The sequence below is a fragment of the Uloborus diversus genome, chromosome 9, assembly GCF_026930045.1.
Source record: "Uloborus diversus isolate 005 chromosome 9, Udiv.v.3.1, whole genome shotgun sequence".
Lineage (NCBI taxonomy): Eukaryota > Metazoa > Arthropoda > Arachnida > Araneae > Uloboridae > Uloborus > Uloborus diversus.
This window is the reverse complement of record NC_072739.1, coordinates 155,461,560-155,522,507: the sequence shown is the minus strand read 5'-3', so window position 1 is coordinate 155,522,507 and position 60,948 is coordinate 155,461,560. Positions and strand designations below refer to the sequence as shown.

The 60,948-nt window shown below is 36.2% G+C and overlaps 1 protein-coding gene across 1 annotated transcript; it reads right to left on the bottom strand.

The window, feature by feature from the left end:
• Positions 1 to 5,858: 5,858 nt before the first annotated feature.
• On the bottom strand, positions 5,859 to 19,610 carry LOC129229943 (zinc finger protein 423-like). Its single transcript, XM_054864325.1, has 3 exons — positions 19,275 to 19,610; positions 12,249 to 12,452; positions 5,859 to 9,161 (listed from the first exon to the last, which is right to left on the bottom strand). Exons 1-3 carry the CDS (start codon positions 19,593 to 19,595, stop codon positions 5,964 to 5,966), a joined length of 3,723 nt encoding a protein of 1,240 aa, XP_054720300.1. The 5' UTR covers positions 19,596 to 19,610; the 3' UTR covers positions 5,859 to 5,963.
• Between the last annotated feature and the right edge of the window lie 41,338 nt (positions 19,611 to 60,948).

Sequence of the window (60,948 nt, the reverse complement as noted above, 5' to 3'; positions counted from 1 at the left end):
CAAAATGGATATTTCGGGCGTCTATACGCTCTTAGGTACATATGTACCTAAGGGGTCGGGTCGAAAAAAAACTCAACATTCATTTGGGGGTGAGCAAAATGGAAATTAAGGCCGATTTTTGAGTGAAAATTTTTTTGCGAATACAATACTTCCTTTTTTGTAAAAGGAAGTAAAAAGGATTTTGTAACCCATGTCCTCAAGATTTTGATAAAATTTGGTGTACGAAACATTTTTATGGTGGGAAAGTAACGATATAACTTTTTCTCTGATGTGCGATCTGGTTTTTTTTGCCACAGATCCTCCAACTTTTCAAAAAAAAAAAAAAAATCTGTCATTTACTGAGATAGAAGCTACGTCACTAGTGAGCTTTTTTAAAAATTGTTTCTAGTCATTTTTCTATAAAATTTCACTTAAAGACAATTAATCTTTTTTTTTTAAAGTGTATTTTCATCACTATCAAAGAACGAAAAAATAGTATTTTCCCCCTAATAAATAGAATGAGCAGAAAGGAATAATTTGAGTAGAAAATTCACCTACAAAATTCGGTGAAAGTCAACTGTCGAGTAAAGAATACAGTAGAACCTCTCCATAAGAGACACTAAGGGGACCAGACATTTTGTCCCTTAAACAGAGGTGTCCTTTATTCGGAGGTGATCGGAATTGACGCATGCCGTGTACTTATTAATATAATATCACAATAAACATTAAACAATTATTATTAAATACTGAAAATATTTCATATATTCTAAATAAAATTCACAATTATTCAAATTTCTAAGTTTATATTATTTTATGAATTTAAATTTAATCAAAAATTTAGTAAAGAATAAGTTTTGTAGCATATAGAAATAATTTTGAAGTAATTCATTACATATATTTGTTTTATGGTATGTAATTTACGATGAAATACTATGTGAATTACAATTAATGTTCAATTTTTTAAAGTTTTATATACAGAGTTAATTAGTTGCTGTGCACACTCCGTTTGCCCTGAACCTACTTGGATAAGTTGTTGAAAGGGCAAATCATGCATCATGTTAATTTAAAAAACTTTTCTTTCAATACATTACTTATTCCCTTCATATATGTTTATGTCAAACTTACCTCAATTAATTTTTACAGGAAAAGTGAAACCTGAATTCCACTAAATTCACTATTTCTTAAAAGTTTATACATTATTTTTAGCATTTTCTTGACTTTGTGACTGTCCCTTAAACAGAGTGTCCCTTAATTAGAGGTCAATACATAGAAGTCCCAATTCAAAGGGAATGGGACCAGAAAAAATGTTCCTTAAATAGAGGTGGCCCTTATTCGGAGGTGTCCCTTAAGGGAGGTTCTACTGTAATTAAAAACTGAGTGTATGTATCTGTGTATGTTCCTGTGTATCTATGCAGTCATCTATGTTCAAGTTTCTTCTCCCGAACGAGTGAACTGACCATCGAACCAGGTGTCGATGGATTCGTATTCTCCCCCTCTTTATGTTTGGCTATTTAACATATTCCTCCTATAATAATTAGCGGAGATATCAATTAAAAACTATTAAAATTATGACACTTAGATTTCGACAAAAACTCCTATTTTTCGAAGGTTTCCCTCCATTATTCAAATTATTATTCAGTGCTTCATCTCAACTTTCCGCGACAGTGCTTTTATTAAAATTTATATCGTGAACATAGACTAATAATAAAAGTAGACCGAGCTTTCTCATTCTTGCTGATAAAGAAAATTGGTTCATAGATGTGTCATGTGACTAGTGGAAGGGCTTGGCGAAGACTTTGGCAGCATGGTTGCTAGATGGCAGCATTATCTATAGTTTGGCACTCGACATGTATTTTAAGACTGTGTTTTCATTAAAAAAAACTTCCAGGTGCAGAGATTGAACTGCTTTTCTTTTAGTTATGCATTATTTTTACATTAGTAATAGTTTTTGATCAGTTTTCGGTAACTTTTATTTCATTTGGAGCTGTCAGCGTTGGCGTGAACGAAATGGCGTAAACGTTTTGCGTTAACGCAAAAATGTACTAATCGGTATCTTAAATTGAAACTGTAGGTAAAAATTTTACCGTTTGCTGATTCCTCTTGGTCGCTTGCATCTTTTATTGCTTAGAGAGTTATTGAAATTGACTAAAGAAAATGCACAATACTATCTAAACGAAAAACTCACTATATTAACAAAATATTTACAACTTAGAATAACAAATTTACAAATCGGACTCCATAAAAGATCATTCTTCCATGTTCCATCAATTCTATTTATTTTATTTCGCGCTGGCGTTTATCGTCTGCTACGATTAACGCCCGCTGTTGCTAGGGTATCCACCAGTCACATGGTTTGGTTTATGAGCAGCAAAAGGGTTGCCATAGCTCGGTCTACTCTTATTATTAGTCTATGATCGTGAAGAAAATCATTGAGACAGAAGATCCGTTGCCATTTTTGTCTCGAATATGAGCAAATAAAATTGTGGGTTTTGTTTTAAAGGCTTCTCCTGTAATCGGGGGATTTAAAATGTTTACTTTTTGGTTATTTTTCCGAAATCTGCGGCAAAATTTTACTGATTTTTTTTTTTTGTTCAAGCCTGTTTGTTGTTGTTGAACACGCGTGAATTGTCATAACTTTTCTTTTCGAGATGGACCGTGCAAAGCCGGGCGACGTAGCTAGTTTCTCCAGTAAATTTTGTCAGATGCAGAAGTTTTTCAGTCTCTCTGAAAGTTTGCCAATATACTGAATGATTAAAGTATCAGGATTTTATTATAAAAAATTTCTTGAAGTTTCCATAAAGTGGTTTTTATAAAACTGGACTTTTTTTTTTTTTCTTTCTTTCTTCGTGAAAACTGAGTTTCTTTAAGAGGATTTTTCATTAAGAGAGAGGATCCGGCGAACCTCAATGTTCCGCGGAACCAAAGTAGAAGACCTTGTTATTTGTCGAACTGAGTTCACTCCAGCAATCATACATGGAGCATCATTTTATACGAGACTAGCTGCGTTGCCCGGCTTTGCCCGGTCTACCTTGAAAATAAAAATTGTGTCGAGTGACGTATATTCAACAATCAGGCGTAAAAAATAAATAAAAAAACCATCATGATTTCTCTTCCAAACAATGACGACAGATATTAAAATACTTTTAAGAAATTAAATCCAGAAAGATGGACTTAAAATGCGTAACCATGGAAACACAAAATAAAATAAGTTTAAGGAATTAAAATGCGAAAGAAAATGGTTCACAATTTGAATGAAATCGAGATTTCTTAAACTTGATTTAAAAAGGTTTGTAACTTTTTTTCCTTTCGAGATAAAAGCTTATTTCTTCGACCATAGGTCGAGTTAGATATGGAGTAAAAAAGATCGCTTTTTCCTATGACGTCAAAAAGAAAGCTGTGGGACAATTCCTTCATTTTTTATTGATTTAATTAATGAAGAAAGTAGTACCTAAATTTCAGCTAAGCCTAAAAAAATTCGAGCTAAAAACGCAAATAACTTCCGCCGTAATAAAGTTAGAGCATTGAAACAAATTGCGCAGAACGCGGAAAACTCTACCCTTTCTAACGATATGTAATATTGATATATGCAAGTAATTTTTCACCCCCATATTGGAGAATTTATATGAAAATTGGAATAAAAAAAGAACTATCCATCGAATTTTATTCGAACTGGTCTGCAAACCTTTTCAGGACTGAAAGGAACAAACTGTGAAAATTTTAGCGCAATTGGCAGGGTAGTTTTCGAGTTTTACGAGTTCAAACACACAGACGCTTTTTGGGGACTTCATTTTATACTTTGTAAAGATTCAATTTAATCTCGCGGAGTGACATCGTTGCACAAGGGAAGTACTGTTTGACCACGGATTGTATGGAATTGGCAAACCTCCGCTTAATTTAGAGGCTAACATACATCTGCAAAATCTGACATCCCTGAAAACTAATAGATGCTTCCATTTCCGTGTGTAAACCGGATGTTTGCCTTTCCATACAATCCGTGGTTAGACAATAAGTAGTATAACCTCGATTTAACGATTGTCAAGGGACTGGAAAAAGTTATCCTTAAATCAAGGATATCGTTAAATTGAGGAAATCGTTGAACTGGGTATCGTTAAATTGAGGTCATACTGTATTCATAAAACAAAATGAGTTTTGTGTATCAGACGTTGGGATAATTTCCGATTTTTTTTCTAATGAAAGAAAAGAGCTATGGGGCTGTCCGCAAGTGTCGTCACACTTTTTGACCCCCCCTCTTCCCCTTTGTCACGAGGTGTCACACTTCACCATGCACCCATCCCTCTTTTGTCACATGCTCTATTTTTAAAATTAACCTATTATTAAAAAAATGTGTAGCCCCGTCCCCTTTCCTTTGTCACAAACTGTCACAACTTCACGACCTCCTCCCTCAAAGTGTGACATTGACATTGCTTGTGGACAGCCCTTAACAGAAGATCTAAGACATCAAAAACAAGATTTAGATGAATAAAGCACTCTTTTATTATGACAAATATATTAAAATGAACAGAATACAATAATAACAAATAATCAATAGAGATATTTTCACGCATTACGTTTATGCAATTCCTTTTAGAAAGAAAATTAAAAAAAAATAGGGAAAACAGAGCTCACGTGAAAAACGTAAAACACAACTCCACGACTAATTTAATATAAAATCTTAGGAAGCCCCGATTATAAAATTCTATGTACATGTGGTAGTGTATAAATTGTTTACTTTCTTCCAAGCTATATTTACACTCATACGTTCTTCATTTAGGAAGTTTTCGATTTATACGTTCCACCATTTCAAAAGGACACTTGAAAATACATAGCACCAGTATGTATAGAGTAGTTTTTGGTGAAACGTTTCATAAGTGTTTGATTTTTAAATGCATTAAAGTGATCAATTATCTTAGATCAAAACAATTATATTAGTTTTGCATAATACTAGTTAGTAAGTGAAATGAATTAATGTGAACACACAGGAAAAAATTTCATGCAACGCGTTCGCTTTTAAATAATGATGCTCGATACAGATAACATTCTAGAAAATATTCAACCCGATTTTCTTATGCTTTGTGGTTAACTTAGCTATCGTTTTCGACCATTACTAATTTGATATCGTATTGGTGAATCGAATTCCGTTCACGTGACCGTGACCGGTCAAAAAAGACAGAGAAGAAGTTTGATGGAACAAAAAACGATCTTTATTAATGTATCATCTTTGTTGAACGCTCTAAAGATAAACGACTCTTTAAGCATTAAGGTCCAACAAAACTCTCCTGTCACTCCTGTTCAACTGTCTCCTTTATACGGTATAACACGCTGACCATTGAAACTTGACCCCCCCCCCTTTTCAAAAAATTCTGGATCCGCCCCTGAGAACAAGCGTAAAAGTTTACTAATAAATCATGCATTCATTATTTGCAGCTAGATAATTTTTAAAGCAGATTGGACAATCTAATGAGGAGTCAATATTTCCATGATTAATACCCAAGTATTTTCCAAAGCAACAAGGTATAAAACAAAAAATTCATTCGTATCACTGATGAAAGTATAGTTAATTTCATAATACAACGAATAGATGAAAAAATCAAAACCACAAATTTCACCAGGGTTTAAAGCATAATGCATTCATAAATTAATATATAAGTGTACATTGAAATAGAAATCACATAGGAATAGTAATTTCAAGTTTAAAATACCATTTCAAGAATGGTATAGAATATTTATGCAATAACTTTATGTTTTAAGTACGAAATATATGAATTACTTTATGAAAAAATGTACAAAGTAAAAATAAATAAATAAATAAAATTTCAATGAGTCGTTAGAATGTTCATTTTCTTATAAATCTAAAATTGCATTTACGTTTTGCTCAAGTACCAACAAAGACATTTTCTTTGGTTCCAGATAGAAAATAATTCTTACAAATAAATAAATATATCTTCTTGTTATAATAAGTTAATACACACATCAGATTTTTAATGCTACGCCACGACCTGTGGGGTAGATGCTGTGTTTTCTAAGCTCTCTTCTGCTACAGATATAGGCGAGTCCCTCGTATCACTTTCTTCAATGATACTACTGCATTCGCTGCTGTCCAAATCTTTCAAATCTCCAGAACTGGAGCTCTGGTCAAGCGATGATACCGATATCTCGTCCAGAGGGGAAGTACTGGTTCTCACGTCATGTTCCTTGAGCAAGTGACGATCCAGGCTTTCAGAACTTTCGAAGACTTCGTTGCAGATGGAACAGGAATAGTCAAAACTCTTGTTGTGAGCATCGACCAAATGGCGTTTGAGCAATGCCAGGGAGGAGAAGGTTTCGGAACACATTTCACATGGATGGGTCGTGGATGTAATGTGGATTCTCATGTGTTCCTTCACGTGACATTTCCTGGAGAATGTCTTGCCACAGTGAGGGCACATGAACGGCTTCTGGCCAGAGTGAGATTTCAAGTGAGCTTTACGATTCTCTTTGCGAGCGAACCGTTTTTTGCATATGTGACATTCATACGGTTTAACACCACTGTGGGAACGCATGTGTATTGTCAAGTTTCTGGCAAGTGCAAACTCTTTATTGCATTCCGGACAAGTATACTTAACACCTTGAGTATGTATACGTAGATGCCCTTGAAGATTGCTCAAGCAAGGAAACACTTTATCACACTCGGAGCAAGGAAAACACTTTTTGCTGTCATTAAGCTCACTATCACCATGTGCTCTAAAATGGTGCTGTTGCATTTCGACGGATGTTTCAAAAACTTCTGGACAGAGCGAACACTTCAGATTTCCGTTGACAGATTTTTGGTCATGAATCTTGCAGTGGTTTTGCAGGTTTACCGATGATGCGAAAGTTTTATTACATTCTGAACACTGAAAGTTCCCAGTTTCTTTCAGTAAATCTCTGTGGTATATCGAATGATTATCAAGTTCTGGCTTAAAGAAGAATTTTTGGTGGCAGAGGCTGCAGTCGTAAGGCCTTGCATCTAAACCGTGCTCTAACATGTGTTGTTGTATGAGGTGCGGAGATGTAAACACGGCGCTACACATGTAACAACAATAGCTTGAGCATCCCTCAAAAGTGTGTTCAATAAGATGGCATTGAAGTTTCGATGGTGAATCAAATATTTTTGGGCAAAGATGACAAGCATGATTTGTGCCTTCTTGAAGAACATGAGTGGCAACATGGACCTGTATTTCTGCTTCAGTGTCGAAAGACATTTGACATTTTATGCACTGGTATGTTTTTCTATGTGTTGAGCGATGTTTTTCGAGTTCTGACAAGTTTTCAAATTTAACATGACATTCGTGACACCGTAAGTCATCACCTTTTGCATGGAAGCAATCCTTACACATATAGGAATGGTTTTCCTGAGTTCCTGTTATGATAAGCTGCTGAATTGAGCTTTGACGAGCACAAACGCAGCATGAATACACGGGTTCTGTGTTTTTTAGATGAAATTTTGCGTGGACTTGGACTTCAATTTCAGACATCAAAGTTTGACGACAGATCACACATGAAGCAGGCAAACCTTGGGGGTTGTGTTGATGAAGATGGACATGAAAATGCTCTTCTAATTTCAGAGCAGTATGACACGTAGCACATGTACTGTCAGTAATTATCTTACAGTGTGATAACTTATGTTCGGCGAGAGTTCCAGCAGACGGGCACACTTCATCACAAATATTACACTTATGTTTGCTCGGACTTACAGTATGAGCTTTCATGTGATTTTCCAACTCTGTCCTTGATTTGCAAGATTCATTGCAATACGCACAAAACAGGCTTAAAGTAGTTTGTCCAGATTTTTGAGAGCCAGATGTTCTAATATTATGAACTTGGCGTCTATGAACGTTAAGGGAAGATTCAATACTAAAAACAGCGTCACATATATCACATCTCAATTGCTTTTTCTTGCTGGGACTGAAATTATTTTCCATTTCTGATTTCAATCGAGTTTTCAAACTTAAATTTTGCACACTTTCACCATCGCGATTGGAGAGGGAAATGCCGCTTTCCCCAGAATGTTTTTCCTGAATGTGGCGATCAAGCAAAAACTCGACGTGAAATTCTTCCCGACAGAAAGCGCAGGAAAACTGCTTCTTGTGGCTTTGCAAGTGCAACTGAAGCTGGATTTCTGTCGGAAAACACATATCACAAAGAAAACAACGAAAAGGTTGTATTTTCGCTAAGTGAGCAACTTTTACATGCAAGTGAAACTCGATATCTGATCGGAACATGGAATTGCACGAAGTACACTTAAACAAATGGCATTCGTTGCTATGTTTCACAGCAAAATGGACTTGTATATTCACTTTGGATTCAAAAATTTCTTTACACAATGCACATTGGTATAACTGATGGGCGTGGATATCCATCAAATGTTTCTGCAAGTGGTCTGGTTTCACAAACATTTTAAGACAACTCTGACATCCATATTCGGTGGTTGTGGCCAAGTAATGATTCGCGATATGTGCGTCTAGAAGATCTTCAGTCGGGAACTGTCCATCGCATTCGAAGCAGCTAAATTTCTTTACCACGGCATCTATATGGCTCTTGAGGTGGTTACGGAAAGATTCGAAATCAGGCAGTGCTGCGTTGCACTGACTGCAGAGAAATGGACCAGGAGCGACGAAATGAGGGCTGGAGCCGTTGAAGATTGGGACACAAGTTGGGTCTAAATGCCGAGGACTGTCATTCCTGCTTCTTGACTGCGGCTTTTTATCGTAGTCTTTGGTAATTGCCATCTCGTGCATGGTCCGAACGTGGTCTGCCAGTGAAGCAGAGCTCGGAAAAGCCTTGCTGCATTGAGAACAGTACACGTTTTCGTGGTTGGCGTCTGTGACTTCGCTAAAGCTGTGAACAGTGAGTGTGTGTTTCTGGAGTGCGTGCACGCTGTTGAACTTCATGGTGCAGTATTCGCATCCGTACGCAGCAGCAGCGTTGGACGAAGCGTTGGATTTGCGGGTGGGTGTGTCAGGGGTTGCTCTTGAATTGCTGAGCGGACTGGACGACGTCTGAGTCGTTGAAGAAGATTCCATGCTGTTGCTTAGCGGGACGTGACATTCTTGCATGTGCACTTGTAAGGAGTCCAAAGTAAGAAATTCATTCTTCGTACAGAAACCACAAGAAAATCTATTGCTGTTTGATGAAGGCTCCTCTTTCACAGAATCGGCATGAATCTAAAGAACAAACACACCTTTACTATAATTCATGTTATGTATTATTTATTGCAACAAATTTAACATGTATTCCTGCATAAATACACTACAGCAAAGTTTGATGCAGTTATGCATTTACAGTAGAAACTCTCAATAAGGGACACTAAGGGGATCAGACATTTTGTCCCTTAAATAGAGGTGTCCCTTATGTGGAGATGGATGAATTGATGCATGCTGTGTACTTAGTAGTGTAATACCACAATAAATATTAACTATTAACAATTAAGATTAAATATTGAAAATGCCTCATTATGTTAAATAAAATTCATACTTATTCAAAGTTCTAAGTTTATATTATTTTATTAATTGAATCTAATAAAAAATTTGGCAATGGCAAAGTTTTGTGGCATACAGAAATAATTTTGAAGTAATTCATTACATGTATTTGCTTTATGTTAGTAATTTACAATTTAATACTATGTGAATTACAATTAATGTTCAAATTTTTTAAGTTTCGTATACAAAGCTAATTAGTTGTTATGCACTCTTCGTCGGCCTGAACCTACTTGAATAAATAGTTGAGAGGGCAAATCATGCATGTTAATCTTAGCAAGTTTTTTTTTTTTTTTTTTTACAATACATTACCTGTGTCCTTCACATATGTTTATGTCAAATTTACTTCAATTAATTTTTAGAGGAAAAATGAATCTTGACTTCCAGTAAATTCACTTTTTCTTATGCACTTACATATTATTATTGTTATTTTATTTTTTATTTATTTATTTATTTATTTTGCTTTGTGACTGTCCCTTAATGAGAGGTAAATACATGGAAGTCCCTATTCAAAGGGACAGAGACCAGAAAAAATGTCCCTTAAATAGAGGTGTCCCTTATTCGGAGGTGTCCCTTACTAGAGGTTCTACAGTATATAATATTGTTATACACATAAATTACCATTACCATTAGCTCTCTAAGTCAGGTATAACATTGTGAAAAAGCCTCTTTTAATGCATCCTAAAACACAAGCTTTCTACACAGGAAAAGATATTTTACCCCCTGGTATAGAAAAACAGCACGACTTTGCGAATTTAAAAGATCCTGTCGCAGATTTTCGAGGAGGTCTGCAGAATATTTTGAAATTTATTTTCGCTTTCTGCACGAATCTGCATAACTTAAAGAAGAGATACAATTCAGAATGAAACGGAAAGAAAAAAATAGATGCCTGGATCTATGCATCAGTGGCTGAGAGGTGAAAAGCACTTGGTCCGACAGCTACCCGTGTCTCGGTTTTCCATTTTATTTCTAAGCTTCTTTGCTCACGTTTCACTCGTTATTATTTAAATTAAGCATTTCATTTTCTGGCATTCGTCGTACACTGCAAAAAAAAAAAAAAATCTGAAACTGAGTATTTTCTTAACTTGCCCAAAATAAGATAAAATCATAGTTTTTAAACTTTTTAAAATGTATTTATCTGGTTATGACCACAGATCACTCATACACTTTGAATGGGCTACTTGAGGTTCTTGGGCCACAAGTTATGCATAACTGGAATGTACTATACATACTGATGAAAAGAAAATTTTCATCTTCATAGTGCTTTACTCTATTTATTTTACTAAAAAAAAAAAAAAAAAACCCTTGTTTTCATTCGTATGAGTGCAGAATTTTCAAAACCACCCTAAAGTTTTCAACTCTTGGTCACTCATTAAAGTGAAGTACAAAGGCATCAAAGGCATAACAGTATGTAGCACTTATTAAATTCTTTACAGACGCATTGTAATAGTTTGCCCCTACTGGGATCAATCTAATCTCATTAAGTTTTTGAGACGTCCTATCATAGTTATAAACTCTGCTACGATCAATCTCACTTAACTCCTTACAGGCGATGAACTTGACTAAACAGATAACGCATAACAGATTGGAATTGTACCGTGATGATCAGTCTCATTAAATTCTTAATAGGCATCCTCTACCAGAATCGCCGAGAGCCAAAGCGGGCTACTTTTTTGTTTGGTCGCTGGGGCCCTTAGCCCTATAAAACTCAAGAAAATTACACTATTCCAATGGCGAACCGGGCCACTTGTTTCCTACTAGGCTGACATGGGCCGTGGTAGCCCGATCGGTAGAGTGTCGGATTCGGGGCCGGAGGGTCCCGGGCTCGAACCTCGATGGTCGAAGACCCACCGTCGTCATTAAAGGGGACTGGGCGACGTTAAATATGCTCGTGGTCTCAATGTCCTCCAAGTGAAACGATACCTCTAGGGGTGCTAGTACTAGGTAGCTATTAGCTCCTGGACTAGTTCTAAATTCTCATTAACTGTTCGATCCGGTGATGGTGCTGCCATCTATCGGTATAAAAAATAATGGAGGTGAGGCACTTAGTATGCAGTCCTCGACATAAATACAGTTGTAGTCAGTTGTGACTCTGAATAGGAATAGGATGAGCTTGACTACATTCTTTAACAGAATCGCATAACAGTTTGGAACTCTAACGTCATGATCCCATTTCATTGAATTCTTAACAGACATCGTATCATCATGTGGAATTCGACCGTGATCAATACCATTAAATTTTTAACTGTTATCTTATGATAATTTAGAGCTCTACTGATATCAGTATCATTAATTTTCTTGACAGACGTCGTATAACAGTTGTAACTTCACCGTGATCCAAGGGCGGATCCAGCTTATGGTTTTGACGGAGGTCATTTTCGGAAGTAGGGTTATAAGTGTCATTTTCGGGTATAAATTGGAGACTAGGTCGAATTTTTCGAAATATAAGTCCCCCAAAAGGCAGTTTTAGACTATATTTGGTCACTTAAAAAGGGGGGAGGAGGGATACCACCGAGTCCGTTCTTGTCGTGATCCGTCTAATTAAGTTCTTAATAGAATAGGGTAATTATTAATAAGAAAGCTCAATGTAAACTTTTTTCTGGGAGGAGGGGGGGGGGAGTATAATGCTTTTTCTGAAAAAATGCTTCTAAAATTTGGGACACTTTGTTCACATCTTGTTTGTTTTTCCCGTGAATGAAGTTTATTAGAAAATTACTGCAGAATTTCAAACAGAAAGAATAATTAAAATAATTTAAAAAAAAAACTAAAACATACTTTCTTATGGTTGAGCAAGGCTTCTAGGGAAGAAAATGTTTTCAGGCACTCTGGGCATTTTCCTTGTGTCTCTGGAGTGTGTTTCTCTTCAACATGGTCCCTTAGACTATCAGAGTCACAGAAACTCTCGGAGCAGAAACTGCAGGACAAGGATTTGTCCTTTCGTGAGGGTGATGCATCCTTCTCATGGATGGTGACATGAATCTGAAAGAAACAGTTTCCATGATCAAAATGAAAGGAACTCGCACAATTTTTCAGATATAAACGAGAAGTTTTTCAGTTTGAAAAAACTCTGTTTCGCCTTTCAAACAGGGGCGGACTGGGTCCGACATTGGGGCGTGAACCTTGGCCTCCAAAGGGTGCAAAAAAAAAAAAAAAAATAAAAGAAGGAAAGAAATGAAAATAATAATAATTTGAATTTTGACATCTTGAATTCAAATTATGTTTTTCGCAATCACGAGTGTGTGTTTGTAGGCGTGTGTGTTTGTGTGTGGGGGTATGTGTTTGTGTGTACGGGTTATGTGTATGTGTGTGTAGGTATGTGTGTTTGTGTCTGTGTGCTGGCATAAGTGTGTGGGTAGTTGTGTGTATGAATGTGTGTGTGGGTGGGGGTATGTGTATGTAGGCATATGTGTTTTTGTCTGTGTGCATGCATGAATGTGTGGGTAGTTGTGTGTATGTGTATGTTTTTGTGTGTGTATGTATGCGTGTGTGTAGTGTTTGTATGTGTATGTGTGTGTATGTATGCGCGTGTGTGTAGGGCATGGATGCAACCTGGAGACTGCTTTCGCTCTAGGAACAGCATCGTGAGGAGCTCATCGACGGTGATGGTGCGAAGGGTGGCGGTGGAAAAAATCAAAGGAACGTCAAAAACAGTCAAGTGAGAACAATAAGCAATCGTGATTGCTCAAAAAATGCACTAAAATGTTACAAAAATTAATTAATTAAAAAGAATCTTTTTTTAAATGAAAAAAGTGTTTAGGCTTGAGGGCGCATAGACGGGAGGGCGTTCGGCCGGCGGGACAGTTCGCCTCTGCTTTTTCGAACATAAAAATTCTTGGGCAAATTAAATTTTGAAGAAGTTCTTCATCTTTCCATCTTAATTCAAAGCTTTCAAATTAAAAGTAGTATTCACAGAAGAAAAGAAAAGTCCCAGATTTCTCTTTAAAATGCAGCTATTATGCAAGCCATGAAGCTAGCAGAAGTGCAGGACTTTCCTTTGATTGTTATTGTGAAACACATTTATTTATGAATAATGATATTAATATCACATTGCATAATTTGTGCTTGAAAACTCATTGCAGTTCAAAATTTATCTAAGTACATATTCTGAATATTAGTTTCAAAATTTGAAATGATCTATATAGTGAAACCGAAACAAAAAACCGGAAAACAGATAACCTTTTGCTTTCTCCAATAGATGGCGTGACCTGTACATTTGGGAAGCACACCATATAGCAGCTCAAATCACTCCCATACAGCGAATAGGGAAGTATCAACCTATCAAATATTCCAATTTTAACTATTGCACAATGTTGACAGGCTTACAAAACACAAAAATTGACCATGGCCGGATTTTTAAAACCAACGATTGATTTTTTATGAATTTTTTAAAGAGCGATGCGCAAAAAAGAGGTGTGGCCTAAAACGTCAGCAGCTGACGTCATTTCCCTGTTCCGATCAGAGCTGCATTTCCATGCCGTGTTGCGCCTACCAGGAGGTGAATAGCACTGTCTTTTTCAGCCTTTTTAAAGCCTTTAACCAGCATCTTTTCCATCACGGAGCTAGGATTCACGAAAGGTCGATCCAATAACCTTCCTCAAGTAAAGTCATTCATGGTGTTTGACTTTTTTTCGAAAGGACGAGAGATTTAATGCCCTAGAAGTACGGGGAGTGAAACAACAAAGTTTCACCATTGTTATTCTTTAAAATTGTACGTACATATCCGTCTATGTTTGCAGTTCATATTATTCGCATTAGTTTCCCTTATCAAGATTGATCATTTCCATTTGTGTGTCGATGGTTTTTTTATCTGAATATATAAATTACAATGTAAGAGCGCTATTCCAGTTCTTACTTGGCGGCTTTTAATGAGGCGCGCATTTTGTAACAACCCTACTGCAAGTGATTCCAGTACTAAGTTTTAGAGCAGTTTTTGCATGAAAATTTTTCGCTTTGTTGGCAATAAAAGTTGATCTGCTTTTTTATTGTGGAAAATTGTTTTAAATCCATTAATACATGTTAATTATCCTTGAGTTTTTGTGCAGCTTAGCAAAAAAAGGAAAAATATATTTTTTTGCTCTTTTGATAAAAATAATAAATTTGAAAATGGTGTTCATTTCATAAAATAAGTACCTTTTTGCATGTGAGAAAGGTCTTGTATATATAGAAACGCTTCTAGTGATAAACTGAAAATGTATTTTTAAATTATCAATTTGTAATAGTTAAAATTTGAAGATAGTTGAATGTTAAAAAGAAAGTATTAACAGTTTTTGCATTGTTATTAAAATGGAAACAGTAATGCATCTATTACTTTCTATTTAAGTTTATTGTGCAGGGTTTAAATTCCTTTGTTTACTTGCATTTTTTTAAAAATATCTCATATGCTTATTAAACATTTATTTATGAACAGTTGTGAACATATATTTCAAACTGTATTTCTCACTTGACATAGTTTTTAATTAAAATGAAGTGCAAATTTTCATTTTCAAATTTTAATTAATAAACACACTTGAAAACACTTTTTTCGAAGATCCTGCTGGGACGGAACAATAACAAATCGCTTGTGAGGAGTTTTTTTTAGATGTAGATACGCATCCAGGAACGAAGCAATACTTGTAATTGATTTACTAGCCATGACAAAGAAAATCAAATTAAAAACAATCGCAGAATGCATTAAACCCTACAGACAGCAAAGGATTTTCACTAGCCTTTTATGCGCGCTGCTGTTAGAAGGCTCTTGTTTTCCCGCGCCTTCCCCCAAAGCTCGCCAAGCACTTCTTTGTCCTAGCCAACCCCGCCGCCTCGCAGCGCGGCAGTGACGTCAGTCAAAGGACTTACAAGCAAATGACGTCACTCGCGCGTGAACTTAAAAAAATTATTTAAAAAAAAAGTATTAGTCGTATCGTAAAAATTTTTTCGCAGATGATGTTCATGTATGTTACTCTATCATATAAAAATAAAATTAGAAAATCGAATACTTCCCTATTCCAACCCCTTTTTGCGCCTGAACCATGGCCCGTCAAAAAGACAGATCAGGGGGGGGGGGGTCAATAGCCAAAAGGCGGATAGGATGCCCTAATAATATCAAAACTGTTTTTAATAATGCAGAAAATATTTCATTCGAAAAATATTTTATTTTTCACTTTGCCTTTTGAAAAAACAAGTGACAATTTTCTACTTCTGTTTTTAAATATAACATATTTACTGCAGAAAACCAAAAAAAAAAAAAAAAAAGAATTTTTCACATTGTTCTTTCTTTATGCAAGGAAATTTTCAAAACAATTTTCAATTAGTTCATTTTGAAAAAGGTATGATTAATCATAAATTAGTCCTCCATTCTGACTACTGGTACTAAAGGGCGCCCGGAACTTACAATGTCTGGGAAGTTAAGAGAAAATCAATTTATCAAATGGCACTCCAAATTCCGCCGAATAATGATAATTTTGCCGATGGAACTCCAAACTTCGCTGAATGATCTAATTTTGCCGAATAAAACTCCAAACTTTGCCAAATGATCTAATTTTGCCGAACCTTCAGACAAAATTTGCGAAATGAGGAAATTTTTGGAATGTTACAGTGACCTCTCGTGGCCTCCCATCTTGTACCAGCAGGGGATGCCCCTGCTGATACCAGAGCCTGATTACCGCAGGGGCATGTGGGGCAAAGGCCCCTCCTCTTAGATTTCAGGGGTGGGCCCAAAATCCCCTTAACTTATCATGCTAGTTAAAAATAATTATTGATGATTTCACTCAGAATTCAGAGTACAATGATATCATCGATATTTTTGCTAATGCCAAGACAAGGAAAATTCTCTTTTTTGTTGATAAAAATTCCCCTTAAAAATTTGATGTGATTGCAAATCCCAAAACCATTCCAAGTTTAGTCCGTATTTACTATTAAAAGTTATATCAAACATAAGTTTGATATTTACGGTTTACTGCAACGGGCAAAGTTTAATCACATCTTATATAATTATAGTATACTGTATCTCTCTTACTTTTTATATGTAAGATACTGTATATTGTGATCTGAGGTATCACCACATTTAGCATGGTTGTATTAATACGCAAGTATTAAAATATTCTATAGCTTCATTTTATAGAATAAGCCGGAATGAAGGGGGTGGGGACTGAATTTCATGCCCAGTGTCTTCAAAAATCTCGGGGGGGGGGGGGGGCTGAGATAGAAATGTGCACCGTGTCAAATATCAGAATGACCAGGCTCTGGCTGATACTACTTCTGATGAATCTCCAGAACATTAGAAATTCTCTTGTTTAGACACGATTCTCGTCGACTTTGCTTGTGTTCAATACGGAAGTTTTCGATTTTTCAATTTTATTTTTATATGATTGAATAACATGTATGAACATCATAGGTGAAAAAAATTTTGCGATACGATAAGTAGTTTTTTTTTTAATTAATTATTAAAGTTCAAGCGCTTGTGACGTCAAATGGCATAGGAAGTGACGTCATGCGCTCTTCCGATAGGGGAGAAGCCGAAGGTCACGCATTCGACTTCGAAGACGAAACGTAAAAGGCTTATCTCCTCGCATTTAACTCCTCGCGTTTCTGGAACATTAAACCTCTCATCCTCTCGGAAATATTCGAATATCATTGATGTTACACGAGGAAGATTATTCAGATTGTGCTTTAACGAATCCGGTCTCCATAGTGCGTTCAAAAGGATTATTGAATTTCTAAAAAATAAAAATATCAGCGCGCCCAAAATGTACCTAGCGAAAGCAAGGGATTTTCGGCGGAAGGCTGCCCATTCGCGCCATGTGACGTAGACTCGTGACGTTTCAAAAGAGCGCACTTTTGCGCGTGGATTTTTAAAAATTCATTAAAAATTAACCACGGTGTTTTAAAATTCGGCGATGGTGAATTTTTTAGTTTTGAGGGTCAATTAACAATATCCAATAGCCAAAATATGAACATTTAATAGGTTGCAACTTCCCTATTGTTGAAGACAGATTCGACATGAAGTAGCAAATCACATTCAAGGCACAACTGCCAAAACTGTCTACTTTCTTACAGTGACTGCAATGGATCACGAAAGTCAATGTCCCACTGATGAAGTTCCTCCGAATCCAATGCACTGGAGTCTCTCGGGTCTTTCTTTAGAATGGGCGTTCTAAAAAAAGAGTACGCTCTCACTAATTTGCTAAGAATTAGAAACGGTAACAGCGGTCGTTGTTCGATTGGTAGAAACAACTCGACCTGTAGAAAATTCATTTCGCAATCCCCCTCTTCTTGGATTGCTCATTCATTTGTTTACAAGTAGACATTGGCGTATCCAGAGGAGGGGGGGGGGGAAGAAAGTTACTGATGTCCAAAATGTATATTATTTGCGACCTCATTGAAAAAGGAATGTAATTGGTGTCGGGTTATCGTCTGAATATTGCTATGCAGGTGACGTAACACAAGGTCAAACACCGCGAGAAACCCTTAATTTTTCCACATTTTTTTTTCTTTCGCAAAACAAGTATTACAAGTAACGTATTGGCTATACCGATCGTTTGCAAATCTAGTGCAATCCCTTGATATGGCATCCAGCCTTCCATATGCCATCATTAAGGCGCGGATACCAACGGCTAAGATAATTTTGACATTCATTTTCCTCCCAGATGGAGGAATTTGGGTTCACTTCGATGCGAAACTGCACTAGGGATTTAATTTTACCGATGACATTCAAAGCCAATTTTCAACAGTGTAGCAATCTAAAGCGTAATTCAGACAGCGTCCGCACATCACGTCACCGACGATCTTTTCGCCCTAAAACCAGTTCTCGGCCGGCTTTGCCATGACAGAAAGTCGGAATGTACGGAACTCGTCAACGTGGCGAGAAGCTAGATATTTGACGTCCGTACAGTTGTGAGTCGCGTTTTATTTTTTCTCCACAAGATTCTCACTATTGTGTGAGTACTTTCCGGGCGTCCGCAACACATGAATGCTTCTTCCCTTTCGGAAAACGTTCGTCTGTCGACTTAACGTGGTTAACGTGATGTGCGGACGCCGGACGATATTTGAATTAAGCTTAAAGCGTAATTTAGACATCGTCCGAACATCACGTTGCGGACAGACGTCCGTTTCCCGAAAAGGGAGGCGCATTCATATATTGCGAATGCGAGTAAAGTACATGCCAGTACTCTCACCCAATAGAGAGCGCGCTCATCTCGTGGAGACCAATGAAATGCGACTCCCAACTCTACGGACGTCAGACATCTATCTTCTCGTCACGTTGACGGCTCCCGTGCAATACGGCTTGCTGTCATGGCAACGCCAACTAAAAACTGGTTTTAGGTATAACCCCTATAACTGGAGAGGCCGACGCATCCGCCATTTTGGAGCAAGCGTACAACAGGGAAAGCTACCTTTATTGGCAATCATTCGCCAACCAGGGAACGAGAGAGTTAGAGGGCGAAGGTGAACATTGGCGAAATTTTGGAAACAGTTGGCGTCGTTTCCAAGCTGCCAGTCACTTCGCGGGCTATTAATCATACATTTCTTTTTTCTTTCTGCATCTGCTGGAAATCTGATTAGCTGAACTCCTTTTTTGGAGCTGTTTGCACAATTAACAGCCGAACAACCACCCATTTGACTCAATTTAGCGCATGCTAAAGAAATGTAAACATCAGCAGCAATGCTATCGCTACGAAGCACTGGATCAGGTTTGCTCCAAAATGGCGGATGCGTCGGCTCCTCCACTATAGGAGCCTTAGTTTTAGGGAGAAAAAAAGTGGAGCTCACGTGCCGTTCGGACGATATCTGAATTACGCTTTAAGAAAGACACGTGCACCTCACCTGTAGCTCTTTAGGAGTGGCAAAAAGCGCGGAGCACTGTTGGCACCGCAGGGGCTGTGCGGTAGGGCTGTCCCTCTTGTGGTTCTGCATGTGTGAGGTGAGCGCCGCCGCCGTGTTGTAACCGCGGTTGCACACGGCGCACTGGTAGGGCTTGGCGTTGTCGTGCGTCTTCAGATGAATCTTCAGGTGGTCGGAGCGGGAGAAGGCGGCTTCGCACTGCGTGCACCGGTACTTCCGGTCGCCGGTGTGCAGCTTGACGTGGCGATCCCGGCTGCGCTTGTGCTTGAACAGGCGCTGGCAGAAGTCGCACTTGAAGGGCATGTGCTCGCTGTGGACCTGGGGGAAAAACCACCGAAACATCAGAAAAAATTGCATTTATTTCAACGCCTTCGTCAAATGGCGAGGTGGTGTTTAGTAATGTTAAGTGAATTCAGCGAGAATAGTGGAAGTAAGAAAAACAACGTGACACTTGGCCAAAACTGTAATGTATTTATGTTTTAAGTTTAAGCAGGTGGGCCGTGGTAGCCCGATCGGTAGAGTGTCGGATTCGGGGCCGGAGGGTCCTGAGTTCGAACCTCGATGGTCGAAGATGTCAGTTGTGACTCGGAATCAAACTTGATATTGGAGATGATTAATTTAAAATTGTACTGATCAGAATTGTTGCTAATAAAATCATGATGCAATACTTAACAATAGCGTAGTCTGATTGGTTGTAGGAAGGCAAAAACAGCGCCAATCAGAACCGAAATGCTCCTAAAAAGAATCGCCAATTCAATGAGTAATTCATGAAAGTACCAACTGTTGGTGTCAAACAGCAGCCCTCTTTGTTTGCTTCCGCTGTCAATTCCCTCTGAATGCAGTAAGTATATGTGGTTAGATGGGGCGCATGTAACCTCCATCATTATATTTCTTGTGCACTTTACAAAATTTAGCACGAAAAAATCTAATATTTTTTGTGTTACTTGTTAAAGCCGAAGCAATTGAAATTACCGTAAGTGATATACAGTAGAACTACAACAATACGAATATTTTGGGTTCGGACATTATTCGAATACTCGTTTTTTATTCAAAAAGTGTCCATTTTATTTAAACACTGTGTCTTTTAGTGTTTAAAATGGTAGAAACAAAATATTTTCAAAAGAGAAAAAACTTTTAATTAATTAAATAAAAGGCAACACTTTTTATACTTTAAGCGTACTTATAAATGCTGCAACTCGAAAACCAACTGCCCTATGAGACTATCACTCAACATTAGGGATTGCAATACCGGACCAAACATTCAATACCGGTATTTTTAAAACGTGATACCCGGAATACTGGTATTTGAAATTTCTCAAAAAATGCGTGAAAACATATTGCTTCGTTGCCACACTTCATACTTTTGTACGAAAATTGTATAATTTATGAACAAATATAAAATGGAGGAACAAATGTCATAATAAAAAATCAATAATACTAAAATTTATAATGCATCTATTCATTGAATTGTCTGTAAGCCTGGAACTTATTTTAGTGCTCAATTTTCCTACAGTTGAAAATAATCTTTCTGAATTGACGCAGGTTGGTGTTACTGTTAACAATGTGCGATACACTGCCTCTAATTGTCTAGAAGTCCTTCATCTTCAAATAACTCGGTCTCTTGCCCGTTATTTTTGAATTAATCCTTGTGTGTGTGTGTGTGTGTTTTTTTTTTTTGTGTATTTTTATTGTTTTTCGGATAGTTGAAGCGCGGATAATTGGAATGCTGCTGTATTTTTGAAACAGTTGCGCAGCAAGGAATTAGGTTTTAGGGCCAACCTGACGTAAAACCAGAACTAAAGTTAATCTAGTCCATTTCGATAGCTCTGAAAGTACAGTGGCCGCCGCAAATATGAATCACGCTTGCTCTAAGCAGTTTTGATTCCATAACGCGGCTGATTCAATAAAGCTGGATTTTGTTGTTTTTGACGATTTGATTCATTACAGCGATTGTTTCAATTAACCACTCATTCAATTAACCAGCATCCACTGTAGTAGAGTTCAGCAATGAAATGTTACGTTCGGGGCCTGTTTACTGAATAGGCCAACTAAGCCGTGATTTAGAACTGGCTTTTTAGGGACGCAAAATGGCTAAGTATAAGGTTTGACTACAAGGAGCCTCTGAAAAAGTAAAGGCATCCCGATATCTTAATCGGTTCCTGTTTACGTTTAAGCAAAATTGGATTAAGTCGAAATTGACTTGATCCACTTTAGCTTTGAATGCCCTCCATGAGCAGAAGTGTGTGACAATTAGCAGTAACTGAACTTAAATTTTTGGGAGGGCGGAAATTCTCAATTTGCCGAATGGAACTCAAAATTTTGCCGAATGATAATAATTTTCCCGAAACGCCAGACGAAATTTGCAGAATTATGATAGTTTTCCCGAATAGTCAGTCAGACGAAGTTAGCCGAATTATAATCATTTTTCCGAGTAGTCAGATAAAGTTTGCTGAATTTTGATAATTTTGCCGAACAGTCAAACAAAATTTGCCGAATCATCAGACAAAACTTGCCGAATAAAATCATTTTTGGAAGGTCACAGAGACCTCCCGTGATCCTGGAAACATTTAAACGATGACAGAACAAGGGAAAACTACAGTCGTAATTAAGCAATAAATAAATACCTTTGTGCCGAGAAATAACAGGAAATATCCAACGTTGTGTAGCACAAATAAACAGATTTCAGAATACACGTGTTTCGAGGTTTCAAGGAACCCCTTTTTCAATTCAAAGGTGTGAGCTTCTAGATGTAAAGACACTTTACTGGGTGTCTTTACATCTAAAAGCTCACACCTTTGAATTGAAAAAGGGGTCCCTTGAAACCTCGAAACACGTGTACTCTGAAATCTGTTTATTTGTGCTAAACAACGTTGGATATTTCCTGTTACAGTCGTAATATTTTTTTGTCCGAATTGGGGATGTTCTCTTTATCGACCTATATTAGGTTCTTCGTTTACCTCTTTACGATCGCGTTTTGGAACTCAAGGGTAACTTGATCACGATTTCCTTATGAGTTCATTCGTTGAATGCCAGCAAACCGAATTGATGAATATGTCATTAATCCCAATTTGTGATTCACCGATTAATCACACGTTTGTGATAAGAGCCGCCTTTAAGATATAAATCTGCCAAACTCTTAGCTATGAATGCCAATAAGATTTTGAATGTCATCTGTTTCTAGAAGCAAGGACAGCCTTTTTTTTCTGCCATCGCGTACGATTTCTATTTATTTCATTATTTTAATCTTATTTATGCATTTAATTGGAGTCTGTAAATATCTATTCTATTTCGATTTCGATTCCGAGTCACAACTGACTACAACTGTATTTTATGTCGAGGACTGCACACTAAGTGCCTTGCCTCCATTATTTTTTATACCGATAGATGGCAGCACCATCACCGGATCGAACAGTTAATGAGAATTTAGAACTAGACCAGGAGCTAATAGCAACCTGGTGCTAGCACCCCCAGAGGTATCGTTTCACTTGGAGGACATTGAGACCACGAGCATATTTAACGTCGTACAGTCCCCTTTAATGACGACGGTGGGTCTTCGACCTATATAGATTCCCCCCCCCCCTGCTTTGGGTAACACCCGTCTCTGAGATGTTTTTTTTTTCTCCTTTTTGTTGCATTTTTCGCGCTCTGGTTCATTATTTTTTGGGGTACTTTCAGTGGCTGAGTTCAAAGCAAACAAAGTGCAAGACAAAAAACTATTTTATTTATATTTTGATTTACTGCTTCCGAAAAAACTCAAAACAGTTACAAAATAAACCAAAACCAGTAAAAAATTAAGTTTATAAAATTTATAACGAAATAGGAAAACAATCGCTAACATTTAAAAAGTGAACGACAACCAATTACAAAATTGAAGCTATTGGTTACACTGTGAGCGAAAAATGAGACGGACTGGGCAGATTAAACTTTGTTCCATTGAGCACAGTGTCTAGCGCACCGTACCACGAACAATGAGATGACAAGTTCGAATATCACTGCTTGCGACTCGCGTCTTTTTTGGCGCAACTAGACGCAGCGTTCCTGGTTTTCTATCGTAAACTTTTACATACTTTAAAATAGTATTCAGCATGAGCATGATGGCAGTATTTTTTACCGTACAATTTTTGTGAACTTTCTTGCAGTGCTGACAAATTTAGTCATTTCTAACGATCCTTTCCTCATTGGCTTAAAAACGCAATAAAATTTCACGAAATTTATGTCACTTTGATGAACTCAATTTGACGAAAAGTTACGTTGGAGGAGTGTCAATGAACTATTTCGTTAAAAGCGACGAAATTCCTCAAATACGAGATTTGAACAAGCATTTCTGAGAGTGCAATCACCCCTATGTGAGCATTCATTTTGACATTATTCGGAACGATGTAAAACTATGTTCCATTTACAAGAAAATGCAAAAAACGTTCGTTTAGCGATACGTTCTATCAGTTGTATAGATGCATAAGTATTTGTCACAATTGGAACAACAGAGTATCAATCATTCACCACGCCGCAGAGTCAGATAAAAATATAAAGTATCTGCGCACGCAACTCAAAAGTATCTGCAAGCTAATCATTGTCTACCACGTACAAAAAAAGGGGGGGGGGGCGGGGAGTGTCCACATTCTAAATAAAAAAAAATAATCATTACATTAGCAATTACAAACAAATTTAAACAAATTAGAAGTTAAGAAGGAGAACCTGAATGAGTGTCGCGAGACGCGCGTGCTCACAACGAATGTATCCGCACAGCAGCGAATATATTCGCCTTACGCGCTTGCGTATATTCTATCTATTAATAATTTTTAAAAATTAATTAAGTAATATCAGTTTAAAACAAATTAGAAATAAGTTGCAAGAATTTAAACGATTATCGCGAGATGCGCGTGCACGGCAGCGAATACATCCACCGAACGCGCGGGTGTACTTTTTACATCTTGTACTAATTTTTACAATCAAAATAAATAATATCAATATTAATTTAAAACAAATAAGACGTAAAGATATTGTCTTTACTTCTTTTTCGTTTCAAATTGATCTTCAATTGATCTAATCTTTATCTTTTATTTAAGAGCTTTTACGATTATCAAACGACGTGCAACTCCGCGGCGAATGTATCCGCGTACGGCGTGCGTGCGTGCGTCTACATTATCTAGCTCTGATCCACGCGTCAAAATTCCGTGGAAAAAAGAACCGAATCCTTCACCACTTGGCACTGACACGATATGGATAGCGACATGTCCAGCCCGAAAAAATGAACAAGAAAATCCTTGAGTGGAGTGGAGGCCGCCAATGTCCGTTTCGTGATTGATCGAAGTCGTTGAAGGAGGTCATTACGGAGTGTTGGACATCAAAAGTCTAATCTGTGGTTGCGCCCGTGCCATTATCGCGCCCAGTTTGCCCACGTGTTTCACACCCATGGGTCGATGGGAAATACCAGAATGCGTCAGTCGCAGATAAGCACCAAGAGCAACATTTGGGGAAAGAAAATTTTAATTCATTTTCCTTTTTTCAAGGTTCATACTCTCCCAGACAAAATGAATTTCAGGAGTTTTCAGGAGTCAAAAGCAAAATTTTCAGGCGTAATAACACGAGCGGTTTTTACAAGAAAATTAGTTTCAGTAATATTTAATCTACTTTGCTGTCAAATTTTTAATCGATCAGTAATTTTTTTCTTTTTTTCACACATTATTCAATCAAAAAAAAAAAAAAAAAAAAAAAAAAAAAAAAATGGATTCAAATTCTTAGATATATAGAACAAAATATTAGATACATTGGCATATTATCAGTACTAAATATGCTACAAAATAGCAATAGTACTACTAATTAGCAATATAGAAAATATGCTTAATTAGCTGTTGCTGTTAACACAAAAACTAGCATTTGCTCTTGGTTCGTTCTCTAGTGGCATTACAATCAGTAACTGTAATGGGCATGTTTGAACAGAATAACAGGTCAGTCGGTTCGAACACACTCCATGTCTTTGCGAAAAGCACTGGGTGCTCTGTATAATACGAGAATTTTGATTGGTTGCCAGCGATTCAATATGGCTGCCTAAACGGAGATGACATGGAATTAAAATTAGCGATTGTTGTTGAAAATTATTTTCAGGAGAGGGGGAAAATCAGGAGGTTAAATCAAAAATTCAGGAGTTTTAAGGGCATTTAGAAGAAAAAATTAAATTTCAGGAGTTTTTCAGGATTTTCAGGAGGCGTAGGAACCCTGTTTTTTGCTGGTGTGATTTTCAATAATGATTAGAAAAGAAACAAGATATGTGCGCACTTGTGAAATTATTTTTCAACTAGAAAGTCACCCGTCAAGGTATGACGGGTGAAAATTGCTTCTACATTTGAACAAAGCCATTTCCTGTTCGGTGATATTTTGATGATTGAAATTGTAAACAGTATAATTCCAGTGGATTAATCCTAAATTCCAGTAGATAGTGTTCATGGTCGACAACTTTTTCATTTCCTCATTCCCCCTGAAATGACAGTCTTACCAGTAAAACAGTTAACCCTCCAGAACTCGCGTCAAGATGGATTACCTGAAAATTCTGTCCGTTTAAGAACTTTTCTCACGCCACCTAGTTCCCTCAAAAAAGGTTTTAAATGTTTTTTAGTTGAAAATATTGCTTTACTATTTATTTTAAACTCCTCATGTTGTACAAAATAATAATATTCATCGAGACAAATAAAATATTTGATGAAACAAATAAAATATTTAATGAAGCAAAATTTTCCTTCTTGTGGCGAGTATTTTTCTCTCACGGGGCGAGTTCTGGAGGGTTAAGTTAAGCCTTGTCACAATACAGCTTTTCCCTGCAGGTTAAATATTACCAAAACATATTAGGAAATTATCACGCCGTGGTGCGAGTTTCATTGTTGAAACACGCGGGTTACTCGATCGTCGGCTATTATTAATATAAGGATGAGTACCAGGGCTGCGGAGTCAGATTAAAAATTTCCTAGCTCCGACTCCGACTCCTTTACCCAAAGTCAGTCCGACTCCGCAAGCACTGAGAGAGTTTCGGAATTTGAGAGAAATTGACCGACTCCGACACTTGGAACTTTAAGCCTTTGATTCTGATTCCCTTAACCCCGAAATCAATTGACTCCGACTCTGACGACGCGACGCCCTGATAAATATTTAGTCAAAAGATGGGAAAGTGATATGCTCTTTTCACTCACTTTGCTAACAAGAATGTAAAACTGGGATTCTCAACCTTTCAGGCTCTACGCCCATTGTTTGAATGAACACTAATATGATAGCCCCCCCCCCCCCTCACAGCTATATATGGTAAATGCAAGCAGTTTAATATTAAACTAAAGCTGGTCAAAAAATGATAAATCTAGATAGTTTTTTGTACAAAACTTAACATTACTACACAGAACTTTATTTTGTACGTATTATTATCGGAACATACAAAATCCAAAGAAACATGGAAACACAGTACAACCTCGATGACTCAATTCTCTCGGGACGGGGAAAAAATTCGAAATATCGAGTTTTTGAGTTATTTAGGTTCTAAAGAAATTACACTAGAAACTCTCACAATTACACGTACGCTATATGCATTTATACATGTACTATGAGACCACTTTGAACTACGATCAATAAAGTAGTCTTCAATATTTTACTAGATTTGAAATTTTATAATTGTCGAAAGTGCACAGGATGAGATTTTGAAATGAACAACAATTTCAACTTTGTTTTTCACCTAAAAATTTAAAAACTCTTATCTTCAACTAGTAGCTCCCCACATTCAAAAAGTTTTCAGCAGCCATTTTGTAGGAGTTAAAAAAGCAGAATGATGAAAATGAGGAACGCAGTTTCCGTTTTCACTTGAAAACTGACAGGCGAAAAATCGACCCCCTTTCTTCAAAGTGGACAACATGTTCAAGAGAAATGCACAAACATTCTGAACTCCTGGGGAAACACAGCACCTCTTTCATACCAACACTCCCCTCTTATCTTGCTTCAATCCCCTAATCACAAAGTTTCTAAGAAGAGGCATGAAAACTAGTCCCTGGAACTGGTTTAACTACAAAAATTGCCAAAGAAAAACAACTGAAACTTGCTTCTGTGCAAAAATTTCGACATATCAAGGGTTTCGAAAAATAAATTTCGAGATAACTATGGAAAATACATAGGGGTTTTTATAGAACATGCAGGGGAAAAATGTTTTTTCGAGACATCAAGGGTTTCGAGATAAGAAGGTTCGACTGTAAATACTTTTTGTTTTGTTTTAAATGTAATTTGGGATATATGTGAGGATGGGATGCACATCAGCCTCTTTCACAACAATAATGAGCTGGCCGACAATTTTATTTAATATTCACATGCATGCCACCATAAATTTGAATAAATTATTGCTTGTTAGAGAGAATCTTAATTTCATCTTTTATACATTTGTGCCTCCTTTGAAATTCTGACAGGTCCCCGCCCCCTTGGTTGAGGACCACTGCTGAACTAGAAGGCGCTGGTAATTACATATTATTGGTTCAGTTTATTGTCAATGTTGCTCTAATTGGTTTAGATTTTATCAGTGATGTTCCCATCAATTTTTCTGAGAGTATACTTTCAGTAATCCATTATGCACTATATGTGTATGCGATCAAAATATGTAAAGAAATTTTTGAGGATAGAGTTTCGGGTTTTAGAGGGAAAAAAAGAGGGAAAATTAGAGTTTCATATTTTCTTTATGTTTTGAAAATTAACTTTAATTATCTACCACTGTAACTATTAATAACAATGCAGCTGTAAGGGTCCGTTGGTAAAAATTGTGATCGGTAGTTAAATCATTTCATTGTTTCAAAAAAATTTATAAATGCGATGATAGAATCTGAATTTTAATGAAGAATTTTGAAGCTTGAGACGCTATGTATCTAAAAAATGTGTGAGAGTATACGGCGTATATGGAGTATTATACCCTATGGGAACATCCTTGGATTTAATATCATTGGATGATTTTATGGGCTGGATTTTACCCGTGTTTTCAGAAACTTTGCCTCCATTTAATTGCTCGAACTCGTAGAAAAACAGAATAGTACATTCTCGAAATAAATCAAAGATCAGTTGAATTTAGAATGCACAACAGTAAAGGCAATTAAAAACGTAATTTTCTTTTTACACATATTTATTATATTTTAATGCATCACTTAAGCAAAAGTAACGACAATCCTATTATCAACTTATATTCCAATACTTTACCTGCTTGAAAAGAACGGATTCGGGAACACGTATGCTCTAAAGTTGTTTATTCGCTGATTCGAAACTTTGAAACACTATCCTAGATCAGATAAACATACGCTCTTATCTTTGAGAACAAAATTTACTCGGCATGAAAAACGAATTCGCTTCGGGCATGATGTTAACGTCATTTTTATTTCTGAAAAAAAAATCTGTCTGCTCTAACTTAGCATTCTGACTGCTGCACTTCAACAAAAGACATCTCAATTGACATAAAGAAAGGGCATTAAATGTTAAAATAATCCCTCTTCGCATAATCCTTTTTAGAGGTCATTTAAAGGCTTAAAAGGTTAACTGCACATATAAAAAAACTAGTATGCAGACAAAATACAAAGATCGTCTGTCATCTTAGTCAAAGAAAAAGAAAACAGAAAAAAAAAACCGTCGTGACTGTAACTGTTTAAAAAACACGAAACAAATTCTATCACGTATATTTTACGTTTCCGTATTCTTTTGACCGATCGGTAGATAGAGTAGAATAAAGAGACTTTTGAGGGGTATAATTAAACAGGCGTTCGTTTCCATAGTAATTAAATTATTTATCCAATATCTGTCAGCTGCAAATAGCAAAAGGTGAAAAGAAAAAAAGAAAACACTATAACGACGCAATTAGAAACGTGCACGTCGGTAAGTGGTTGCAATTTGAAATATTAGAGCGGCAATTTGGCGACTGTAAATCATCGCTGCGGTCTTAAATGGCTCTCATTTGTAGAAGTATTTATTTGATTTTCAATCATTAACTTTTATCGATAATGCAACGGCGGGGGTAAAATATTGGCCTCGTGTTAGATTCAAGATACCCTACGTTCGAACACACCCAAGTTCCGTCTAAAGTAACAATATATTCATGATCAGTGAAAACTTTACAAATAATGATCGTCTCCGATCTAGTATTAACTTCTTAATCGATCATTTTCGGTGATGAATATCGGTATCAGTTAACTTAGAGGTCGTCGGAGTGTTGAAGTAGTATACATTAATGTGTATTCGTGACTGTTCGATTTGTTCCGAGAAATGCGCAGCATTTATAATAAATTTCCTTGACTGATGAACATGTATTGACTACTTATATTCCAAGAGAAACATAAATTAGTACAGCACGAATTTTGACATCTTTTTATGCGCATTTCAAAAGAAAATAGACTGTGCACAGTTTTCTATTTTTCTTCCGTGCTTTTTGAAATGGTTTTTAAGAGCATTTCGTCGCCTCAAAGCAACAGTAGAATATCTTACCATTATTCCTGGGATCAGATGTTTTGCTGCTGCTTTGAGGCGACGATTTGTTATTAATTGGGGAATTAAAAAACAAAGGGATGTAAGTAGAGATTTTCAAGTTTTGAATTAACGCTTTTTGAAGTTCAGATCCTACGAAGGCTTTCATTGAAAAGACAACTGGAATCATGATGTACAACAGCACCTACCAGGGTTACTAGCACCATCTCTCACCCCAAAATACAGGAGACGTTTTCCTACCATTGGTACTGGTTACCTCCAAGTTTTGTATTTTTGACACCTATACATCTCATTGTTTCTCAATGTTCAAAGAAGCACCTAGAATCAAAGAGGTGTAAGGGCCAAAAATTAAACATTTGGAGATTAACAAATAAGAGTACAAATGGTAGGAGGACCTCCACCTGTTTTGGAACAAGAGGTAACAAAAGTAGCCTTGGGCTGCTATACATCATGATTGCGAGATATTTTTCAATGAATGCCTACCTGTTAACTTCAAAAGCGTTAATTCAAAACATTTTAAAATGCCCACTTACACTGCTTTGCTTTTTAGTCTCCATTTTTTTTTTTTTTTTTTCGAAAAAGTTAATCCCGCCATAGAAACTCTTTTTATCATTTTATTATATCACATTCCTTTTATTTGTACGTTGTGTCATTTTGCTTCTCCGTATACTTCAATGCTAGAATAATTTCGTACCATGTAACGAACTGATACTCTAAAATCGATCACCTCACCCCGTATTACTCTTTGTGCTGTTCTAATCTTCAGATTAAAAAAAGAAATCATTCTTACGATACTTTAACAAAGCAGTTGCTTATGTATCTTTTAAAGAAAAATACAAAGTGTGTTATACTAATTGTCAGTCATCCAATCACAAAGTTCCACTGCAGTGCCATTTCAACCATTCTATTCTTGGCTCCATTCATCAGCGAGCACTACATCAGTGGGCGCCGAATTTGGCGCTCACACAGAGCGCAAATGAGAGGGAAGGAGGGAGGAGGGAAAAAAAATCTTCTCCTAATGAAGATATCTCTCCGGACTCCAAGGGGGGCAGTGTCCCTGACTCAGCCCGGAGACCCCCCGGCGCAGACGATCTAGGAGACGATCCTGCGGGCCGACCCCCGCCATGGGAAAGACACAGCAGGGGATGCTCCCAGCGGGTAGTCGATGCGGGAGGTGCCAGCTGTGACCCTCCAAAAAGAACGACATGGAGAGATTCGCGCAAAAAACTTTTGTGAATCGGAAACATCTTCTTGTGTAGCGCACAACTCTGAAGTGTCGTTCAAAGCGCTCTTATCTTCTTGCAGTGTGTGACCATGCTGGTGCAAGTGGAAGTGGAAGTGTCAAAACCACACACTTATTACGCAACGCTGAGCTGCTCCTTCAATGGTCACATACACCTGTTCGATTTTGAGTTGGTAACTCGTTTCAACCCATGAAAACGGAAATTCGTGTTCACATTATGTAACAAAAGCATTTGTTGCATATTTTCTATAGAGTATCTGGTTGTTTGAAATTTCATTATTATTTTTTTTTTCTCAATCCTGCAGAACTCGCGAAGTGAAAGAAATTTTCACACCAAGAACTGTTTTTGATGTTACGCTGATTTTATTTTCCCGTCAGCACCCTCTGCAGCATCATAGTCAACCGGCCGCCTCACGATGCTGCTCCTCTTGCGAAAACCGTCTCCAGGTTGCGTCCATATCCTACACACACACGCATACATACACACCTACACACGCACACACACACCTACACATACACACACACCTACACACATTTACACACTCATGCCTGTACACAGACACAAACACACATGCCTACATACATACACACACACACACACGAACGCCTACACGTACACGCACTGCATTGCATACACAACACGCACACATGCATACATACACTCACACACAAACGCACCCACACACATGCGCCTACACAAACACACACGCTCGTGATTGCGAAAAATATAATTTGAATTCAAGATGCCAAAAATTCAAATTTATATATATATATATATATAAAGGGAAATAGGTGGTGTGAGAAAAATTATCACACGGCAAGTTCTCAGGTGAGTCAGTGAGTGAGTTTTCAAGGGTTAACGTAACGAAGCTTCTTGAAATATGTATTTCTTTATTTTATATCATTTTCACTTCACACATTTAGCTTACAGAAAATCGAGTTCAATTGTTGCTACAGAACCTCTTTATAACCAATTAATCGCGTGTTTCCGGGTTTAATGCTCAGTGGTCATTCTATTTAAACCAAAGTATATTTTTCAAAGCATTATTATTTATTTTATTTTTAACTAGTGGTACACGCACGGCTTTGCCCCTAATAGAAAATTAAAAGGTCTTTTGGTTCGCCTGTATATTTACAAATAATGTAAGGTGAATTTTCTCGCCAATTGGCTTGTACCCATGTTACAGTTCCACGTTATGATAATTTCGTAATTTACCCGTCCATCTTATATTTTTGTTCTTAAAATTGGATTAGAAAAAGAACCACATCGAATTTTCGAAAAATCGCTTCGAGGTGCACACCCTCATGGTACAAACTAATTCTGTGCCAAATTTCATGAAAATCGGCCGAACGGTCTAGTCGCTATGCGCGTCACAGAGATCCTGACAGACAGAGATCCCGACAGATAGAGGGACATTCAGCTTTATTATTAGTAACTAGTGATACCCGCACGGCTTTGCCCGTAATAGAAAAATCAAAAGGTCTTTTGGTTCGCCTGTATATTTACAAATAATGTATGGTGAATTTTCTCGCCACTTGGCTTGTACCCATCTTACGGTTCCACGTTATGATAATTTTGTATCTCGCCAATTGGTTTGTGCCCATGTTACGGTTCCACTTCATGATAATTTCGTAATTTACTCGTCCATCTTATATTTTTTTTCTTAAAATTGGAATAGAAAAAGAACCACATCGAATTTTCGAAAAATCGCTTCGAGGTGCACACCCCCATGCTACATACTAACTTTGTGCCAAATTTCATGAAAATCGGCCGAACGGTTTAGGCGCTATGCGCGTCACAAACATCCTACAGACATCCAGACATCCTCCGGACAGAGAGACTTTCAGCTTTATTATTAGTAAAGAAGATAAAGATAAATATTCTTTCCCATTTTATTAAATTTCTGTGAAAAATGGGCTTAAAATTGGAATAGAAAAAGAACAAATTCGAATTTTCGAAAAATCGCTTCGAGGTGCACACCCCCATGCTACATACTAACTTTGTGCCAAATTTCATGAAAATCGGCCGAACGGTCTAGGCGCTATGCGCGTCACAGACATCCAGACATCCTCCGGACAGAGAGACTTTCAGCTTTTTTATTAGTAACTAGTGGTACCCGCACGGCTTTGCCCGTAATAGAAAAATTAAAAGGTCTTTTGGTTCGCCTGTATATTTACAAATAATGTATGGTGAATTTTCTCGCCAATTAACTTGTACCCACGTTACAGTTCCACGTTATGATAATTTCGTATTTTATCATAGTTTTTTTCTTAAAATTGGAATAGAAAAAGAATCACATCAAATTTTCGAAAAATCGCTTCGAAGTGCACACCCCCATGCTACAAACTAACTTTGTGCCAAATTTCATGAAAATCGGCCCAACGGTCTAGGCGCTATGCGCGTCACAGACATCCTACAGACATCCTCCAAACATCCTACAGACATCCAGACATCCTCCGGACAGAGAGACTTTCAGCTTTATTATTAGTAAAGAAGATAAAGAAGATAAAGATATACATGCTTATGTGATAACCTTTGCTAGAATTTTTTACTTTTTTTCCGACCTGTGAAACGTTTTCACTATGCTTTAACTCTTTTTTCCCTTACATTTCATAACTCACATGAACTTAGTAATACTTACATTTCTTCTTCTCCCTTTACCTCTTTCTTTTTTCAAAATGCCACCTTCTTTGTTTTCCTTTTTTTCCCCCACAAAGATTTTAATGTAGTGATTTCTCAAAATTATAAAAAATACGTTGTGTGACAGCTTTTACTTTCGAGCACATTTTAAACCAAATTTCATTAAAGTTCATTGAACTGCATTTTTTAAATTTATTATAAGAAAAGAAATTTGAAAATTTTGACTAATTAAAAATATACTAGATATTTGTTACGTTTCTTAAAATAGCAAAGTTCTAAAAATAAAACAATTTAAATAATTTCTAATAACATTTATTACGTGTTTTTTCTTATCAATTATTAATATTTTCGATCAAAATTCAATTTCAATTGCTATTTATGTAGCTTCACCAACTTTTAATTTTATTTAAATGAAACAAAAATTTTAATACGCTTTTGTTTTAAACTGGTTTTTTCATTAGAATTTAATGATTTTGAAGAAAAACTCAATTTACTGACAACAAAAATGTATTTTCATACATGCTTAAATTTTTAAAAAAATCAATTTCAATTATTTTTTCCAAAGTTGCAAAGAATAAATAACCCTTACTTATTTTTAAGATAAAGCAAATTATTTACTGCATATTTTTACCAAATGAATTATTTTAACAAAAACAAAATGAGAAATTTTTTTTAAACAAAGAAATGACTCAGTCGAAATCCCCTCGTATGAGTTAAACCCATAACAATATATTTACAGCAACTAAACTTATAATACATTGTAGCACAAATTATATCAAAACATGTACGCATTCACATGAAACACCATCGCTCAAATTGACATAATTCCCCATTCTTGCCCATAATTACAGAACTACGTATGGTAATCAATAATCGATGATTAATAAAGTATATTTATGAATTCAAATCACGAATTTTAGTTGCCAAATTACATTTCACTTTGCAACTAGGAAACAAAAACCCTTCATCAGAGTTCTGGAGTAGTTGGAGTTTTGATGGAAAATGTAGGCGGTACGCTCCGTCATTGAAAACAGATTGATGCACTGCGGTGAAAAGGTGCACGATATCTATTCGACCAACGGAATAGACTAATAAAAGCAAAGTAGGTAAGGTCTTCGGACAATTCTTAATCTTCTTGGGTGGCGTCTTCGGCGGAACATAATTTTGATCGATGTCTACCAATCAATCATGCAGTACATGCAACGGGCGAGATCGTTCTAAGAAGCAAATTGCTGATCCTTGTTCCTGGTGTGAAAACAATGCATCGACATCCAATAGGATCAGGGGCGGATGCAGAAATATTTAAAAGGGGGGTCAAGTTTCAATGGCCGATGCTATATCTCCTACGTAAAACACATTTTCTTAAGCAGGGGTGCCCATTCCCCCCCCCCCCCCCCAATGAGATGAAAACCCATTCAAATACCTCCTCCCTACAATTTTTCCATGATTAAGCTCATTACAGATGATTGTGCTTTTGAAAAAAAAAAAAAAAAAAACTGAAAATACCAATAGTCTATTCAAACGAACCCAGTCAATCCTTTGAACTATGACGCGCTGAGAAGAAACACCTTACTGAACGAAGCAAAAAGCAGGTTAACATTGATTCCATGTACTATTTTTTCGAATCTAAAAATTTGAAGATTGGTAATAATCATAGTAAAATTCTTGTCACAGGGGTGTCAGCTGACCCTTTGACCCTCCCCTGAATCCGCCCCTGAATAAGATCATAATATCCAACTCGGCGTATTTTTGGAGCGCACTCTGTTCGGAATTTCAATTACGAAATAATCTACCCTCGTAGCCAGCTGCAAGCAGGGCCGATTAAGGTATAGAAGTACCCAAGGCCAAGTAATTTTTTGGGGCCCCCAGTATTAAATCTTTATAACTTCATAGCCATTGGCTAAAACAATTTTAACCATGAACAAAAGTAATTTCAGCTATTTGGGCCCCTAAATATTGGGACTTTAGGCCACGACCTAGTTGGCCTATCAGTAATCAGACCCTGGCTGCAAGTTGGAGTTGGTTGGAAATACCCTCTGTTATGAAGACATTTCCAATCCTGATGTGAAAACAATGCATCGACATCCAATAACTTAGCCAAGATCGTAATATCCGACTCGGCATACTTTTGGAGAGCGCTCTGTTCTGAATTTCTATAATAATCTACCCTTGTAGCCAGCTGCATGTTGGAGTTTAGGTATGGTTGGAGATGTAATGTTATGTAGACTTTTCCAATGGATGTCGTGCAACAGATGCAACGTTGAGATAGTTCTAATAAGAAGCATACTGCAATTCCCTGTTTCTGATGTGAGAACAATGCATCGACATCCAATAACTATAAGCTAAGATCGTAAGATCCAACAGCATTTTTTTGGAGCAAACTCAGGTCTGAATTTCAATCATGAAATAATCTACAGTCGTAGTGGAGTTTAGCTTTGGTTGAAGATGTAATGTTATGTAGACTTTTCCAATGGATGTCGTGCAACAGATGCAACGTTGAGATCGTTCTAATAAGAAGCATACTGCAATTCCTTGTTTCTGATGTGAGAACAATGCATCGACTTCCAATAACTTAGCTAAGATCGTAAGATCCAATTCAGCATATTTTTGGAGCCAACTCTGGTCTGAATTTCAATCATGAAATAATCTACAGTCGTAGTGGAGTTTAGCTTTGGTTGAAGATGTAATGTTATGTAGACTTTTCCAATGGATGTCGTGCAACAGATGCAACGTTGAGATCGTTGTAATAAGAAGCATACTGCAATTCCTTGTTTCTGATGTGAGAACAATGCATGGACATCCAATAACTTAGCTAAGATCGTAAGATGCAATACTGCATATTTTTGAAGCAAACTTAGGTCTGAATTTCAATCATGAAATAATCTACAGTCGTAGTGGAGTTTAGTTTTGGTTAGAAATACTGTCTGTTCTCCTATAGATATTTCCAATAGATATCATGCAAAAGATGCAACGGGCGTGATCGTTCCAAGAAGCAAATTGCTAATCCTTGTTCCTAATGTGAAAACAATGCAGCAACATCCAATTATGCAATAACTTAGTTAAGATCGAACATGGCACACTTTTGGAGCGCACTCTTTCTAATCCTGAAATAAGCTATCCTCGTAGTCAACTTCAAGACGCAGTTGAATTTTGATTGGAACTATTGTTTTTTCAGCTGATATTTCAGATAAATATGCAATGGAAGAAAATGGCTAATCCTTGTACCTGGTGTAAAAACAATGCATTGACAACCATTAACTTAGCTAATATCCGCCACAGTATACTTCTAGCACGTTCGTTCTGAGTTCTAATCGTAAAATAATCTAACCTTGTAGTCAGCTCTAAGTTGAGCGGAGTTTAATTTTGATCGAAGCAACTGTCTGTTTCGCAGACACTGCCAATAGATGTCCTAATTTTTATTAACTTAATAAGCAATCTCTCGTTTTAGATGTTAGGAATGAGAAGAACTTTAAAAAATATAAAAAAGGGGTCAATGAATACATACAAAATAATGACATTGTATCAACAATTAACTTTTAGCTGATAAAATATACTGACTTGCCAACCGGGGGGGATTTTGAATTGTAATTTTTATACTATTGAATGTTTCAATACGAGTTATTGTGTTTTTTTTTCTCTGGAGTCAAACAGTCCAATAATTGTTCTGTGTAAAATTTTTACTACTTGTGTAAAATTAATTTGTAAATATTTCTGTTTCATACTAAATCAATTAAAAAACACTGCGGACAGTGCCTTTGGCGCTCTTTAGTGTTAAATTTAATACTAACTCGTGTTGAACTATAGTCAAGATTTTCTTAATGTTTTGTTATGAAGTTTGTAATTTATGTTTTATAATTTGTAAGTTTTTTAACTTTACTTTTTTTAATTTTGCTTACTGTTATGTATGTGTATTTTGTTTGTTAATAAATTTTATCTTATCTTATCTTATATTAAAAAAAACAAACCATGCTTTATGAAAGAAAACTATTAACAGTTTATGCGCACTTCATAAAGACGGTTATATTTGATCTATATAGACAGTTTTTGCATTATGCACTGTGGCGCAGCGAGGAGGAGGGGACACCTCCCAGAGGCCATGTTTTTAACATTATTGCCTATCCTAATACAGTAGTTCATACACATGAATGGACTGTGCTGATTGAAGATTGACCAGCAGCCCCCCCCCCCCTAGAAGATTAGTCTGGCAGTGCTTATACACTGGCAGCTACTTCTATTACTACTACGATAGACATTTTCTTTTTATTATTTTCATAAGTTCCTTAGAATTTCAATATTCCCTATAAAATTGATATCCATTAATTCAATAAATAATTTTTGAATGATACAGTAGACAGTATATATTTATTATAGATATTCTTCCTTCCTTTGTAAACTCTATGTACTCTCTAAATATACTTTATAAGTTCTGTACTGTGCAGTTCTGTATTTTGTGCAAACTATAAAATCTGTCTAGATCAAGGGTTCTCAACTTTTCAGACTCTGCGCTCGCCTTTGAATACTGACGTAGTAAGATCATGATCAATGCAAATAGTTCATCTGAAATTTTCTGAAGCTGAAATTAGTTATTGTAGATAATTTCATAGACAAAATTCAATGTTTCTATGAATAACTTTACTTTGAAAATGCTATTGTTCAAACATATAAAATTGAGGATTCAAATAACTAGTGTTTGGGTAAACTTAACCTGGCAGCGTTGCCCAACTATAGAAGCCGATTATCGTCTTTTTAAATAGTCATGTGTTCGAGTAGAAGATACAAAAACGTTCCATAATGTCAAACAGATTTGCATGAGACCACGAAATTGAGTAATTAATAGTTTTTAATTAATTCTTTTATGCACACAGCCTGCCCTGAGATTATTCCACGCCCCCTAAGGGAAAGGAGTGCCACCGGTTGAGAACTAGTGCTCTGTAGCGCTTTCGAGTAAAACAAAGTATTGATTTAGAATCAAAATTCCATTAATTACGCTTGATCGTTTTTCATAAAATGACGTTATCGACCTACATCATCAATTAGTCGCGAGATCATCAATTTTTTATCACATTTACTCTGTCACTTTCTAGTATATATATTCGTAATTTCTGTCATGAAACAATGTTTATATTTTTAAGTAGGTAACAGAGAAGACAGCAGTGACGAGGAATATAAAGTTTTGAAACCAAGGTGCCTGTTAACTTTTCCAAAAATTTAAATATGTTTATGAAAAGCCGCGAAGTTTTATTTAGTGTTTAGAATTTGGTTTCTAGTTTCAGTTCCTAATTCAGCTTTAAAACCGTTGTCCGGGTGACAAATCAAATATTCTTATTGGTGACACAGGCCACGTGATTTCATGAAACAGTCATGTAATTTTTCTTTGAACAACGATTCGAATGTTATTTTGCTTTTTCTTGATGTGGCTAATACAGTATTTAAGATTGAGAGAGTAAATGATAGGGTTAAACTATTGTGTTTTAATTAGATCCAGCATACGTGTAAAATAAAATATTTTGCATAAAAACTACTACACTAGTCTTGAACTCAAATTACTCACGCCTTGAAATTTCAATTTCATTTTATATGGATGGTTTTCGTTCATTTTTGCAGCCGCGATTTTTATTTTAATAGGAAGCTAGATAACTAACAAGGTATAATTTTTAAGATTTTGATGTTATGACTTACGTGTAAAAGTTTTTGCGCATATAATAATAATAATTAATTGTGGATAAATGATCAATTGCATGAACGAGGGTCGCCGAGGGCCAAGGCAGGGCAAGGCCCCTTGTAAGTTTGGTTGCCTGCCCCTCCCCCCTCCTCTCCCCATAAGACTTGTCAAACTGATACTAATCTGGCTACGAGCCAGGCTTCCTCAAGGGACGGGCCCCAAGTTTCCAACAAGGCTGACATGGCCTCTCATCGGCCCTGCAAGTACGTGACCCTGTGAAACAAACCCGCAGATGGGAGCCATATAAAAAAAACTAAACAAAACACTTTCTTTCCCAGAACAATTCCTTACTTTAATCGACTGCCCACATTAACAACGAAATAGCCGGTTTCCCGTGTCGATTATTGCGCCCTCGTCACTTCTAATAACGCCTTTGGAACATGTTATCCTTTCCAATTTGCGATGAACACTCCCTTTTGCTACTCCATCGAAATGCGGTCCAGAAATTCAATTTCATCTTCGAAAAGTGTCTCTGCATCGGACACCTGTGGCCACAAGACCCGCACCCTCTAATTACGGCGGAGGTCCTCATTAAGCGATCATTCATTAAGCGAGAGACCGCAAAACCGGACTAGCTCCCCTTTTAATGAGCCGCAATTAACCCCGGTCGCAGTTTGCCAGTCTTTTTCTATCATTATTTTGTTTTGCGCATGGCTCGGGTTCTGCGTTATTACCTCTGGCCCTATCAGTGTTCCTCTTTTTTTATTTTTGCTTTGTTTTCTTCATGCTTGGGGGACGTTGCTTCGGGGTCTTTTTTCATTATCATTTCATTTCAGTTCGGCTGTTCATTTATTATTTTCTCTTTCAGAGAGTTTGCCCCACGATCTGTTTCGGTGTCTTCTGCGATGGGAACGTCTCATTGTCGGAAGGGGTACAAAAGAACGATAGCAAGAGAACAAAGGAGCGAATGAATTTTGTGAACTGCTTTAAAAATGAGGATCCATATCTCGAACAATGTCGGTGCACAACGTATCAAGCGATCAATAAGCGTCGGTGTCTTTTGAACTTCGCTCAAATCATTGCCATCTGTTGTTCATTGGAAGAAATCATTCAATCACCGAACAGAAAATATAACGGACAACATTGAAAATTTAGAAAATATTTACTATGTCCCGAAAAATTATCGATTTTTATAGAAAATGTGCACAACTCCAAACGGGCAATGCGTCAGAATGCTTAATAACTCAAAAAATCCGAAGAGTAAGAGTAATTCTAAAGTAAATTTTTGAGGCTTATGGCATACGAGGGCTGATCATGGCGCAGACTGGGCCATTAAAATTTTTATGGGGTCTAATTTTGGGACAGTGCGCGTTCTTGGGGGACGTTCCCAGTGGCCCTGCCAGGAGGAATGTTTTGAGGTCAACGTCCTCCCCCCACCCCTCCCCCCAGAAACCTTGGTTTTTAACGTATACTGCTGATTCTAATACAGCAGTTATTAAAGGATAGTTATGAAAAAAAAAAAAAAATCCCACCAATCAGAAGGTGACTTCTTGCTCTACTGTGTGTTCCATAGTTTTTGAGGAGGTGCGCCATTGCTGTTAGAGAGATGGGAACCTCCTCTAATAGATATATTTGTTTTCAATGAAGCTACGAAACTACACAGACAGTATTAACAGTTAATTCAATTGAGATTAGATTTCATAAATTTAGTAAATATAAAGTTTACTAGTGAAGGCAGTGCCAAATAATTTTTTGAAGCAGTTAGATGTCGTTTAATTTCTTAACTCGCGTAAAAATGGTCTGTAGATTTCACAATCAGAACTTTATTTCTTCAACAAAATTCATGAGTTCTTCATTGATCCACAAACACAAATCATAAACTCCAACTATTTTGTGTAAAACGAATTCAAGGACTTTGTTCTAGATGCCAATTGCAGGTTTCCTGGTTCTTCCATTAAATTTACATGTGGCCATTGAGCAAAATTCAAATAACTGATGTCGGGAAGAACATTTTATTTAAAAACGCGCAGGGATACTCAAGGAAAGCCAGCGACTTTTTCTAGTGGTCAGAGAAGTTTGACTGCGATGGGGGAGGTCGTGGATTCGAATCCCAGCTCGGGTATGGATGTACTTTCTCTCTTCTGTCCTTGTCCTTTCTTTGTGTGAATGTGTTGTTATGCTGTGAATGGTTTCCTGTCTTATAAACGGGTCCTCTTATGGCATGTGTGTACTGTGGAAATTGGACTTCTCACTAAATTACAGTATAGTTGGGAAAGTGAAGCTGTTCCCTCCCCCAAATTGCCAACTGGAACAAGACAACGATACTAATATGGAAGAGCAAAAAAAAAAACTTTAAAACGTCACAACTTATATAAGCAGAAATGTGCCTCGGAGAAATTTCATAAAAACGTACAAAATATGAGATTTTGTGTAAAACAAATTTGAAAATTCTCAATTGGCGCCAAACGTAGTTTTCTTGTTCCTTCCATAGTTCATCTGTGGCCATTGAGCAACATCAGATATCCTGATGTAAATCGAGAATTTTTTTTTTCTTTGTTTTTGTTTTTCAAGAGATACATTGGCACCTGATGTAGAAGATTAAATAAAAAAAACTTAAATAAATCACAATTTTTAAAAAGAGTGTGAGGTAACGAAACTCCGAGTCAGCTCAATCAAAATAATGATGGGATTTTTGTATAAAACAAATTCAAGCAATTTGCAGCTAGAAACCAAATGCGGGTTTCTTATTTCTTCCACCGAATCCATCTATGGCCATTGAGCAACATCCAATCGACTGATATCGAGACCATTTCGAGGTGACATCATGTCACCTTCACGACGTGCAGCACGATGCCGTGCCCAAGCCAATCGAGGCATATGGGAAGGACCCGAAATGCTGACAGGCTATAATTCCTTTCCCGAGGTGTGAAAGCAGACGAAGTAAAAAGGGAACAGAGTTTAACGATTTGTGTTGCGACCTCTTATCTGGTCGGACAACGTGAGTTGCATGGTCGATTGTGTGATCGAGAAAACTCCCTTGGCGCGAGCAATAATCTATAGATGGGTTTTAGAGGGGTGTCGTCAGTGCACAAATAGTCGCAAAAATAAATAAATAAAAATAAAGGGGAGGGGGAACCTAGCATCTAGCATACGACACTTTGGTTTCGTTCGACGAGCTCGACCGGTTAGTTAATCACGTGACAACTAATGATCACGTGCTCCAATCAACCAATCAACAGCTGAAAATGGTAACTGGTGAGATAATCGATAGATGATAGAACGCTGCGGTTTGTAACCGGATACTTACCGGTCGACCGGTGAGGTGCGTCGAACGCAACCTTAGTATAGTATCCAGTCCTGGCGTTGATTTGAATTTTGACGTCTTGAATCTTGAATTCAAATTATTCTGTTCGTAATCACGAATTGCGAGAGGATTCTACTCGTAGGGTTTCTTGTTTCTACAAATGGCTCCTATCACACTTAGAATTGCGAAAAAACATAATTTGAATTCAAGAAGTCAAAATTCAAATTAATGCCAGAGGCTTGATGCTAGATGTTGTCTACTGAATGCTGTTTTTGTCTAAAGAGTATTGTGAAAAGTCGAGAATGCCAAGTATAAAGTCGATTCCGGGTTGCATGCAAGGCCCGATTAAGATGTCAAGGGGCCCTATAGGCCATATGCTTTTTTGGAGAGCCTGTGTAGTCAACTTTCACAATTTCAGCCATTGGCGAAAACAGTTTTAGCTATTGATTAAACAGAAAAATAGCCATTTGGGGGCCCCTAAAAAGTGGGGGCGCTAGGCCATGGCCTAGTTGGCCTATTCAATAATCAGGCACTAGGTGCATGGACGCCATTGTCTAGGACCCCAAAAGTGATCCGGAATTCGTGAATCGTATAAAATTTATAAAGCTACAATAGTACCTCCCCTACCCCATAAGTAACTGATTAAAATATAGTCGATTAAGTTCTTACCTTTAATGAAATGGTTAATGGTTTTGATTTTAATATCGGAGCATCATTTGTACGTTATTGTTCAGCTTTTTTTTTTCGATCTCGCATTATTTCCTAGCTATTATCAAAAATGAGGTAAACTTAGGACATTTTTCTTCCTTTCGTTTACCCAAAGGTTTTATTTTGGCAAGCTTTCCAGTTTAATAATTCACCATTAAACTATATAACCGATCATCGCAAGATAAAATAAATTTTTCGACCCAAATTTATCGACTTTGCTGCAAAATGTAGTAACATCTTGAATTAAATACAGTGGCCAGGCCGCCGCTTATACGAATCACGTTTGTTCTAAAGTTTTGATTCCATAAAACGGCTGATTCAGTAAAGCGGCAAATTCAATAAAGCTGGATTTTATTCTGTTTTTGAGAATTTGATTCATTAAAGCGGTTGATTCAATTAACCACTGATTCAATGAACCGGCATCCACTGTAGTAAAATGGATTTAGGCATACCATAATGAATCGAAATCGAGTTTTTACTGTTGTTGTTTAAGTTGGGATGTGTACAAGATGTTACAAAATTAAGGTCCTACTCGTATAGTTTTGTTTGCACTCGTATTACGATCGTTAAATATGTTTTCCTCAGATTTGTGTCGTATAAGTGCTTTCTATTCCTTAGGTTTTAATTTTCATATTCGAGAAAATTGATTTTTTTTTTCCTGCAGGTGTTTCCATGTAGCATAAACCAGTTAACAGCACAGATTTGGGCCCGAAAGATTTTTGTATATATTGTATATTGTAAATATTTAAAAAATATCTCTTTTATTTACACTTATGAAAGCAATTGTTAAAACTCAACAAAGGATCCACTGTTTAATCCCACGTTAACTTTTTGTTCCAATAAATCAGAAACTATAATGGGGTGGTTTCCTTCAGTCAAAAGTACAACTTTTAGTCATTGAAATGGATAAAATGAGCAAAAAAGAAAAAAAAAAAAATTACATGGACCCAGAAAATACTTTCATTTTCCCAACAGTTTTTTTTTAAATCAATTTTTTCAAGTGTCCGATTTTTCAAACAAAGTGTGGTCTTTGTGACGTCACAAATGATGCAATTTGGCGCATCTTTCTACTACGTTTCCACGTAATGATAATCAAGCAGCGAATTAAAATTGCGCTCTACGCTTGCTATCAACCATACCGTTGCCAATACACGCGAATTAAATATTTTGTTCTGTGAATGGCAACATTGAATGGCATTTCATCATTTGTGATGTCACACGACAGAAGTGTAAACAATGAAAGCGCACGATTTAAGTAATTTTTTAAAAATATTAAGCTTAAATATATTATAAAAATGGTCAGATCCTATGTTTTTAAGCATGCTCTTTCAGAAAAAAATACTTTTAAAAGTTTGGAAACGACCCCATTAACTTCAAAAAATTAAAAAGAAAAAAAAACAATATTTTTTTATAAGAGAGCTTTAAAGTTTAAAAACAATCTTACTTTCAAGTTAAAACACAAACGACATGCCTGACCCTGACCGATTCATTTTTCTCAGAACCGATTCAACATAATGATTTGGAAAAGATCCATTCATTACCTTTAATGTCACTGTCACTAAAAAATTATTTTCTGAAAAGCATGCTCAAATTGCTCCTTGAAAAAAACCAATGCCACGAGTCGAAAAAAAAAACAGCTTCGAATCATGTCCAAAAACTCATCGAATTCGACAGAGATAATTCAGAACCCACACGTAGACCTCGTCTTTTAGTCATCTAATTCCCTTTTAAACCTATCGAGAAAAACCTACCTTTAATACAAAATCACTTTATTAAGCCCGATAATGTAATCTTCACATTATCTCCGCAACCGTGACAGTCCAATTTGTCAGAAACAGCTCGCCATGTCTACTGCATTAGGAGTCAGATCAGGTTCATTCAGTGGTTAGATTTTTATGGTCCAGACTGCACCTAGCACGTCGCAATGAAATCATCCACGCAAGATTTTTTTTTTTTTTTTTTTATTATTTTCGTTCTTAATTCCTTCGAAATATGACAGGCGTAAAAGGGGTGTTGCCAGTCAAGGAAGCAACTGGTGGAATTGTTCTTCTAATAAGCATCGGACGGGAACGGAATAATAAAGCGCGGAATATTCATCTCAGCTGGCCATTAAGCGGATTTTATAGTCGGATTTCGCACCATAAAGAAATGTTTCCGATCAATAAATTAGCCAAATCGTAAATTACCCGAAATGATTTGTGCTTTGAATACAAGACACATTAAGAGCAAAAAACGGTTAATAATGATGCTTAGAAATTAATTTCTGTGGTTCCGATTCTAATGATGATCTTTTGATATTTTAATCAGGCAAAGCGCGTCAGAATGTTGTTTTCAGGTAGCAAAAGAGCTGAAATTTATTAAACCACGTGTTAGTTTGGGAATTTCGACCTGCAAGTGCTTAATTAACTTGTTGTCAGATAACAGCAAAGTCTCAATTACAGTCATACATAAAATACACCGCCAGCTCAGTTATTCCATCCGAGGACTGCAGTTTCGTGCTTTTTAGCACTCATCAGCCCGGAATAGGAATCACATGAGCTGGAGGAATCCTCGGATGGAATAACTGAGCTGGCGGTGTATTTTAAGTATTTCTGCCTCAGCCCTGGCTTTAGGGCGGTAACTTACTACTAAAAAATACAGTCATACAGTTCAATTTAGCTCCAAAACTTCTCTACTTTTAACAGACTCACTTTTGTTAAATTAGTGCTATTGCATCAGATGACATAAAACTGAAGAAAAACCGCTTAAGTTAGTTGCATATAGTTATCCAAAATTATGATGTAAAACATAAATAAATAAATAAAACTTAAATTAACTCTATTCTTCCAATCCGGAACTGCAGTCAGGTGCTCACTTTATGACCAACTAATAAAAATTTTCTGCTACATTGATTGCCTAAAATTAATTTGTATTTTTATTTCAGCTGAAATTTCATTAGTGTCAACCCTTAATTTCGTTTATTATCGTTTTTTTTTTTTTTTTTTTTTGGAAAAATTTATTTGTTTATTTAATTCTAAGAAAGATTAACACATACAAAAATGAATAATAACAAACCTCCTCAATATAAGTTGAATAAAATGGAATGGATTTCTTTTTGACGGCCTAATTTAAGTTTTGTGATGAATTTTTTACATTATGAAACAACTTTTTTGGGAATTGACATAGCTTTGAATATGCCAAATAAACGATAAATTTTCGATCCAGTATTCAATAAGAATTTTTTAAAGTGATATTGAGCTTCTGGATTTCATTTGTCGCCAAAGTTCATTCAACCAAAGCGTGAGAAAAAATGCATTATTAATGGGGGGGAAATAATAAAATGGTAGGACAAATCAACAATGGTCAAGTGAGAACAATAAGCACTTCGTGATTGCTGAAAAATTACAGAAATAATTAAAATGCCACGAGAGAAGTGTGATGTAAATTATTATTTTTTTTTTCTTTTTATGAGCGTACTGGTAACTTTGAATTAGAAAAATAAATTCCAAATGTTTAAAAACTCTCCATTTATATTTCATAACATCACAAGATTTCTACAATTTAATATATTAGAAGAATGTTACAATTGCGACGAGAGATTTCAACAATCGAGTTCCACTGGGGTACAGCTTTGCAAAAAAGTAACTTGTCCAGACAAATTCAAGTTAATAGTACATGATGAAAACTATTAGTCACAAAACCGAAACATTTCTTAGGTTATGGGGGTCATGGCCCTCTCTCCTTAACACAATCAAAGACAACCTCAAACTGCGACAGGAGGCTTCAATTTCAAGAAACTACGTAGAGAATTCCAGCCTCTGCATTTAAGACCTAATTTTACATTTATGGCCTTTCACCTTCAAATTTGTGTGTCATATTTTGATAATGGTTCCCTTTTAAACGAAAAGCTGGATCCTAACTTGTTTCCCGCACAAAACAATAGATACATCATTTCATTGTCGCTGTTTAATTCTGATAAATATGCTATTACAGTCGGACCTCCATATATCGAAGCAGCAAATTGCCGGAAAAAAATTCGATATATAGAAATTTCGATATATAGAAACAATCATATTTAATCCTAAAAATCTCCTAAAACATTAAAATTAAAGTCAATTTTCGTGTATGAAACCCAATTTCTAATTTATACGAGCATCGAATTAAACAAAAGTTAATGATTAAAAAATAACAGAAATTACATTTTTGCGTCTTCATACATCTTCATTCTTCGGCAATTCAACTTGATCCGCAACATTAGCGGATTTTCGTTTTGACAATGTAATCGAGAGAAAAGTAAAAAATCAATCTACTTAACTTGAATGATTTTTACTGCAGCTAAAAAGACTAGGAATGATAAGCAACAGACAAAAGGGATAACTTGAAACTGATTTTACAATGTTACTGGTTACAACTAAGATTTGAAATAAACTTGAGGGAATTTAAGAACTCCAGAACGAAACAACGACTTTTCTACACACCCATCAACCCCAGATTCCTTATAAGTTTCGTAGCAACCTTTAGTGAACATAATTTTCTCCTCTAACCTTCATTTTTTTATGAGACCAAGTCTAAAGTGAAAAAAAGAAGTACGAATGTCTCGAAAAAAAATTCGATATATAAGATTTTTTTGATATATAGAAACACTTTTTCTATGTAATGAACATGCAAATTTGCTAGGATTTCGATATATAGAAAATTTCGGTATGTGGAAGTTCGATATATGGAGATTCGACTGTATTTGACTATCCATAATCAGGAAAAAGAGTGGTGAACTGTACGCAACGAATAAATTCATCCATTCCATTGTCATCCTTAATTGAGGTTTTCTTCTAACGCATTCTGTTGGCTATTTAAAATATTTCATTGCCTAGAAACTAAAGCTATCATTTGCCTTGAAACTCTGAAATTTGTCTTTGTTCGAGTCCAAAAGGAGAAAATGCTCTAAATGGAAGACCTCCGGGTGAGTCGGAATGTTCCTCGAAGAAGTGGGAACGTGCTTCGAAGCCCATTGCTACCCTATAATGAGTACGGGAAACAGAAATGGAAGATGGCCACTTCGGTATGGACACCGCCCTTTTAAGTAGTGGCAATATATTATAGCGGGCGCAACCGGCAACTCATTTAGGTGGGGCTGTATATATTTTTTTCAATGCGGAAAGACCACTGAATCGCATTTCTCAAAATCATCAAACGTGGTCATTTGGTTTGTTGGGATGCGCTAATGTGACATTGAGATTTGACTACAGACTTAGATAAAATGAAAAGCTTTCTGCGATCACAAATTCTAACTGGAAAATTTTCTGCAAATAATTATTTTGCCTAGTTCACCCTTGAATAAAGAATTAAATTTATATTCAAATATGAAGGGACGAAGAAGAAAAGTGCTTTAAATCATTTTTTTTTTACAATTACATACAGTTAGCGCAAAACTTCCAAAACCATTATTTTTTTCGCACATGTGCATCAAAAGGCGTTGGCAGAAATAAACTGGGATTTTAAAAAAAAAAATCCTTAAAAAAAAAATTATAATATATATATATATATATATATATATATATATATATATATATATATATATATATATATATATATATATATATATATGTATATATATATATATATATATATATATATATATATATATATATATATTAAATTAACATTAGCAGATTTAAAGAAGAATTCTGCAGAGCCAAAAATTTTCTGCGAAAGCCGTTTGCGCGTTCGTCTATATTATGCAAAACTGTTTGACTACTTGGTTAAGAAATTGCGATGTGAACCGCGGTGGTCTACCTGGAATAAAGATTTTCAAGCGGAATAAATACAGACTTAACTGTACATCGCATTGAACACCCAGACTTCACATCATGTAGATACATTGAACTCAGAACTGGTGAAGTTAAGACGCATTCAAAGTTAGGAGTATATGTCTGAACTCAAAATACTTCCTTGGGGAAGGAGGAGGGAACAGTTGATCAAAATTTTGTAATAACAAACTTGAGTGAAGAATATGTATAATGAACATGACAAAAAACATTATTTCTAACCTCGCTTTAAAAAGCTATTCACAATTTAAAAATAATAAACATTTCCATTAATTAAAATATTTCCAAAACCTAAAACAAATGTGAAAGATCAGAAAATGCTGAAAGAAAAAAATTTAAAAGTCAATAACATACTGTTAATCGTCCGTTATAGTAATAGAAATTTTGAAATTTAAAATGAATTCAGCAAAAGATTTCATTCAAAATTTTCATTTAAAAATTAGATAACTGCTGCAATAGTAAAATAATTTAGAGACCTCCCTAAAATAATCTTACTTTACAACTTTTGACTGAGCAGGAATTAGTAAATGGAGGGAGTAATTCCAATCATTGGCTTAGCAAAAGCTGAAGCAAGGACTCCAAGTCACGTGACTCAACAACGACGAATGGTTTGGCACGTTTTGCGTGAAACTAGCGAAAGAAACCCGATTTCTTCCAAGGCTTTGCTTTTAAAATTCTATCACGTGACTTGGGGTCTTTGTTTCACGAAAAAAGTCTTCACTCCCTCCATTTTATCATTTCTCAATGGTGGGTACCGCGTTTCATCATTCGGTTAAATTCGGAATTTCATTCGGTCAACTGGGAATTTTCTCCCTCCCAAAAACTTGACAACGGGACTTCCCTTCTGATGATGCAAAAGTAAATTCAAGATGGTGTTGTATTATTCCACTCAGGGACCGATTTACACACCTGGGCGCCCCGGGGCACCGGACAAATATGTTGCCCCTCCTCCCCCCACACAAAAAAATATGATGATAAGAGAGTGTTGGATATTATTTTGATAGAAAATTTTAAAATATCGATTTCATACGAAAAAAGTTAATAATTAAGATTTTTTGCAAAGAGATCATTTAATATAAATCTAAAATAAATTCATGGTTTTCATGATAGAGAATTTTTTACAGTCGCAGATGGAAAAACTATGATACAAATGGTAATGGTAAATCATAATGTGCTTTCTGCGCATCAATGATTCTTTATATATTTTCCCCTTTGTTTTTTTGTAGTTAATTCATCTATAATGTCCTCATAATCGAGTTTTGCGGTCAAACTTCCTTCTATTGATAAAAGAGCTAATGAAGATAATTTACTATCAAAAATGAGAGTACGCTAAGAACACTTAATTCTGTTCAATAGCAATAGGCCCCGAACATTGGTTTAAAACAAAAATGATGACAGACATTTGGTGCCCCGGGCACGGGCCAAGAATGCCCCGCCGTAAATCAGTTCCTGACCACTAACTTGGTGTGACTTTTGAGGAAACTGTTTTATGAGTTGACCTAAAAGTGAATGATACAGCAAGATAGTGCAAAACTACACTAACCTGTAATACACCGCCAGCTCAGTCAACTCCAGCCAAGGACTGCAGTTTCGTGTTTATTAGCACTCATCAGCCCGGCATAGGAAAGTGACTGAGCTGGAGATGGAAAACCTCTTAAGGAAGCCAAGAGTGCCAAACAAACTGGTAGCTAATATAGGGTCTGCGCTAATTCTATATTAGCTACCAGTTTGTTTCGCACTCTTGACTTTCATAAGAGGTTTTCCATCTCCAGCTATTCCTCTCCAGTTTCCTATGCCGAACTGATGAGTGCTAATAAGAACGAAACTGCAGTCCTCGGCTGGAAATGACTGAGCTGGCGGTGTATTTCTGCTTTAGCCCTGGCTAATGGGCAGTAATTTACTGAATATACACTAACCTGCTCATGTCTTTTGAGGTAACTGAGCCTAGGGAAGGCCTTGTCGCAGAAGTGGCATGCATACGGGGTATTTTCAGTCACCCCTATGGTGAAGGTGAGCTCTGCATCTGGGTCCGAGAGGGTGGTGCAGCTGGTCGGGGACAGGGACTGGTCATCGGGCGTATCAGTAGATCGCCACGACGTTGGTGTCCCAATTCCTCCGTTTAATCCTGAAAGAGAGGAATTGTTTATTGGTTACTGTGGCAAAGACAACATACAGGGCCTGATTACCGCACAGTCCTACTCGACCTGGGCCTGGGGCCCCTCTTCCTAAGGGGGCCTTAATTACTTAAAGAATTATGCTTAGCATTAAAACTATACAAAAAATACACACTTTTTTAAAATAATAGCCTTCAGGGGCCTCCAAATTATTGTGAGCCTTGGGCCTCACTTTTGGTTAGTCGGGCCTTGACAACATATGCATTACCAGGGTTCGCCGATATATATCAGTCGATATATATCGTGATATCACGATATATATCGACTGATATATATCACGATATATATCTGATATTTATTTTGAAAATATCACGATATTTTGACATTTTCGATATTTATTTTTTCAACTACGGTATTTTCAATATAAAAAGTATATTAATTACAGTAAAACTGTTCATTTATAATCAAAAATAACCAAAAAGTTATGTACTATATTTTTATGATGTATTAATACGTCATTAATATAATAAAGTAATATAATACTCCCATTTTACTTGTATTTTATATTCATAAAATTAGTATGTAATGCAACAATTTTAATTCATATTAAAAGTGCCTAGTTAATTGTTAAACATTGCTCAGAAAAAAGAAAATGTGTTACGACTGTGCACGGACTAATATATATATTTTATTTCTGAATCATATAACTGTAAATGTAGATAACAGAAGAAAAATGAATAAAACAGCTAATGCTAAATAACTCCATTAAAATTGATAGAAATTTAAAATGAAATATTAGATATAAATAATGAAAGAAGCCTTAATTTTAAGTATACATATTGTAATTATAATAAAAAGAAAATAAAGAGTGATTTAAGGATGCATTTACTATTTGGAAGACTTTAGTTTGTGCTAATTGAAAATATCGGATATATATCAAAATATCGGATATTTTCGATATTTTCGAATATTCGGATATTCGAATATATTGGATATTTTCGGTTTTCGAAAATATCATATTTTTGAACCCAATGCATTACCAACCGTAAGATGATATGAAAGAGCACACTTTTTTTCTATTGGTATTTCACAGACTACTTGAAGTGCGGACTTTAAAGTTCTAGACTAGGAACGTTTAATCGTAGCTATGACTACCAAAGTAACAAAAATGAAACCCACTTCTTTACTTTAACGAGCTGATGTGTGCATCACATGACTTCCTTTTACTCCAATTTAATGTCATTTTCTCATTATTGGCTGTTTAAATATGATTCAATAGTTTACTTTCTAAATATCACCAACAATGGCCAAATTGAAACCAGATTTAAAAATTGAAAAAAAAAATAATAATAACAAAACAAATCGCCAAATTTGTCGCCAAGTTGGCAACAATTGGACCAAAAGACTGGCGATATATCGCCAAGTGTCCGCCAAGTTATAACACCACTTGAGTTTACATCGAAATTAACAATGATCCCCCCCCCCAAAAAAGGGGCAAAAGACCCTCTTTGGAGCATCCGAATGCAACCAAAAAGGCAGGTGCCCAACTAGATCCCACTAGGAGTCTACGTACTAAATTTCAACTTTCTAGGACATTCCGTTCTTGAGTTATGCGACATACATACACACATACATAAGTACATGCAGACGTCACGAGAAAATTCGTTGTAATTAACTCGGGGATCGTCAAAATGGATATTTCTGGTGTCTGTACGTTCCTAGGCACATATCCATGTGTGGTCGGGTTGAAAAAAAACCTCAACATTCATTTGGGGCTGAGCAAAATGGAAATTAAGACCGATTTTTGGGTGAAATTTTTTTCGCGAATACAATACTTCCTTTTTTGTAAAAGGAAGTAGAAATGTATATACGCAGTGCAAAAAGTAAATCGCCAATTCGCTTTAAGAACAAATTAAAGGATTATGATTATCTACAAAAACAAACAAAACTTGTATGGAGATATAGTTTTTAATTTAAAGGTATTATAGTACAAGAAAAATATTTTAATTTTTTTAAATGTAATACAAATGTATTTGGTAATAACTGAATGAAAGTAAACGTGAGAACTTTTTCAGGACTTGATTATTTATTAGTTGGAAATTTCTATTGCCCGACACTATTATTTTTCAGGTGATTGGGAACGGTAAAAGATCGTAAACACAAAAATGAACTGTTTATTGAAGGGGGGGGGGGTCGCGATCATTAAAACGGGCCATTTTTAAATACGAATAGATGTAAAAAAAATTCGAGGCTTTGATTTTGTTATTTTAAATGAAAATGTTCGATCGAAAATCAACAAAGAAAAAAAAAAAATTCATTGACGCTATACATGGTCACGACTGTGACTTAATTTTCTGATAGCTATTCTTAATGAAATATTGGCCCGTTGGCGACTAACGTGGCGACCGCTAATCTAAAAGGGCTTTAGAGGACTAGCGCCAACATTCGCAACTTCTGGATTTTTATGTAAAAATTCCTGTGTTAAAAAGTAAGTACCTTAACGTGACTTTACATCGTTATACTCGTAAATACCAGTACAGGAGTTGGAGGCTGTAATTTTCCCTCCGACTCCGCAGTTATTTTTTTTTTTTTTTTTTTGTGTGTGTGTGTGTGTGTGTGTGTGTGTGTGTGTTTTTTTTTTTTTTTTTTTTTTTTGAGCAATCACGATTGCTTATTGCTTTTATTTGACTGTTTTTGATGTGCTATCATTTTATTTTCCCACCGCCACCCTCCGCACCATCACCGTCGACCGGCTCCTCACGATGCTGCTCCTACAGCGAAAGCCGTCTCCAGGTTGCATCCATGTCCTACACACACGCGCATACATACACACCTACGCACACACACACAAACACATACACACACGCATACATACAGACACCTACACATACACACACACACAACTACCCACACATTCATGCCTGCACACAGACACAAACACATATGCCTACACACATACACATACCCCCCACACACACACACATTCACACACACTTATGCCAGCACACAGACACAAACACACACATAAAGCATTTCTCTGCATATCAAACATTGCCAGAAAATATTACCAAATTGTCATGCCGTGGCGCGAGTTTCATTGATGATTTCGTCAGAAGCGTTACTCGATCATTGGCTTTTATATATATGAAGATGCATTCAAAGATTAGCTTAGAATTTTAAAACTCGGAAAAGTGAATTCAATAAAATGTATGCTAGATTAAAAAAAAAAAAAAACATTACTTTTACACACATGACTCACAATAAAGAGCCAGATTAAGGCTTAAGGCATGGGCACATGCAGAGGCGGATCCAGAAATATTTGTTAGGGGGGTCAAGTTTAAATGGTCGGCGTTATATATCCTACGTAAAAAAAACTTCTCTTAAGGGGATCCCCTCAAGGGTTATGGTGCACCCCCCCCCCCCATGAGACGAAAACCCATTCAAATCCCCCCTTCCAGGAATCTTTAAGTGGTTATGCTCATTAAATATGATTGTGCTTTTGAAAATGAACGAAAAAACTGAAAATAGCAATAGCCCATTTAAACGAACCCCGTCAACCCTTTGTACTGTGACACGCTGAGAAGAAATACCTTACACAACGTAGCAAAAAACAGGTCGACATTGATTCCGTGTACTATTTTTTCGAATTTAAAAATTTGAAGATTGGTAATCTTTACTAATAATAAAGCTGAAAGTCTCTCTGTCCGGAGGATGTCTGGATGTCTGTAGGATGTTTGTGACGCGCATAGCGCCTAAACCGTTCGGCCGATTTTCATGAAATTTGGCACAAAGTTAGCATGTAGCATGGGGGTGTGCACCTCGAAGCGATTTTTCGAAAATTCGATGTGGTTCTTTTTCTATTCCAATTTTAAGAAAAAAAATAAATAAGATGGACGAGTAAATTACGAAATTATCATAACGTGGAACCGTAACATGGGCACAAGCCAATTGGCGGGATACGAAATTATCATAACGTTTAACCGTAAGATGGGTACAAGCCAACTGGCGAGAAAATTCACCATACATTATTTGTAAATATACAGGCGAACCAAAAGACCTTTTGATTTTTCTATTACGGGCAAAGCCGTGCGGGTATCACTAGTAGTTATAATAAAATTCTTGTCACAGGAGGGTCAGCTGACCCTTTGACCCTCCCCTGAATCCGCCCCTGGGCACATGGGCGGCACTGGCCGAAAGCACCAAAGTCGGGGAATCATCATATCCGCGTCTAAATTTTTGAAAAATTGAAATATCTCGGACTATTTAGCAAAATTTTAGTATTAAATAAATTAAAAAAAATAAATCTTCAAACATCAAATATTTTATTACTTCATTGTCAGGGCCCAATACAGGCTGATTTTGCTACCGTTTTTCGGTACCTTCACAAAAATCTTGTTTTGAAATAGGTACTTTCACAAAAATCAAGTAATAAAATCAGGTAGCTTCACAAAAACATCGAAAATTTCACAAAGATTCGCATTTTAAAATATAAAATTTGCTTCTCTGTTTAAAACAAAATTTACTTATAAAATAAAATTCTAAGCAGGTTTATATGAACATCGCTTAAATAGCAACCTTTTTGTGGTATTTTAACTAATTTTTAGCTGTTTCTCGCCAAAGTGTATTTATGCAATATTATCGCAATCCTTTAACATGTTTTGGGGAACCGTTTTTCTCATAATTTCCAATATTGTACACAGTACATAGCCCATTAAGCTGAAATTACGATGGTATTTTTGGTACTTCTTAGGTTTTTAGCTCCCCCCCCCCCTCCCCAAAAAACGAAACCTGTTAAAAATAATACTAGATGACATTTACACTTTTCAAACTAAAATTTCACTTGTTCTACTTCTCTCTTACAAAAATTAGGATGCCTCTAAAAGTTCACAAAAACAATGCTGGATAAAAAAAAACTTTCACAAAAATAGAATGATGCAATACTTTCACAAAAATAGGTAGCGAGAAAAATATCCTGGATTGGCCCCTGATTGTATTACATAAGCAGGGGAGGGGGGGGTACACAAAATACAGTCATTACCCAGTGTCCTCAAAAGTCATAGTAGGACCTTAGACATAAGACCTATAGACACAAGATACTCGTATAAACAGTGAAATCATTGAAGATAATTTAAGCAATGTGATGGCAATTAAAGCGGGACAACATTTATTTCGTTAAGACGGCTATTTCGCTGTATTTTATTAGAATTCGCAGTAACGACATTTTATTGAAAATTATTTTAGCAAGGTGAGTGACCTCATTTTAAATTTCCATACCATTTATAAATGCTTTTCTACGGGAAATAATAACACCAAATAATTAAAGAGTTCAAAAGCAATTATACAAATCATACCGTAATCAAAGTTTAAGCAAAGCATTATGATGTACAAAATTTGTGTAGCAATAAAAAATTTTGTAATGACCACAACAAATTATCAACCATGAAACATACACCAGAAGCTACTGTAAAATATAAAAAACACGCATGATAAAATGATAGGAGAGCTTTAATGTAAATACCAGCAAACAATATTATGCTAAACACACATCATTATTAGAACGCAAGGTAAATACTCTTGAAGCAGTTAACGAACTCGAAGTTGTTTTGAACACATTTGCGTTTCTGTGTGCTGGCAAAAGAATTAATTTAATATTCCATTTGGAATTTAAACATTTTATGTTGTAAGCATTTTATGTTGCAAAGGAAAATTAAGCTAATAACATTTAAAAACAGTTTCCACTCGTAAACTACTACAATTATTGTGTTTACGAAGATTTGTTGTTCATCAAACAACATCTTGTAGCATTTTTGAGGTTGTATTTAGTCTTGTAAATACTTTGTTATTGCTGTTTTTTTTATTTTTTTGATAAGATGTTTATTCAGTATATTCCCACAGCCCCATCAGAACTATCTCAGGTATATCTGACATGAACTTTAAGCAGCTACTAATCATTTAATAAATATTAAAGTCATCGAATTTTGCCCGTAGTTTAATGTTGCGTCAAATGATCATGAACTATAGAAAATATAGAATTTAAAAAAGATAACAACAATACAATAATTTCAACAATAATTTCGCTAACTGAACCAAAGTAATTCAATATGAGTTGGAAAAAGTAACAATGCTAAAAATAACTCCATTTAAATCTTTTTTCTTAGCGTATGAAAATAAAACTATTTAATTACAGTAAACATAGTGGTAGTTTTCATCTTTATACCATTATATCTGCACTAATAAGACGCAACTTATTTCATGAATGTAATGATTTTTTTTTTTAATTATTAGACTTTTGCGTTTAAATTGATCTAGTTCTTAAGCATGTATGACATTAATACAACACATTTTAATTAGTACTTACCCCAGAACATATGTCTATGATACAAACTTTGCAAATACATCGTACACCTACTGCTGCATATCCTACCTAAAACGAACTGACTACGGCTACTACTAGTAAACACGTGTTGCTGAGAATGCTTGTGCCAATCTGAGCCTGTTAGGTTGGCGGCAACTTTTGAGTCTGCAGCACGGGTGAAGAAAACTTGTGTGAAAACCCCTGGGAAGGTGCTACCTATCATATCAGTGGGAGTTCCCTACTTCCCTACAACTGTCGCCAACACAGGATGGCTTTATTTTGCGGCACCAGATAAAGAAATCGCTCCAGGATGGGTCATTGTCAACATAGTCCCTTTGGGCCCTCTTGGGCGCCATGACTACAGCCAGATTTCGCGGAAAACAGGGGCGTAGAAATTTATAAGTCACCACAATTCTCACCCTTGACCACAAAAACGGCTTTTTCGAAAGAGTATCTTGTCTGCTGCTCCTATCAGCAACCTCAAAGAGGGAAATTCGACGATCTGATAATTGGCGTTTGTTGAGTTTCCCTAATTGTTGTTAATTTAATTATAGGCGTTTAATCTGTACCTTGTAGCAACAGCAAGCAGAATCAAGAGAAGAGAATCAGGCAGAATTTTGAGAAAAGTGGTCGTCAAGTTTATCAATTTTTTCTAGATCTAACTTTTACGCCTAATCTTAGCGAAATTTCAAGATTTGAATCTTCCAAGAGATTATTGTCTCATGCTCCATCAGGAATGTAGTGTACATAGTTTTAAAGTATTTTAATTATAGTTTTCCTAGCTCTAACTTTTACACCAAATCTCAGAAATTTTTTTTAGATTTGAATCTTTAAGAGATAATTGTCTCATGTCCATTAGGAATGTACAGTGCATAATTTTAAGTTATTTTAATTATAGTTTTAATAGCTCAATCTTTCACACCCAATCTTAGAGAAATTTTGAGATTTGAATATTTAAGAGATTATTGTCTTATGTTACATTAGGAATGTACAGTAAATAATTTTTAATTCGATTATTTTAATTATACTTGAATTATGAGGGAAATTCATTGTTTTTACTCTAAGGGACTGTCTGCAAATGATGTCACGCTTTGAAGGGGTAGGGGGAAAAGGCGGCTGGTGCACCAAAAATGTTGGGGTTCAAAGGAAGGGGAGAGTAGGTTAAGTAGGCGGTTCTAGCAAAGTTCACTTTTTTTTCGGAAAATTTAGCTATGTTATTGGATGTTAAATTCATTATTAAGGAAAAAGTTTTTTTAATCATAATTTTTATGAAACAACATGAGAAAAATTATAAACACACAAATTAAGTCAATTCTCCTTTCTTTAACATGTGAATCGAACAGCATTTATCAATTTTTGAGCACCCCCCCCCCCCCGTACCAGCCGTCTGTGGAAGGAGGAATTCGTGAAATTGTGATAAGAGGAAGGAGAGGTTAACAAGAAATGTGACATCACGTGGTTGTTATAAGGATATGTTTATGAAAAGTATACTGACATGTTTTAAGTGGGGGAGGGGGGAGGAGTGTCGCACTTTGGGACAAACGGGGTCAAAAATGCTGGAAATAAATCTGACACCATTTATGGACAGCCCTTAAATAGAAATACTGACTCTTGAAAAGGCCAAGTTAATAGAACTCGAGTAAATGTGAATGCTACAGTAAAATCTCACGACAGCGAATAGCAATTACAACGAAATATCAATTTCAACAAAATAAGTGTTCCGTCCCGTTTCAATGACCATTGCCTTGCAACGAAATTCCTTAACAATGAACAAAATTTGCGTCTCTAGAAGCTCGCTGTAACAGGATTTAACTGTAACACTCTAATAGTAAAGCGAAAGCGATGCATCACATTGTTACTGTTGAGCAGTAAAGTGTTAGAGCTAGCTCTAACTAAATTTGGTAAAAATCTCACATTCCTTGTTCTTGTTCTGAGGTACAGAAATATCATGAGACATATATCGACTTATTAAAGGATGGAAAGAATTAAGGCAAAGTTTAAGCAGATTTCGCGGCAATAATTATAATGCACTTAATTTAGAGAAAAGAGTTGTAAGATTTTTGAGCAATCACGATTGCTTATTGTCCTCACTTGGCCATCCTTGATGTTGTGGTTCCTTTTTCAGCTTGGGCCAAGGGCCTCTGCAGCACCACCGCCCACCGTTATCTGCAAGCGCGGCTCCTCTCGTCCTGAGTTATCCGTTTCTCCAGGTCGGAGACGTCCATGTCCTACACACGCGCACGCTCACACACTCACACACACCACTTCACACACTTCTGCGTGCATACACACACAAGCCTACACACTTAAACACACAACTATGCACACATAACCGTCCAGGAGATGAGGCAGGCTTTGGGGGGACAGGAGCCATTTCTAGAAACAATAACTCCTATAGTAGGTTCCTGTCGCAACTCGCGATTGCGAAAAACATAATTGAATTCAAAATTTCAGAATTCAAATTAATTCTTCTTCTTTTTTTTTTTTTTTTTTTTTTTTTTTGTTATTTTTATTTTAAAAGCTGCAAACAATAACAAAATTTACTGCAGATGCACGTTCCCTTGAACGTTTGGTGAATCATCATTTTAAATAACTTGAATTCCTTTGGACTTTTTTATGTCTCGCGACAAGGCGATATTACTAGGGATTATTGCATTTAAAAGGCTTTTTTTTTTTAGAAGAAGCAAAATGTAGTGTGTCGGTGGCTATAATATGGTCACCTCAATGGGATGGTGGTGGGGGGGCTTTTGCTATCTTGTAGCCTGTTCATAAATGGAAAAACTACAAAAGTTTGGAAAATAATAACGCTTCATGTTTATTAAATTATCTTCAATTTTTAAGAAATTGTAAAAATTCCTTTTCTTTTCTGGAAATAACTCACAGATCAGACGATGCATGCCTAATCAACTAAAAGTTATTTGTTTGATTACGGAAAAATAATGGGCGAAGTTGCAAAGCTTAACTGAAAAAACTTTTTGAAAAGACAACGGGATCACAACAAAACTTTTTTTCCCTTCAGAAAATGGTGAGTTTTGGGATGAAATTATTTCGAAGTTAATCTATAGCACTCTCGAAGTTTCTTGCAACATGTTCAATGAGACCAAAAAATAATGTATGTGATGCATTAGTTTGAGTCAAATGTTTGAAATAGCATTGGTCTGGGTAAAGCAGCTCGAAGAAATGACCTTGTCTGACCTCTCAATTATTGGTCTTATCCTCCGATCGTCAGACCTCGTATTAAGCGTTGATCTTGAAGTAGTTATTCCAAGGAAAAGTTATAAACTATTTGGTATGAAGAAATTGTTTCAAGGAGAAACTATATGAATTAGTTATTTCAAGGAAGAGTTAC

Excerpts from the sequence above, each read along its gene's own strand:
- LOC129229943 (XM_054864325.1), bottom strand. The coding sequence starts at position 19,595 with ATGCCCTTCAAGTGCGACTTCTGCCAGCGCCTGTTCAAGCACAAGCGC. Across the intron at positions 12,453-19,274 it reads CCACTCCTAAAGAGCTACAG|ATTCATGTCACCATCCATGA; the intron begins GTGAGGTGCACG and ends TGTTTCTTTCAG. Across the intron at positions 9,162-12,248 it reads CCTTGCTCAACCATAAGAAA|ATTCATGCCGATTCTGTGAA; the intron begins GTATGTTTTAGT and ends TTTGTTCTTTAG.